This window comes from Sinohyriopsis cumingii, unplaced genomic scaffold (genome assembly GCF_028554795.1).
Source record: "Sinohyriopsis cumingii isolate HCF-2022 unplaced genomic scaffold, ASM2855479v2 utg000131l, whole genome shotgun sequence".
Taxonomy (NCBI): domain Eukaryota; kingdom Metazoa; phylum Mollusca; class Bivalvia; order Unionida; family Unionidae; genus Sinohyriopsis; species Sinohyriopsis cumingii.
Window position 1 is genome coordinate 2,754,107 of NW_028315872.1, and position 72,089 is coordinate 2,826,195.

Below are 72,089 nucleotides of genomic sequence, written 5' to 3' on the forward strand. Positions count from 1 at the left end.
TGCCACTAAATTGGAAGGTCCTGCCACTGGGGAAGTTCTTTTGGGGGTCATCAACGGAGAAGTTCTTGGTGTGATCAACGTCTCCAAGTACTCTTCAGTTCTGGGTGTCATTAACGGAGAAGTGGACAAACGTGAAGCTGCCGAAGACGCAGTCACCGCCGTGGCAGGTCGTGGTTTGCGAGTGTAAGGTTGCGTCCTGGCCGAAGTGCCTCTCTTGCGACTAGTTTTCTGTGGACTTTTCTTTTTCTGGGGGCTTCTTTTCTTTTTCCGGGGTGGTGGTGGTGTCTGGTCAGAGGAGGGTCCTGCCACTGGAGAAGTTCTCCTTGGGGACCTGGTCTTTTTCTTCTTGGGGCTTCGTTGGACTTTTGTCTTGGGTATAACTTTGGGGGCATTAGGATCCCATCTTAAGAGTGAGCGAATGATGACCCCTCCTAGAGTACCGCTCCCTCCAGGTTTCAAAATGATTTGTTTTTTGGTTTGAGTGTCGATGCGGGGATCGGCCAGTTGGACCAAAGCGACTTTGTTTCGATCGAAAAAGCGTTTGGTTTGATGAGGAATCTGAATGATTCCTTGGAGTAATTGACGTGCCGTCACCGTGAACCATCGTAAGACTTCTTTGAGACTAGCTTCTAAGACACGAGCTCGTGTTTGTGGATCTTTTTCTCGACTGATGCCATACAAGGCACGAATCAATTTGACGGGAAGATGCGACTGAAGGGACGTCATGTTCTCACTGAGAGTGAGACAGACGAAAAAGGGTCTGAGGTTTTTATAGATTTTTTATGGGGAGTGAAATGAAGTCGAGGACGGAGACGTGTACAGGACAGGCCCTCCGTCTTGGCACCAGTGGTGAAACAAGTGGGTACGAAATCGCAAATCCTCGGGAGTCGTAGGTTTCAAATCGACGAGTAAATAGGCGTGTGGCGTTTGAGTGGCATCGTCGTACGCCTGAGTCAACCAAGGCGTTCCTAACTGTTTGGCTAAGACTTGCTCTTGCGATTTATCTCGAGGGCTTTTAAACAAGACCACGTAATGCGCATTGAGACTGATGGTGCGATGGGCTTTACTTTGTTGAAACAAATTTTGGGTGATGTAAACGACACTGGCATTACGGTGATGCCCTTTGCGCGTGAACCACAGTTTAATTTCTTCTTCGTCTTCTCCTAACATGTCGTCGAAAATGACCAAATGGGTTAGACGGGAGTCAGAGACGATGCCATCGTCTTCTTTAGGAATGCCTTCCACAAACACGATGGAATCGCCTTGACTTTCTCGCAAGAGGCTGTACGCCGATTGCCACTCTTTGTAACACCACACGATTCGTTGAAGAGGTCGATCGATCAAATGATGTTTATGTTCGATCAAACGTTTGACGAATTCGGTTTTGCCTGAACCGCTAGGTCCAGCAATGAGCATGTTAAAGGGATGGCGAAGATACAAAGCCTCCCAACTGGCACGATCTAAGTGTTCGTCGATGACTTTGACAGTAGAGGAAGAGGGAGCAGAGACAGCAGAGGTAGCCATGGTGTGAGAAATGTCACTTGTGACACGAAAAACAAACAAGACAAGAGTTTATATACTTTTTCAGAACACGTTTATTGAATGTTTCAAACATGAATACGAAAGACAAAAATACATAAAAGCCAAAGGCTTAAGTACAAGAATAAAAGGCACATGATAACCATGAACGTGGAATAAACACAAGTGTCTGTACACATGTTTTGGGTAAAGTTCTAACCAGTTCTATAGTAGGGGTAAGGTCACACAAGTGTCCTCCCGAAAGGGTCTTTCAGGCCTGTCCACGACAGTCCTGTCCTGGGTGACGGGTTCTTCTGGCACCGTCACTAATACAGGTTGAAAAGTAACTTTTTTCCTTGAATAACTCTCGTGCATACTGGGTCGCCTCTTGTGTCCAAGCCTCAAAACCCTGGTCTCGGTGATGTCCAACATTTGACTCCTAACCAATCTGGTTTCTTCTTCGTCAACGACATGGTAAGTTACTTCAATGAACAATGAACTATCGATCTTGCCTAGGGTTCCTTTTTATATACAGACCAATACCGACGTGACCGTACGGTAAGGTGAAGTGATTGGGAAGTCGCACTCGCTTCTGGTATACAATTTGATAGACTTTTTCCAAGGGTCGACTGACGATGTGGTGAGTGGGTAAACGTACAATCTTGTTCGGTTGATAGGTGGTCACTTTAAAGTTTCCATCCTCTCCCGATTGCAAGGCTTCTTTCAATACCCCAAAGTTGACCACTCGACTGGTACGATGATTCAGAGTCAGTCCTTTCACTTTGCACGTCGTGTGCACTTCTCCTTGTTTGTCCCGGTATTCGTAGCCGTAACTTTTGGGACCACCACTGACGAAACTTAGAATCTTGTCGTCGGGATGCTCGTCTGTCCAGGCTCCTAAACGGTCTCCTTCGATGTCAGAGTGCTGTTGAATCGGGTGATGGATGTAAATGCAACTGTCCGTGTCAAAGTACAGGACGCGTTCTTCTAACAGTTCTAAAGCTTCGTACAATTTTAAGCGAGCATGAGCTGTCACGTAAGCCGCAATGATGACATTTCCAAAAGGGTCGTCTTGTACAAAGTCCAGATCTTCTTCGTAATTGACCAAGATCAAATTCTCTCGAACGACGTCCACGTGTTTCATGTATTTGGTTTTGTCGTGAATCATCTGGAAGTAGCGGGAAGGTTCTGTCAAATATTCCGTCTTGGGTAAACACGATCGTTGTGCCATTTTACCCCACAAGCAATTTAACATCACTTTGGCAAACGATCGCCTGCCTTCGTTTTTTTCGATGTGGTCTAAAGAGATGCCTTCTTGTGCGTAGTATTTCTCTTTGAATTGTATTTGGTCTTCGGGAGTGTGACACCAGGAAGGATAGCCGCTGGCTTCTTGTTTCAGTTTCAAAAAGGCATCCACGTAGTCGGCGAAAATGCCTTTCTGAGTAGGGTCACCCTTGTGGTACTGTTGTGTCTTGGGAAAGTGGCAAATTTCGTACACTTCTAACAGTTGGTATCCCATGTCCAGAGCTTTGAACAATTCCACGCTGACCCAGGTTCCCGTCAAGGCACGTTCTTCCTGGATGTGCTGACAAGGTTGGTCTTGGTTGCACGTTTCGGCACAAGTACGGCACAAGGGAAACATCAGTTTGCCTTGACAATGGTGAGGTAAGACGGGATGGTATAGGTTCGTGGGAGGTAAAACTTTGCACTTGATCAAGCCTTCGTATTGTCGAATGTTTTTCAGGTCGATGTGTTCCGTGAACAATTGCGGGTGCCCTACAGGAAAGCGACAATATTTGCACACGTAGGGATACAGCGAACACACGTCCAAGTATTTGATTTCTTCTCCTTTCTCTTCGTCGGCTTGGTACAGCAAACAGGTGGCATTGGTCCTTCCTCCGTACAAACTATCCCTGGGGTTCAGCGGGTCCATGAACTGGTAACTTTCCACGAGGCGTTTAAACTCGGGATCGGTTTTCAAACGGTGATCGTACTCGTGTTCCCACATTTCCACCACTTGGTATCCTTGCTGTTCTAACTTTAGGCGTCGCTGACAAGTGTCCTGGTACAAGTCTTCCATGGTTCGTTGCAAAAACTGATTTTTAGTGTCACGGTCAGGGTAGCAGACGGGACATCCGTGAAATAAGCAACCGTTAAACTCGTACACGATCTTGGGGTTTTCTAAGTCCCAGCCATCTACCGAATACGTTCCGATGGTCTTTTCGCCTCCTCCGTTGTGGGCATGCTGAATCCATTTATCTTCCTTGTCGCACAAGTAATGTAACCAACGTAGGGCTTTGACCGAGTATTGACGCTTGACATAGTGGGTCGTTTGAGGGCTGATGACAGCCACGGTCTTTTCAGGCATGAATCGTTGGCGGTACACTAAGGAACACGCTTTGGCAATGGTGCAAGCTTCTTTCAAAGGATCGACCCCTCCGTGTTCCATGAACAGTTCTCGAAATTTTCCACAGCAACGTCGTAAAATGTCCACGTCGGAACGACAATACTTTAACATTTCTTCCTGAAAGTCGAAGGGGTCAGAGGCATGAGCCTGGTACCAAGCGTAGAAAGCTTCTCGTTGTTCGGTACGCATGTTGTCGGGGTCGTAATAGTGAGCCTCAGGTAAATGGGGTAGAACGGCATGTTGATTGGCTTCCGTATTGAAAAAGTGTGGAAAGTACCCTTTAGCCATTTCTGTCATTCCAAACGTTTTAGGCATTCGACTCAAAGGCATGGCCAAGTAACTCATCGAATCTTTAAACTGTACTTGTCCCACTTGCATGAAAATGATTTTGGCTCCGTTCAAAATCACTTTAGGACGTTCGGTGCCTTGTTCCGTATAGTATCTGAGAAGAAACTGTCCATCGTATCCGGAGAAATTGTGAGCCATCACCGTGGCATGACGATGACAATCTCCGTAACGTTCGATGTCCTCTTGGCTCCACGTCTTGTCGATGGGGTCTAAGACCCATTGGGCAAAATCGGCTAGCGTGTTTGGTCCCCGAAAGATTTTTTCACGTCCTCCAGGAATCTTGCTGCAGTGAGGGCAATGACTGAAGATAGGTTCTTGAATGCACTTCTCGCACGCTCGATGAGCCACGCAGAAATTAGGAATGTGAATGCCAGTCTCTTGCATGCATTCGAAATCGAAAAAGATGAAATTGCCTTTCTTCTTGTGACCGTCGTCTTTCTCTAGTGGGGGTTGGTATTTTTGCACGTAGCATTCGTGTTCCAAGTCCACGATGTGGTGACAAATGTGACATTTTTTCTTTCCTCGACATACGTGTGCCTTGGTACTATTGGTACGTATGCCTTGTCCACAGGTAGGGCACATTCTCAGCAGTTGACAAGCACATTTCTTCTGTGAACCTTGTGTTTTCAAATGTTGTTGGTAACAGGTAGGACTGACAAACGTGCGCAGACAAGTTGAACAAGGCACTGGTTCTTCGCTCAGACAGGGTGGAGAGGCTAAACATCCTGGGCATTTCCATCCACAATGTTTGTGTTGCTCTCGATTGTTATAACCATAGTCACATTTCTCACAATAATAAACATATCCTAGGAATCCGGTGATACTGGTAATGGTATCGAAATGTTCATCGTGATGATAGACATGAATGTATTTTCCGTCCTTAAAATCTTGGCCTCGAAACAACAGAGACCCACGCATTTCTTGAGGGTGCACTTTCAAGGTGTAGCGTGGAGCTAGGGCATCTTGCAATTTTTGCATCTCAGGAATGCCACATGGTGTGTCTTTGGACAGTCCGGCTTGTTGTAACAGGAGTTCTGCTTCGTTTCGTTGTTTGGCTTGGTCCGATCGTTGAATAGTTTTCCAGGTTCTTTTCCATTCTACCGTGTCGTTCTTGTTGGCATAGGTTCGTCCCACCACGATGGCACGGGCTAAACACATCTGGTCTTGAGGGTTGTGAATTCGGACGAGACTTGTTTTGGTGTTGCGAAGGTCGTCCACCAATAACATCTTTTTGCGTCCTGTCCCTTGAGGAAGAGAGACGTGGGCCATTTTCAGTGTGGCTTTACCATCGGTGATGTCAAACTGGTCATTAGATTGTTGTACGTGTTGACTCTTGTCCATGATTTTGGAAGGGGTTAGTTCTGCGGGTCTGCTAAACTCGATCCAAACAGGGGATTTCAAACCGTCGTGATCTATGGATAGTGTCAAGCGATCGTCTTCTTTGGGTTGACATTGTCGCTTGAGTGCAGTGAGCAAAGAATCCCACATCTCGGTGATAAACCCTTCTGCTTTCTCCAAGGGTACGTCGGCCTTGAAATCTTTAAACTTCACCGTGTAGGTGTAAGCCGTGGTTCTAAATTTTCTAGAGGAGCGCTTTTCCGTCTCTCGAATGGAATAGTACTTTTCAGGGTTGACTAAGGGTGGTGAACTTGGTTTAGAGGGTTCTGATTCTGGTTCACTCATGTCCTCTTCAAAATCACTGGCATGAATTTGTGCCAAGATTTCAGCCCTGGTACGAGGCGATAGATCACGTTTCTGCCTCTTACTTTCTTCTTCTTCTTCTTTCTTCTCGAATGAATAGGATCGTTTCATCTTGAGTGCAAAACGTCAAATGACTCAAGTTCAAACACCATAGACTAATTTATAGTCATGGCAAACCAGCGTATATAAAAAGGGTGTGTCTTGTCCTTTCACTATTCATTTTACTCTCAAACCGAGGAGAACGATGGAAGAGACTACCCAGATGGAACGTTTCGTCAGAGCTTTGCGAGGGGTCATTAGAAAATTCTCTTCAGACCAGCCGACGGACTACTCTCCTTCCTTTCGAGATAAGAGTCAAGATACTTGCTATATCTGTCAGAAGAAAGGGCATTGGTCTTCAGAGTGTCCAGACCGTCAAAAAAGAAAAAAAACAGGGGCTAAAAAAGACAAAAGTCAAGATACCTGTTATTATTGTAAAGAAAAAGGACATTGGTCTCCAGATTGCCCAAAAAAGAAACAAGAGGAGTCAGAAGAAAAGAAGGATTCTTCAGAAGAAGAGAGGGATTCTTCGAAAGAAGAGAGGGATTCTTCAGAGGAAGAAGAGGAAGAAAGAAGACAATTCTATTTACAAGAGGCAAAGAAACAGGAGAAGAAAAGAAGAAGGGAAGAAAATGAGGAGAAAGAAGAGGAAAAGACGGTGAAGAAATTCAAAAAACAGAGAGACTAAATAAGGAGAAAGAAGAAGTCAATGAACTTTTTATTAAAGTGTTGTGTTGTGAATTGTGAATTGGATTGTAAAAAATGGAGAAAAGAATACATGAATGATATAAGGTAAGTGTCTTTGAGTTTTGATTTTAAAATAAGAAGCTACACTCACGCACTCATACACAGACACGTACTATAAGGGTAAAATGGGTGGGGTTTATTTTTGAGTTATTGGCAAATTGAAATTGTATTTCTTTTCGAGAAATGTGGGTGGCCCTGAAAAGGGCCTTTTTTGGTGTAGGGGTGAGTTTAACCAATCAACTTTAACTGCCTTAAGCCTTTGCCACGGCCAAGGCCTACTTCTGATGATTGGGTTGAAATCACTAAGGGTGGTACGATAGGCTTAGTCACAGGGTTGGCGTGTTTAGCTCGGGAAGGTCGTATTCTCTTCGGTCGTGATAAAGAAGTCTGATACATTTGTTTCAGACTTCTTAACTCCGCTAAAATGTCCAACAGTACCGTAGCCGTTTGATTTTCACCCTCTTGTTTCTTTGCTGCTACTTCTTCTTGCTGTTGTTGCTGTTGTTTTTTTCTTACCTCTTCTTGTTGCTGTTGCTGTTGCTGTAGGAGAAAAGCTTGTTCCGCTTCCTTTTGTCGTTGCATAAATTTCTCCAATTCTTCTTTCTGTCTCTGTCTAAAATTCTCCACTTGCGGTAATGAAGAAGGTAACGAAGGTTCCGGAACAAATTCTTGCGAGGTAAGAAAATCCACAAAATCCCAATGTACCTCTTCTGAAAGTAAGTCCGGGTTCCCTTGGGCAGTCTCCCCTGCTGGTGCACCCCAATGGATCGTTTTCTGAGTTTCCGTCATGTTGAATCACTGTCGCATAGATTGACTGCACACAAGCGCTAACGAATCTATATAGACCACGTGACGTCACAGACTGCTCTCTTCGGATTGGATGCGAGCTGACTGAATTTTGTAACGCGTGTTCGGATTGGTGAATGAATTCAATCCGTTTCAATCCTTCCTGTACCTATAAATAAGCGCAGTTCACTGCATTGATTCACCTATTCTCGTCGCTTCAAGATGTGGACCACAGTTGAGTCATCCACCCTTGTGTCTTCCATGATGTTTAGGACGGACATGCTCATGTATGTCAGGTCCAAGTGGACTGTTGTTGATAGGACAGATACTAGTCAATGGATGAGGAGAGTTTACATAGAAAGACAAGGATGTCTCAAGAGGGTACTTGTGTATGGACCGGCAGTTAGAAGGAGTTTAAGAAGAAGAAGAAGAAGATGTGACAGATGCCATCTATGTTAATATTAACATAAACCCAAAGGCCCTTTTCAGGGCCAGCCATATTTCTCGAAAAGAGATAGCCTTTCCATTGCCTACCCTTTTTTAAATTTAAATTTAAATTTAAATTTAAAAAAATTAAAAAAAAAAAAATCCCATATTCAATTCCCCTTGTCCCTAAACAGACCCAAACTCTATTCCCCATGTTCAATTCCCCTTGTCCCTAGAGTGACCCACGATTTTTCTCCATGTTCAATTCCCCTTGTCGCCAGAGTGACCCACGATTTTTCTCTATGTTAAATTTCCCTTGTCGCCAGAGTGACCCACGATTTTTCTCCATGTTAAATTTCCATTGTCGCTAGAGTGACCCAGGGGTCTCTGTAATGCTAATTCCCATTGTCGCTAGGGTGACCCCATTTACTACTTACACCACTTAAACTACTGGGAAGATTGCCATGAAACTTTACAGATGTCTTCATCCTCAGTCTAGTAAAGAACTTTAATAACTTTTCATTGTTATTCCAGTGCAGATAATCAGGTCATTGAAAGGCTTGTTAAAACATAGCAATGGTTATAAATGAAAACTGGCAATTTCATTATATAATGTGGTGGACATTTTGAAACTTTTGTATATTCTTCAAAAATGTTATATCTGCATGGGGTTGTTACTAAAAGATTTGTTTACTAGGCACTATATTAAAATGGAATCAATTTGGTGTCTAATGTGGCTGCCATGGCATCCATGTAGAAAGTTTTCACATGCTACAGAAAATCAGATAAGTTTGTCAGTATTGGGTTTTTACAGACTTGTGCGTCGTGTGGGAGCTAATGACAGACTGGCATTTAACGTGTCCACCATAGTTCCTGACATGCCAATCTTTACTTTTTCTCATCTAATTACATCTCGCATTACCCTGTATATGATGTATGCTTTTCCAGTACATAAAGAAAATAAAGCAATAAAAGTTATTTTTGTTATCATCCACTTTTGCAAATTTGAGAATATTTTACTTCATGTTTAGGCACACTTTTGATATTGTTAGTGTTTAGGCTTGAATAGACAATAACACTGTGAAAACAACAAGCTTTTTACAATTTATCAAGTTATTTTCCTTGAAAAATTCTTTAAAAATGAAAAAGGAGAAGAACTTACGGTTTAAAGAATGAAATCTAAGAATAATCTACAAATTATTTTGCAAAAGTCCTAGTAACAAATGTTCTAATAATTTCAAGTTTGAATCCTGCTGGAAAATCCAAGATCGATGATGTATGCTGTAGTCAGTACTGTGGTTATCAACAGTTCGTTGTAGAAATACAAATAATGGCACTCTGGTGTTGGAAATCCAAATTAAATTTTTAAGTAATGTCTTTCCAAAATTTCTGTGTGAGCACCCCTCAAAATATTTCCAGAGAAAAAATAATTAATCCTTTTTGAAATGCAACTGTTCTGAAGAAAATTATAACTCAAAATCTGGCTACAACAAAATAACTTGACATCAGTTTAAAAAGCCCCAAACTGAGATCTCTCTCTCTAAAACAAAGGTTATATTGTATTATAAAATGCAGTTTCGAAATTCCCCCAAGTTGCGAAATCAGAAAGGGGGGTCACGTGATCGTGTTTATATCACTTGCACAGATAATGGCCTTGATTAGACCAATAATTTTCTCTAAGAAATAAAAGAAAATATAAAAGTTTACATCTTAAACCCAAATCTCCATCACGACCTTGACAACAACCAATCATTTTAAATAAAAATAGAACTTTGTTTACTAATTTTGAATCAAGGTCGGCATCCAGGCCAACACCTGGTGTTTATGAAAAAATATCTCCAGTGAATAAATTTACATTATAATAGCATATAACAGAAATAAAATTTAATACTAACAAATTAAAATAAATATGAATCAAATCAGTAACAAATACCTAGCACAAAGTCAAAATCTGTAGCAACTAGTCTGAATAGTGTATTGTAGCCTATGCAGCTGCCATTAATTAATGGTTTTCAAGTCCGATTCATGACCAAAGGTATGGGTTCAAATCCTACTATCGGACCAGCCAAGGTCAGCTATATACGGATTATTGGAAATTACAGGAGATAATCCAGGATATTTCTCACTCGTTTAGCTTGTTGTATCTTCTGCACCTGGTTTGATCCGATCACCAGACATTGCATGGCGACTTTTGAAATTCTAGCCGAAAATGATCTGTTATGTTTAAAGGGAACGAAAACCCGGACCTGCACAATTTTATTGTAAATAGAATGATATATAGTAGTTTGTGTATATAATCTATCCCAACTTTTTTTTCTTTGCATCTATTGTATTTGCACAAACATTTCATACAAAATAGTGTCCTGTATTACGAGATCAAACGGAAAGAACCTGCCCCGAATTTGTTAGCTCCCTTCCATACAAGCAGGATGTGACGTCATTTGAGACGATTAACGTATAAGAGTTTTATTCAGTTTGTGCAGCGAAGTGTCAAGTAGAAACATAGTTCAATGCGCAGCTTTAAATTGCATGAATAATAGCAGTTCTGGAACAATCCTTAATTATTTTACTCTTTTTTTTTTTTCTCCATCTTTGAAAAGTAAGAAATTATCTACCAAATGAAATAACATTAAAGAAATGTTTACGCTTTTTCATTCAATGTTTCCAACATCAATTTATTATGCACGTTTGATTTTGTATGTAACTGCATCGGATGAATATGCATTTTGTCTTCCACACTTACGTTCAAGACTGTTTTCCACTCGTTATATAATAAACCTCTCCTTCCCATTCTGCATTCATCTTTTTTGTGTAATGTCGATAACAGAAAAATAAATCACTTACAATTGAAAGTCTGTGTGTTCATATAAACTCGTTAGATTTCTTATAACTACACACACCGGAACACCACGATACAATTTTTTAAACAATTTTTTAAACAAATGTTACTGTTAACTTTCTTGATTGATAAATCTATTATAGTAACATTATTGATTAATGTGGTAATTACTCTCAAATTCGGACCAGGCTGATTCGGTAGAAATCGCTGACTGATTCGGTCCATATATCTGGCTGATTCTCCAAACTTTCAAGCTGATTCGGACCATGTGAAATGTTACTCAGTTTACTCCAGGATTTAAACGTGACATTTAAATTTGTTTTTAAAGATGATGTTCTCTTTATGTCCCAAGTACGTTGAGCAGTTCAAACATGCATCTGAAGTAACAAAATCCCGTTAGTACGCGTGATCATGGTATTGTGATATATAATAAAATAACGTAATCATGTTTATTGTGCATCGACAATTTAGTAGTGAAATATTATTTAAACTTCTCGTTCAATTTTAAATAGTTTGTTTTATTGAGAAATAGTAAAATTACGAACACTGACAAAAAAGAAGAAATAAACTAACAAAATGGGCGTAGTACATGATAGCTTTTAGAAACCGTCCGAATTCTGTGCATTAGCCATGATGTTGAACTCAACAGCGACCGGATTTCTTGAGTAGGTGTCAATGATGGTGTTTATCGAGTTCAAGTATCATTCGTCAATGGTTGGCAAATCTCAATTAAAAATCAGATTAAATTGTTCAGTTAGAGAGATGATAATATAACCCTTTGGATTATTGACGGCAAGAATTCAGTCGATTTCGGGTTATAGAGGTCCATGCCATAAAGTCGTCTCAGGATGACTTTAGTTATTAGGTTGGAGCCCTTTCATGTATAAAACTGCAGATGTCACATCATGCTTACACCCGCTCTGTTTTTTTCCAATTGAAATGCATTTAATGATTTGAAGAGCAGAGCAAAAGGGATAGATGCCACTTATTTTTTCGTTAAGTACAGAAGCGGAGTTGATCAAATGGAAAAGTTGAAAAGCTGTAAATTTTATAGATTTAATAAGTTATTTAGTTGAAGAAAAACAACAATAAATAAAGCCTTAACAACCAGGGAGAGTTCTCCATAATTCATGATCAACAATGCCAGTGTGTACACAGTGTCTCAAATTACGTGACACCCGCTATTTTTACAGGGGGAGGGAAACGCGTTGTTCTATTCAAGACGGATCGGGAGAGATGATCGGTTTTTCATATATTTCTTCGTAACGAGTAAGAATAAAAGGTAAAAATTTTCAGAAAATGAACCTTATAAATGTAGCAAATTATATATGAAGTTTGTGTGAATTTCAGTTTTGCATGTTGGTCCCATTTAAAATACTTTTCTTTTGTATTTATATTGTAATTTAGATGTATGAACTATGCAATCTGAAATAAAATTATCTTAATCGACAATTTCCACAGCATTTAACGAACCAAGAAGTCTTGTATTCCACGGTCTTGGATATTCCACTCGAATTTTGGATTGTTCTTAATACATGTGTACAGTGCAGTAATTTTAGTATTTCTCTTTAAATATTCATGGGTTATGGTTCTATATTTGCTGACTTTTACATCCTCCGTTGAGGGGGCCCCGAGTGGTCTAAAGCGCTCTCCGTTACGGATCACTGCCATCTCACCTCTGTCTGCGTGGGTTCGAGACTAGGATTCGACCAATGTGGGTATGTGAGAAAGCTTGCCAGTAGCTTCTCGTGGGTCGGTGGTTCTTCCCGGGGTTTTCCGGGTTCTTCCTCCACCATTAATACTGGCCGCCATACATAGCCTATTGTGTGCTGAAAAATGGCGTTAAACCCAACAACAACAACATCCTCCGTTGAAAGATATTAAGATGGTTGGCAACTTTCGCATTAATTGCTTTAGCACTTCATCTACTAGTCCACCCTTATACACTACAATTACTCAGTTCTCCAGGCTTGGACTATGTTATGCGTTATTATTTCTGTGTAGCAGTCGTTGCCATGGAATTGAATTGGCTTCTTTAATCCACACGCCATGTGTTGGAAATTTAAAATCGTTAAAGTACGCACTAACTATGCTATATATAATTCAACTACTGACCTAGTTTTAACTTTACTGGTATCTGGGGGCAAAACAACTTAATTAACATAATATTATCCCATTATATCTCTGTTAGAGGTGCTGGTTTCCATTTTAAGAAAATACATTACTATAGCCCGCTTTTCTAAGGTGTGTCGGTAGGGTATTATTTGGGCTGTTCTCAACAAGAAATACTAAGGCCCGACACTTTCGGCAGAATTCTTAAATTTATGTGCTTTATTATTGCTGCTTGTTATTTTTCTGACATTTATTTAAGAGTCAGAAGTTATTTTCATTTATATTTTGAAAATTTAAAAGTTATTAATGTATGATTCATTCTGGCCTCTAGTCTTATAAAAAAAATACAAAGAGAGTGCATTTATCAATTTTAGTGTTGCTAAACAAAATGTTTATTTCATTTAAAGACAGAATTATGAACTTTCCTGCCTTTATGCCATTTTAAACAGCATTTTGTATTCCCTTTCTGTCTCGGATTTCGTCACGTTATTTGACGTTTTCTAAAGAATCTAATATATTTGTAACTAATTAAGCAATTGTCGTATTACCTGGTTGTAGCCGTTGTTGACCGACCTTAATTTTTATTGCAAAAGTTCATTTACTCACTCTTGTCTCTTAAACCCCAAGGACAAGCTGCTTTACGAACGAGATAGTTATTGTAAACTACCCTTCGTAGTATTATGCTGCACCGGAAGTTCGTAGAACCAGAAACTAGAATCGGTTTAAGCTTGTATCCTTGGTACAACGGACCGACTAGACTAATCAGGATGGCTTTATCAAAAAGCAAACAGTTATGCCTGTGATATATATATATATATATATATATATATATATATATATATATATATATACACACACACACACACATACACACACACACAAATTCTTTATAAACTTCCAATCCGATTAGAATCATATCTCCACTGTTCACTTATGAGAAATATCAGATTTGAATCATATTGTCGAAACTTTCATTGACAGTGTGAAAGGCAGGCGGGGACCTTTCAGTGGAAAGTTTAGCGCATTTTGTTCGAACATTCTAACGATCATAGTTCTAATAACATTTTAAATTATGGGTAAGCATATTTGAAGAAGTTATATATTATATTATATGTATTTTCGCCCACGAATAAAAAGTGTTTGCTGAAATAACGTTATTACTTAAATATAAAAACAAAGTAAAACCCAAACAAGAATACACAATTAATTACTGGGGAACAGTGGATAGTATTGCAAACTTCATTTTGTTTGAAACTGGAGTCACATTAATTTAATTGATTGTAGTGAATTTTTCGTCTTATTTAAATTTATAAAGCTCCCAAGATATCGTCAATTTTGTAATTTTAAAATTATTTTCGGATGTATGGATGCTCGAATTACATATCGTATGTGCAAAAGTCCTAATGTTTATTCATTCATGTTTTTATATTTATCCGTTGAATATATATTTGCATGTGAATTAGCTTTTTCAAAGTTTTATGGTTATGCAAACTGCGCGTTTAAGAATAATTATAGCACCAACAAGAGCACGATTCTCATGAACTGCCTCATGAGTTTCAAGTCCCTTTTGTGTCTTGAAACGTTGCGCGATAAAATATACGAAATTCAAAAAATCTGTTATTTTCGCATATTTTTCTTAAAGTTGAAAGTGTCTTTAGCAAGCTTTAAATAATATATGTTATGGCTTAATTGTAAAGAGGGTGTGTACATCAATGCAAAATAATAATTGTCGTTTTAAAATTAAAATATTAACTTGGTTGCTAGGCAGCTATCTATCTATCGGTCTAGCTGGATTGCTTTCTGGCTATCTATGTGTGAACGAGTCCGCTTAAAATGAGTCGTGTTCGGATTAAGCCGCGAAATTATTCAGGGGCAATAACTCTCTACAGATTATTCTGTTAGAAATAGAACCTCAGAAGAGAAAGTAGGAGACAAGAGTCGCGAAGGAAGAAAGAAAGACCGAAAGGAACGAGAGAAAAAGATCGAACAGCATACAATTTTATCATCGAAATTACTATTTTTGATCTGCTACTTGTTTGTTTCTGTGTTTGTTGTTAATATTGATGGTGGTGATACAAGAGGAGTTGATCTGGTCTTAAAGGTAACTGAAATGTGATTTTGCTTTGATATGAGCATGGATATATCAACCGCTGTCTGTATGTCTCTCTCTCTCTCTGGCTCTCTCTCTCTCTCTCGCTCTCTCTCTCTCTCTGACAATTCTATGACTAATGGAAAGTCCTTATATGTCTGTGGTTTGGTGTGTAATTTATAAGTTGCATGAAAATCGCATGTAGCTACAGACTTGCTCCCTTTTAAAGTGCTGCTTGTGATATAACTATATGTAACACGGATTAAGGTGGTGGACAGCCTTGAACATTTTCAACATGAGCACCCCCACCCACTCAACAACATTTCACTGCGGTACGGGGCCCCCGTCAAGTCTTGGATAAATATCGTAATAGTTACACGAGTCTTGGTATTTGTGTATTTGATTACGACCAGTAATTTCGACCCTACATGTATTTCAATTAATAATAAGCATAAGATATGAGTTGGATGAAAGTTGCACAGCTTTCCAGTTAATGTAAATGAATAAATAAATAACAAACGATTCCATGTTAAATGTTATAAATATTCTTTGATGGTAAGAGATCCTATTAGGAATATTGAGCTGTTTGCAATACGAGACATCCTTTGAGTCCGATATTATCTGTGTTTATCTCGTGGTAGAAACCTAGTGATTAGCCCAAATTACGGACAAGATAGGCAGATAGGCATATACATGTATACGCATTTGTTTGGTCAGATAACCAATACAAAGGATCCAATTCTCGTTTCTAGCGTAGCTGTTAAAGCGTCCCTTAGTTTATACTTCCTGGTTTCAGACAGACAAGGTGATAGGTAAGTATTTGTTTCATTTTTCAAACCCTTTTCAGCTGGAATTGAACAAACATAAATTTAGTCATAAACACGTCTGGCTGTGTGTACATGTCTTGCACAGATATGATATTGAAAAAAAAAGGGGTAACACAGTTCTGATTCCGCTAATCAATCAATATTCAACGGAATTTATGTCAGCTTTACGTTAACACGCTAGATCCTCTATAGATGTCATGTTATAGTTAATCAATATTTTGGACGCCGACAGTTTCTGCATGAAGGATTTAGGGTGTTAAATTACTATATACATACATTTAAACAAACGAGAGCCTAAGATGTGTTACGTTTAGGCTTTTAATAAACGCAACAAGAAAAGAGTGAAGACTGCAAGCTTTGTAAAATTTAATAAATAATTTATTTCCCTAGAAAAGCGAAGTCAAAATGAGGAAAAGAACTTACGGTTTTAAGAATCAAATTCAAGAATAATCCAAGAATTAAAAATTAGAAGTCCTAGTAATAAAATGGAAGGAGATGACGTATACTGTAGTCAGTAAAGCACTGAAGTGTCAACAGTTCTTTGTTGAACCACAGAAAAGAATATACCGGTGTTTGAATTCCGAATAAAATTTCAGTAAATGTCTTTGTCCAAGAATTCTGTATGATCACTTAAATATTCCCAAGGAAAAGAATTAATCTGTTAGAATGCAAATAATTTGAAGAAAAATTAAAGTATTAAATTCCAGCTGGTCACAACAGAAGAAACACCTTGACATCCAAGTGTTTAAAAGCCCGACTGACTAAATTTTGTATAGAAGAAGCTTATACAATAATTTAAGACGCAAAACAGATTCCCGTTTGAGGGTCACGTGATCACTTTCTACAACAATATAGAAGCTATTTACATGCTTAACGCCACGTACAGCATCAATTTCACTAATAAATCTCGCACAAAGAATGAATTTTAAAAAAAAGAAGTTGTTTACTCCAGCTCTTCCTGATTCTAAATCAAAGTTAGGAACTAGGTCAACTTTTAGGTACAAAGTTCTGTTATTAGGTGTTTATGAAAAAACAGTCAGGTCAAACTAACTATTCTGAACATGTCAAATTCCAGTAAATAAAATTACGTTACAATAGCTTCTAATGGAAAAAATTAAAACTAACAAGCAAACAATTTTATTAAATCAAATATACATCACATTTGTTAGAGCATCCGTATCGGATGCAGGAGGTCACGGGTTTGAACCCTGGCCATACCAACGACTTAAAAGGGTACAAGCAGCTGCCTCGCTTGGCGCTCAGCATTATGAGGTTAGTATTAGAACTGGTCGGCCTGATGTTAAGATAATGTGACTGGGTGGGACATCATGCTACATGTCTGCAGCATGATCCCCCCGTGCTAGACATTGCTATAAACTACCATAGCAGGCAAGGTAGCGATATAGGGGGCGCTCACCAGTTAATATGTACTTTTGAAAGAGTGACGTATGTAAGGTGAAGTAGTTCGCATTTCAAACATGCACAATTGAGAGAATGTTGGCATACCTCTATGCTACATTAATGTAATGCGGATGATATTTCTTTTGGACATTTTACATGATTTAAGCACACTGCTAACTAAAATGACTGCTCCCTTGTGTTACAAAATCAGCCCGAATTAGTCTAAAGTACACTATACATAGCAGCTATTAAAATAGGGAAAATGAATTTTGCCAGGCTAGACAATACCATCTTCTGAAAGTGCAACGAATCAATTACCAAATATATAAAATGTAAAACAAGTTATCGGCTCTTTTTTATACAATTTACCTCTGAAGTTCAGGAAGTGAAAATGACCAAGTAGAGCTAGCACTTTTTTGAAAGGTGCACATCTGAAGTAAGACCAAGCTGTATACTCTATAGCCCATAGTACACCCATCAATCATACACCAAAATAAAGGGAATTAAAGGTTCTTTGAATTATACCTAAGATATACAAGGTATTTTGTAAATAGCCAGTATAAATACAAAACTGTAGAGCGCCACCATAACTAAAATTGTTAAAGCTACTGTAAAAATCTAAATCACACACACACACACACACACACGATACGTATCTTACAGAAATAGGACAGGGGTGAAATGGATGGGAAATATTGTCATATATTATGAATTTTTTCAGCATGAAAAATGGTACAGAAAGTCAGAACTACCACCATGAAAACATGCTGAAAAATAGTTTGATTGTATGGCAGATGTTCCTATGTTCTTTGGAATTCAAAAGGAACTGGTGAAGACAGTTTCCATGATTTAACTTTGTATGAACTGACATTACTTGACATTATGTGAAGAAGGGCGAGGTCAGAATACAAATATATGACATGTAAAAAAGGACACGGATCTAAATCAGAACACGAATATGTAAGCAACACCCCATCCCCTCTCTCTCTCTCTTTCTCATAATAGAGAAGAAAGTGCACATTATACGAAATTATACTAATGGATCATATCAATGTAAACGTTTAGTCAAAAACGCTTTCTCCTTCTACTTATGTCTGTTATTGTATATCATTTATCTATCTATCTATCTATTTTTCTGTCTATCTATCTATCTATCTATCTATCTATCTATCTATCTATCTGTCTGTCTATCTATCCATCCATCCATCCATCCATCTATCTATCTATCTATCTCCCTCTCTCTCTCTCTCTCTATCCATCCATCCATCCATCCATCCATCCATCCATCTATCTATCTATCTATCTATCTATCTATCTATCTATCTATCTATCTATCTGTCTGTCTGTCTGTCTTTCTATCTATCTATCTGATCGATTGATACATAGATGGAGGTGTGTGTAAATAGTATAGATTGGTGTATATAGACATACGTATTGCATGCATGTAGGTAGGTACGTAGGTCATTGGATAAATGATTGCGCAAACAAAAAAGTAGTTTGGTAGACTGTTCCTCAAGTCTTACAGATTAAAATAAAATACTTGTATAGATTTCTAGTTGTTTTGACACACAGGAAATAGTCACAGACCATGCTAAATTTAGTCAAATGCTTTATGTCAAAGCAACACTTATAAGATATTATAGCAACATCATCATCAGGCAATAGCAGTAAAGTGCCTTGCCCAGGGAAACACCATGGTAGCTGACTCAAGTTATCCCTATGTTAGGATTCGATCCCACACCCTTTTGTTTTAGAGTCCAGTACAATAACCACTGAGCCATCTTAACCTCCCTCCATGTAAAAAATAATTACTTAAAGAAGCACTATTGCATAATATGAAAAAAATATAGAAACTTTAGGGAATGGTAGTCCTTTTGTAAACAAAGATTTCTGACCCATAAAGTACTGTCAGACATTTCGGTATACGTAAATAATTGAAGTAAAACTTTCAGAGTTTAAACAGCGTTGGCTGACTTTTTCGAGTATATAAATAGCAAACAGGGATATTCGAACAACTGCTTAAGGTATACATATTCGAAAAACCTTTGATTATTGGTACAAATATTCGAACAACTGTGGCTTAAGGTATACATAATCTAACAACTGCGACTGTTAGAAGATGATTCCATGTAAACATCGTGCCAAACACCCACATCCCAGTAGAAACTAATTATGTACAGATCGGAATAGTTTCATACAGAGAAAGAGAAAGAATAAATTGGGAAACTACAACAGATACAATGGAGCAACATGCTTCCAGCGTATGGAAAATTACTTCAAGTAAGCTGATATGAGAGAATGTAGGGCGTCTAAAACAATTAATGACAAACATTCGATTCTAACATGATTTTAAATCGATGTCTGCAGCAAATTTAAATCACATTGATAGTTTTACATACATTAATAATGCATTTGATATAATGGATACAGCCAACGTTACTTATCATGCATTTAGTTATATTTTTATTATTTTCCTTTCTTCATAAATGTGTTTTCGACAAGTCCTTCTATGTGCAAAGCGCCCTTCCCACACCCACGCAAGGCATTATAACCTATCGATATATTTATTTGTTCCAATATTTTATCTGCCTTATGACTACTTTTTAAGACAGTCATTCAGCCTAGGTCATTTACTGTAATGCGTTCTTGGTAAGGGAAAAAATGTTCTAGAAATAGACCAGAACTACAAGTACTAATTGTGGCCTGATTCCAAACAGCCTGTTTGTGGTTGCGCTAACTAGTTTCTTATTTTGATGAGGGTTAAAAAATTAAAGAAAAGGAATTTCCCCTGGTTACCTCAATAGTTATAGTGGATATTTTAAAAAAGACCTTATATATCTTAGGTATCGTTCAAAGACCTTTAATTCCTTTTTTATTTTAGTGTATGATTGATGGGTATGATATGGGTTATAGAGTATACAGCTTGGCCTTACTTCAGATATGCATCTCTTAATAGATTCTAGCTCCATTTAGTTATTTTCTCTTCTTGGACTTAAGAGGTAAATTGTAAAAATGGAAAGACCTGATAACTTTTGCTTTATATTTTATATATTTGGTAACTCATTCATTGCACTTTCATATGCTGGTATTGTCTTGTGTGGCAAAATTCATTTTCCCTCTTTTAATAACTGCTAAATTTTGTGTACTTTAGGATGATTCGGGATGATATTTGCGAGCTGAGCCATTTTAGGTAGCTGTGTAATTAGATCATGTACAATTTCCACAAGTACAATATTCAAAGACATTTCGGTCAAAATACATGAAAGTAACATAGAGGTATACCAACATTCTCTCCACTGTACATGTTGTAATGTAAACAACTTGACGATACACCCACCACTCTCTCATAAGTTCATAATATCTGTAGAACACACGCACACACATGTATTGCTGTGACATAATTCATTAAACCAAGGCAGATCAATCAATGATTCAGTAAGGATCCACACATGAATTCCACATTAAAATGATTCCTTTTTATTCCCTTATTATATTAACTTTTAGTCTCTATTATTTATAAAACAGAGAAAGTAAGAAGAAAAACAGTTTGTTTAAATGATGCATCGCTGTTATGCTCCTATAACAGTAAATCCTTTGTATGTGCTATTTGTTTCTTATATGGCATAATTCTACAAATAATTGATTTAGCAACCTTGGGAGAGTGGAGTCCCTTGTCTTATTCAAACAGCTGTTTTCAATACAAGTAGGGCAGAGTTGTTTCTTTTGTAGAGTAGGCAAATGAGTCAACAAGAACAAATGGCAGACGCAGAGAAAGTCAAGTCATCAGCAGATGTCAAACACTTTGGTGACCATTCCGATACAATGTCACATCCCATCCAAGAGGAAACAAGTGATGATAAAATGGTTAGTTCATCTTTTGTCATTATGAACCAGATTTGTGGGTAGAGGAATGGGAGTGGTTATCATATGTGTTTGTTGAGGGACACATGTCACATTTAGTATATGGGAATTTAAGACCATTTATGATAATAAATAGAGTTCAATCAAATATTTCAGATTTTGAGCAACTGTTTCCAGTGTACATGAAGAATTCCACATTAAGAAAACCGTTTGCATATTAAGGAACTGTAGGGGAAGTTGTTATGAACACAGATAATGAGAAGAACACATTCAAACCTATCTTAAGCAAGCAATTCTGATAATTGACTAATATGGTTTTCTGTGTTTATGTATGAAAGAGTTATGCTTAAGGATGTGTGTACGAATATTTTAATTCCCCACGTGAGCATGATAAATGATTTCGGACAAGTTACTTGAACTGACCAATAAGTTTATTGTTCCGTTTTTTAGACATAAGGAGACAAGTAATATGACTGTCTTTAGCTATGATACCATGTCAAGCCATCATCTCTGCCTTGCTATTGGAAATCTTAATAAAAACGAGTGCAAACATAAATATTTTATTGAAGTGAATAAGAACCGCAAAAAGGAATTTTCTAAACAATTCCGTCCTGCAACTTGCAACTATGTACATGTCTTCTGAATCTTATGTTCTGGTAGTTTGGGTATTTACTTATGAACTGGCATACTACCAATGTCTCTTGTATATATTGAACGCTTATATCCTTGTATCCTTTGTGGACCTATACATAGGACAGTCGAACAAACGATAATGTCCAGATCATGGAACACAACACGATCCAGACCTTCAATGACACGTTTTGAGTTTAGTCCAATGTTTATTTCTAATGCAGTAAAAATTGCAAATTGTATGCATTTTTTACTCCAAAATAAATATTTGCAGGAAATTCCTTTTTGAATGCTTGGTCTCAGAAGGTGTAAATTCAGAAAGATGCATACATATATGTTTGTGTGTGTGCCTGTGTATGTGTTCGTTTGCAATGTCACATCACTTAGTGTCTGTTGCAATTTGTTTTCGCTTAATACATTCTTTGAAGCATTTCATCGATGAAAACCAGATTTTGTAGCATTTCATCGATGAAAACCAGATTTTGTAGCATTTCATCGATGAAAACCAGATTTTGTAAGAGTCTTTATATTAAGGTGAACTGGGTCAAGTTCAAGTTTCAACTTTTCCTCAGTAGCTCATTTGAGATAGCCTCTAAAACAATGGCCTTTTTGAAGCATATTCGGTTACAGCTGTTCCAGGATTGTTGATAAAGCTAATATGTTTATAACACAGATCACTTCTTTCTTGCAACATGTGGTTGTTCCTATATTAATTGGTCCTCAAACACCTCAAAGAAGACTGATGACCAGCTTGAAAATATGTCTATGGTAATTAATTTCACTAGAGTAATACAGCTCAGTACAGGTGCTTTCTAAATGGACATGAGCAACATGCCACTATCATAATCTTCTTGAAAAACTCTTTATTACTAATGCTTTTGATCGAATGGAGGCGTTAACATCGCATAATCAATGAACACTTCTTTCAATATGTAATTGCTCAGGAATCCGAATAGTGCAGATAAATCCACCGAAATATCTACACATTTGTGACAGTGTTTGTAAACTGACCCACCTGATACTGGGATCATGTCAGTGGAATTTACTTGGTATTTTGTCCTTGATTGAGTTTATGAACACAATGCTTTATTCATATACAAATGACTTTTGACTACAATTTGCACTGACCTGCATTACCGTAAACACGTTTTTAATAAGTACACTGACAATGACTTTGAAATTAAAAGTACTGACTGGTGTTTTAACATATTGGATTGTGCACAAAAAAAGACCGAACTTATGGTTATATCATGACGGTGTCTTAGACCGGATGGTCTCATATACATGAAGACAGATTCAAGGGCACAACCCTTAATAAAGAACTATTTATTGGATTAAGTGGCATCTTGTGAACCTGTTAACTGAAACATATTCTAAAATATCTGTCTTACTAAATTTGGGTTTAAAGTAATACAAGGGACAGAAGAAGCACGGTTTTCTTGAAATTCTTTTCTGCCATTGGAACATCAGTCTCCAAAAAGAAACCATTGAATGGTTTTGTTCCTTGGGTCTTTTGAAAACGAGAACTTGTACGTTGTTCAAAGTACATTCTATTGTTTTCTCTAACTAGTTGATTCCATTATAGTTAGATTAGAGTTATTTTCTCTGCAGAGTGAAGATATGAGTCCAAAAGCACAGATGGCGGCCGAAGAGAAATTCAAGACACCAACAGACATACAGGACTTTGCCAAACAGCCCAGCACCATCTCACAAGTCATCCAGGACTCCAGTGGAGATAAAGAAGTTCATTGGCCTTTTCCTTTTTATAACCAGGAGATAGGGTGGAGGAAAGAGTTGGGATGGGGTGGTAGTGATCATAATTGGTTTGTGGTGGCACAATGAAGCCAACGAATGAGAAGGAGAGAGATATAATTGATTCTTACAGAGTATTTGATTTGATATGAATCACATGATGAAAGTTTTGATTGAATGGTATTATTTAAGTCAGATATTTGTCAGATAACATAAGTTCACAGAAGACATATTTTTACTCTGTAATACGTTTCTCTTGTATGCCAAGTTTTGATCATATAAAATAGTAAATTGAAAAGGTACCTCTTTAGCTGAATACTTGATCAAACATGTTGTCTTGTGTTGAGTGTATCTGTCCATCTGGACATAGCGCATAGTTCTGAAGTTTGTTTAAATTCTATGATGGTCATCTTGAAGGCCTTGTTATTTTTCATTTGCTACAGATGGTCATAAAGATATGGGATGTGATTAAAAAGATCTTGATATAATTTGTATTGATAATCATTGATAAATGCACAATCACATTTCCATCTCAGTGACTGGCAGCAATCTCGAAAATCATTTATCGCTAGTTTCCAAATAAATGGTTGCATCAGCATGGAATTTTCAATAAAGTACTTCTGTCTATATGCCTAGTAGGTCATAAAAGAAAGCCATTAATAACATGATATATGATATTGGTTGCCACTGTGGCCATGGTTGAAACAAATCTAATTACAGCAATTATTCCTAAATGGGTGGTCGTTTCGACATGTTAATTTTTTTTATTTATAAAGACACCTCCTTTCCTGGGGTAGTTGCCAGTCCCAATAATAATTGATGCTGAATCAAACTCCAAGATGACTGCCTTTATTGCCATCTTGAAAAAGCTTCTACTGTCTATTTCAGTGAAGCGCTGTTGCAAGATGCATCTGGTTCCATAGGAAATTTGTTCATCTGATCTTGGAGTTTAAACCATAATGACCATCTTGGAAACTTTTCACTATGTCTCTTGAGCAAACTATGCCATTTTCCTGGTGTTTAATTTACGTTTTATTTTGGCCTGAGTTTGTATCTAGCTGCATACCAATAAAGTAGTGGATAGTCAGACACTCTGGTATTGCCTCGATGCCAAAAGTCTCAAATTTATAGCTGCATGGGATTGTGATCATGATAATATAAATAAGTGGAAGATATTTTTGTTAAATGCAGTTTATGGATATATCCGAAGAATAGCCTTAATGAAGCCTGTTTAATCACTTGGTTTTCAATTAAAAGTTATAATGGAACACATTTTCAGAAAACTACATGGACAGAAAAACAAACAATCAGTCTTCTCGTGAATTATTGTCATTTTTGATCAGCCAGTAGAGCTCCAACCATACATATTGTACATTTTGTTCCTTGAGTAGTTTGAAACTGATACAGAGCACGTCTGAGCGAAGTGGATTGTTTTATTTTCGTCAAACATTGGTTACCCTTGCAGTAGGACAAGAGTTGTTTCCTTTACAGATTAAGGATTCAAGTCAGCAAGGTCAAATGACAGCTGCAGAGAAACTGAAGACTCCGGCAGAAATCATGGACTTTGGCGAGCAGCCAAACACATGTTCTGATCCTATCGAGAAGGATTCAGGTGAAACTAAAGAGGTTTGTTCCTCTTTTAGTTTTTATGACCAGGTGATGTGAATTTTGAAATGGCAGGGGTGGAGGTCTATCACAAATATTTTCTGAAGTCATCATGATACATTGAATGGCTGTGTAGTTAATATCATTTCTAGAGATCCAGAGAGAGAAATATTAAGCAATAATTTCAGATTTTGAGGAACTGCTACCACTTTACATTGGAAGTTCCATATTATGAAAAACATTTTGTAGATTAAAATTCTAGTGAGAAAGAGTTTACGTGAACACAGATGACGAGAAATGTCCTGACAAGCATGTCTTAGGCAGTAACTGTAAGACGAGAAAAGTTGGTCTGCTTAATAAAGGTTTATTTGTCACAGAAGTCCGCTCAAGGATATCAACTTTTTCAAAATCAAAACATTGCAGATGTAATGTTTACCCACATTTGTAGGATACATGGTTTCGGAAAAGTCATTTGCCCTTCCATAATTTTCACTTTGTTTTACTAGCATTCCAATGAAGAAGTTGATTTCAGCACTCTGGCATTGTTTTAAAGCAACCAATCTAAGCTCAGATTTTGAAGTGGAATGCTTCTTGAGCATGATAATATAAATATGTCAAAAAGTTTTTATTGAATGAAGGGAATTGATATATCTGCAGAATGCATTGAACATTACCATTTCGGTCAGCTGACATGGTCTGAAACAATTGCTTTACATGATATGATGTTCAAACACAAAGGCCATGAACAAAGTACTGTATATAAAAATATATTTTGAACCTGTTATCTCAAACACTTACAAACATATTTTACTTGTTTGTTTTCTCAGAAAGTTCAGAGATGGTTAAAATACTAAAATGCTAAAAAGACAGAAGAGACACGCTAATCATTGATTCTTTTTCGGCACGAAGGGGAGTGGTCACTGCGAGGGATTCTTGGAAAATCTTTGTCCTTGAGATATTTATAAATGAAATATTAGCAGCATACAGAGAGTGACATATTGTCTTTTTTAAACAGTTCTTTCAGTTAGGTGGGATGTTATTCCTTTTCAGATTGAAGATCTCAGTCAGGAAGCACAAATGTCAGATGCATATAAACTCAAGGTTTCAGGAAACACCCATTACTTAGGCTGGCTGCCTAGCACAGTCTCACAGCCAATCCAAGAGGTTAGCTCATCTATTTCCTTTTATGAGCCATGATGATATGGTGGAGGGGTGGTGGTGGTAGAACAGAGTGGTTTTCAATGCTCCTGAGTTTATAATAATAAAAACACAGACGAAAGGGACTTTTTATAGTGCCTTGAGCACTTTCTCAGCCAGTAAAGCTTCGGTCTTTCCTAAAGGTTCTTTTTCAGTTTTGCTCCTCAGGTTGTTTAGAATTGATACATTGTAACTTGTTGAAGTGAACTCGTTTGTTTTCTTTAACAAGTTGATCTCCTTATAGTTAAGAGAGAGTTGTTTCCTTTGCAGACTGAGGATATGCGTCAGACAATACAGATGACGGCCGCAGATGAATTCAAGGCACTAACTGACACACAGGACTTTGTTGAGCAGACCAGCACAGCCTCACAGGTCATTCAAGAAGACTCAGGTGCAGCTCAAGAGGTTAATTCCTCCTTTAATTGTTATAACCATAAGGGTAAAGGAATTTGATATGACATGGTGGTAGCTGTCGTAATTGGTTTGTTGAGTGGGTCTGAAATCAAGACCATTAAGAGAGAGAGAGAGAGAGAGTGAGACCAATTATTGCAGCTATGGATGCATTATATTAAAACTATATTGAACATTCCACACAAAAAAAAAAACATCAGGGCTTTATGAAGAATTATTACGGTGTGCCAGTAGCACTCAAGTTGTCATTAAATATATCATTCTAGATTTGATTGAATGCTGTTATTTGAGCCGAATTTTCCTCTGATGCAGTTAGTATAAATTACACATTGCACATAATTTTGGACTCAAAAACATATTTTCGCAATAATGCCTTCTTGTATGCCAAACATTGAACATAGAAGTTAATAAATTAGAACAATATTTCCGTAACCAAATACTTTATCAAACATGATTTGTTGTTTTCTGTTCCTACTTATCTGCCACACAACAGCATGTAGCATCTGCAAAGATATTTGTTTATGTTCTATGGTGTCCTACTTGAAGTTCCTGCTTTATCTACATGCTACAGATGGTTATATATACAAGGGATTTCATTAAAATTATCTTGCCATGATATGCATTAATCCTTATTGAAAATTGCTTCTTTCAGCCTTCCAACTTGGTGATCATGGCGGCTATCTTGAAAATCCTTTTATCTCTAGTCTTCAAATAAATGGTCTTATCAACATGGGGATTTCACTAAAATACTTCTGGCTACATTTATATTTGGTCATAATAGAAGCCAATCGATGATAATACAGTTGATAATGGGTGCCTTTATGGCCATGGTGTAAACAAGATTTAGTTGCAGCAATTGCTCCAACTTGTTTATTATGTTTAGATTCTCTTTTAATAGACATTTCTTTTTCCGAAAGTTGCCCATTCCTGTGTTAACTGATGCTAATCTGACCTCCAAGATGACTGATTTTATGGCCATCTTGGAAAATCTGTTGTCATATTTGAATGAAGCGCTGTATTAATATACATCTGGTTCCATATAAAAATTATGCTCATCTGATCCTCAAGTGACATCGTGACCATTCGGAAAGCTTATCATTACATCTCTTGAACAGATTGTTGGCATAAGCTTGGTGTTCAACATATCTCCACCTTTGTGATTGAGTTAGCAAACTAGATGTAATTGATACCGAGGTCAAGTCAAGGGTCGTCGCTTGCAGTTTTGTGCACAATTTAGCTTATGGAGGCGATGGCATTTAATTTACAACATATTTTATACATAGTTCATATCTAGCTGCATTCCAGTAAGGATGTTAATAGTCGGTACTCAGGCATTGATTTTAGGTCATTGGTGATAGCTTTATAGCGACATGGGATTGTGAGCATGATAATATAACTAGGTCGAACAGATTTTTATTAAATGGAGTTCATGGATGTATCTGAACAATACTTTAAATGATGCCAGTTTAATGACTTGGCTTTTGACTCAGAATTATACATGTAACAAAAGTGAAAGCATCAGGAAATCTATTGGTAGGAAAACAGGATTCAGACTTACCATGAATTCCTTGAATTTCTGTTCTGCTATTTGACTACAAACGTTTACGAGGGATTCTTCTACATTTCGTTCCTCGCGTCTTTTGAAGGTTATAAATAGGCAACCTGTTCAAAGTGGATATCTTCTTTGAACACGTGTTACCCTTGCAGTCAAGCAAGATGTTTCTTTTGTCTATCAAGAATTTAAGTCAGCAAGTGCCAATGGCAGTCACAGAGAACTTTAAGGCTTCAACAGACATACAGAACTTTGACAAGCAGCCCAGCAGTTTCCCAGCTTATTTTGGAGGATTCAGGTGTAATTAACGAGGTTTGTTCCTCCTTTAGTTTTCATGACCAGGTGGTTTGAGACATGGAGGGTAGGTGGGATGGGCATGACATATTTGTTTAATGGAGTCATCTTAATACATTAAGATACTGCGTATTTAATATCGTCTTTGAGTAATGTGGAGAGTCATTATCCAGTAATGTCAGATTTTGAGAAAGTATTACCAGTTTCATTTTCAAACTCAAAAACTATGTACTGTACTCCAATATATATTGTGAACGTGTTATCTCAAGCAAGTACGAACATATTCTTGCTACTTTTAGTTCTCAATAAAATTGGAGATGGTTATAATAGTCCAGAGTTTCTGATACTAGAGACACACTAATCGTGGATTGCTGGAGATGTTTTTGGCATGATGAGCATTAGTCTCTGCTAGGGTATCTTGCAAAATCTTCTTCCTCGAGCTATTTTGAAATGAAAATTTGGCAGCTTACAGACAGTAAAAGTTTGTCTTTGTAGATAGTTCTTCTCCTTCTAGTTAGGAAACAGTTTTTCCCTTGCAGATTGTGGATATCAGTCAAGGCGCATATATGTCAGACGCAGATAAATTTGAGGCATCAGCATGCTTTGACGAACAGTCTACTGCAATCTCACATCCAATCCAGGAGGAATCAGGCGAAAATAAAGAGGTTAGTTCATCTGTCTCCAATTTTGAGATGAGAGAAGTTGGTGAATGTGGTATTAGTGGTTGGGGCAGATTTGGTTTTATGACGCCTGAAATGATAATAGAAACTAACAGAAGAAATCAAAGGACACGGATGCCTGGATCATTTGTTTTTGGTCAGAAAGGCATCTGTTTCTACCAGAAATCCTTGTACAGTTTCACTTCTTAAGTCTTTTGAATATTGAAAACTTTATATCTTATTAAAATTTTATTATTTTGTCTTTTTGAAAGAGTTCTTCACATTACAGTTACGCGAGAGTTGCTTCCTTTGTAGATTGAGCATCTGAGTCAGCAAGCACAGATGGCAGCTGCAGAGAAATTCAAGGCTCCAGTAGACATCCAGGACTTTGGTGAACAGCCCAGCACAGTCTTACAACCCATCCAAGAGGATTCTGGGGGACATACAGAGGTTAGTTCTTCCTTGAGGTCTTGTCGTCAAGAGATAGGATAGATTAGTAGTTGCTGGGAATGACGGGGCTAATATACATAGAGATAAACCAACTATTTTAGAATTTGAGGGACTCAATATTGGTTTTTATTGAACAGATTCACGTCATTCAAACATGTTGTAAATAAAATGTTTGTATGAAAATACTGATAATGAAAAACGTACATTAAAAACTTGTCTTTAAATAGTTACTTCGGACATTTTCAAATGACGACCTTATGTGGCTGATAGCTGCTTATAATAGGTTTAGTTATAATGGAATTTGAATGAAGATGTCTCCTTTTCTAATTTTTTCACCTCCTGGAGTAGGTCAAAGGATGTCAGGAACGTGATTAGACCTATTTGCTTCTAGTCCCATTGATGCTGACAAACTTCAGTAGTACTAAAACTTTATCCAGGTCTGAGTGGACGAGAGGAAACCATCTCTTCCTCGCTATCGGAAGTGTGAGACCACTCAAGGACACCATCCCTGCTTTTTAATGGAAGTGTGAGACCTTTCAAGGATACCATCTCTATCTTGTTATTGGAAGTGTGAGACCACTCAAGGACACCCTCTCTATCGTATTTTTGGAAGTGTGAGACCACTCAAGGACACCCTCTCTATCGTATTTTTGGAAGTGTGAGACCACTCAAGGACACCATCTCTACCTTGTTATTGGAAGTGTGAAACCACACAAGGACACCATCTCTACCTTGCTGTTGGAAGTCTGTGATCAATAAATATGCTACCAATTTGCATTATACAAGTTGTAACCATGCATATGTCCTACTCTTTTGATGTTGTTTTAGTTTGGCCACTTGCTTATGGCAAGGTATATTACTGATGTTAGCATGCCTGGCTCTTTTATCTATCTGCAAATCACTAGTGAGACTACAATATTATTGCTAGGACAGGGGATCACAAATTTTGTCAAAAGCATTGGATCTGTTATAAAACATAGCACACTCATGCCATAGGTATACTGCTATGCTATTATTTCAGTCTAATGTTTGATTGATTCAGTTAACCTCTGTTGCAGTTACCATAAATCACACAGAGGTCCCATTTTATTTTTCATGAAGTATTGTTTGCAGAATATCATCTTGAATGCTCACATTTGATCACATTCGATTCAGAATGATTATATGTTCCACTAAACACCTTAGAAAATGTGGTTTGCGGTGATATGTGTCCGTCAGCCACTCAGAATCATGTATTGTCCGTCACTAATTTTGTTTCCTCTCAACAACGTTTGAAGGACATAGTGAATTTAAACCAAATTTGATACAAAAAGTTTTATATTGGAAAGATCTTGGTGAGATTCGACTTTCAACATTTTACATAGAGCAGATGTAGTATAATTGCTAGAGGTTCTGAATCGTAATCTGAGGGTCTCAGGTTCTGCAATAGTCCAGGTCAGCCTGAGTCAGCTGACTCAGTGTCCCTTGGGAAGGCACATAGTTCCCTCTTACTTAGAGTGACATAGCCAGTTATGTGCAAAATGTTCTGTAAAAACCAAACAAGTAGCAGCAAATCTCCTGAATGGAAGGTCAGGCAGTTATATATATATATATATATATATATATATATATATATATATATATATATATATATATATATATATATATATATATATATATATATATATATATATTGTGTGTGTGTGTGTGTGTGTGTGTGTGTCCTAAAAGGAAATGACTCCAACCATACCTCAATATAATGTCTATCATGAGATTGTTATCGCTTCTTACCCCTGACCGAATGGTCATTTGGTGTGTTGAATTAGCAACAATATTTAGCTAATATGTATCTAGATGAAAATGGTATTGATCTTACCTTTCACATGATCTCAGTGGTGGCCAGTTTGAAAAGCATGTTAATACTCTTCTTGTATATGGTCATATAAAAAAAGTATTTACTAAACTGTGTTATAAATCTTTATTAGTTGTCAATGAAAATGTTATTGATCAGACTTTCAAACTGGTGACATGATGTTGATCTGGAAAATTTCTTGTCAATAGTTTTCAACATGAGATTGTCATATCTATATGAGATTGTCATATCTTCTTGAGAAAAATCATATCTATAAGAGATTGTCAAATCTACTTAAGATTGTCAAATCCACTCGAGATTATCATATCTACATGAGACTGCCATATCTAATTGAGATTGTCATATCTGCTTGAGATTGTCATATCTGCTTGAGATTGTCATATCTAAATGAGATTTGTCATATCTACATGAGGTCATCATATCTACATGAGATTGTCTTATCTACTTGAGATTGTCATATCTACATGAGATTTGTCATATCTTCATGAGATCATCGTATCTACTTGAGGTTGTCATATCTTCATGAGATTGTCATATCTGCTTTTGATTGTTATATCCACATGAGATCATCATATCTAAATGAGATTGTCATATCTACTTGAGATTTGTCATGTTTTCATGAGAACATCATATCTACGTGGGATTGTCATATCTACTTGAGATTGTCATATATACTTGAGATTGTCATATCTTCATGAGAGTTTCATATCTGCTTGAGATTGTTATATCCACATGAGATTATCATATCTACATGAGATCATCATATCTACGTGAGATTGTCATATCTACATGAGATTTGTCATATATTCATGAGATTGTCATATCTGTTTGAGATTGTTATATCCACATGAGATCATCATATCAGCATGAGATTGTCATATCTACATGAAGTTTTCATATAAACTTGAAATTGTCATATCCATATGAGATCATCATTTCTACATGAGATTTGTCATATCTACTTGAGATTGTCATATCTACATGAGATCATCATATCTACATGTGATTGTCATATCTACTTGAGATTTTCATATCTATGTGAGATCATTATTACTACATGAGATTGTCATATCTACTTGAGATTGTCATATCCACATGAGATCATCATATATATATATATATATATATATATATATATATATATATATATATATATATGAGACTGCAATATCTACATGAGATTTGACATATCTGCATGAGATCATCATATCTACTTGTGACTGTCATATCTACATGAGAGTGTCATAACTACATGAGATAGTCATATCTAAATGAGATCATCATATCTACTTGAGATTATTATATCTACATGAGATTAGTCCTATCTACATGAGATTGTCACTAAAAGTCTGCTGAATATTTATGCGACGGGTTAGTACTGTAAACAATGGTCGTACAACAGTCGTAACTGGCTGCCACCATGGCTATTGTGAGGTAAAAAAACAACGAACTAGAGAATTTTTCCTAGATGGAGGTTTATTCTGATATCCATATTTTGAAAAGACACTTTTTCTTTCCATATGTTTGCGCTTGTTTTTTGGAATAAGACCTTGATCCTATTAAATTATAGGTTGCGCATTCAAGTTATAGGGATACATTTTTTATTTTAAGAAATTCAATTATCAAAATACTCACCTTCTCCTTTAGACCGCCGTAAAAAAAACAATTTATATTATAGTATTTGACTGAAATGATGCTCTTGATGTAATGTACATGGTAAGAAGTTTATGTGATTTATAAGAAAATGTCTTGAGATTGTTTTACCCTGCAGGTGGGACAAACAGCTGATCTCCAAGAGGAGCCTATTAGCAAAGCTAAACAGAGTCGCAGTGAGAAGAAAGCTAGAAAAGCCTTGTTAAAATTGGGTGAGTTGCTTGGTAAATTATGTGAATGTGCATTCCTGTACATGCAAATCCATTTGTGAATGTGAACACACACACACACACACACACACACACACACAGCTACTTGTTTGGAAACTACTTGTGCCAAGAATACAAAACAGTCTACGGTGAAGGTAGAAAAATATGGATCAGTAACATTTGTTACAATATTTTTCAGTGTACATTTTTCATGTTATAAAGTGTATTGACATGTATTGTAAAAAAGTCACTTTTTGTAAAGGTTGCATAAAGTCATCTTGAAAATTAATTCCTGCATTTAACAGTTTTACTAAGCAACGGAGTTGGTAATTATCGTAGCTTTTTTCTGCCTGTGCTGGATCGTTGGGCTTTGACTGAAGTAAACTTCATACTGTTGGTTGATTTGTAGGAATTGCACTGAATGTTTAAAGTAATGTGACTGCTGTATTTTTATCTCTAACACTCAACACTTGCAAGGCTTCAGAGGATTTGTCAATGGGTGGGAATTGCAACTTTGTGTGGAAGTTTCCTAATAATATTGGAGCGTTCATGTATTTGTACATGTACATTGTTTGAAAAGAGAGAGTTCAGACAGCTTTGTATTTATCTTTAAAACTATTTGCAACATCTTTCACTGTGGAATGTCCATCCAACATTATTTAGGTCTTCTTTTTCACATCATGTTTTGTCAACTTCTTGAAACATCATAATAAACATGCTGTTTTATAGAGACAGTATCAGTCTGATACAAGTTGCTCTGTCGTGTTCCTACATGGATGTTTTAAACTTGAAGATGGATTCAGTTGTTAAATAATGATAGTCTATGTAGCCAGTGTCAATTGAGGCAAACATGTAACATAACTCGAAGATCTGTTAAGGATCCTCAGGAGCTAATAAGGAACCCAGTTAACATTTCTAGAAAGATTCTCTACTTACTAAGTTACATCTTTAAGAAGATGCTGTCAGTGGTATTGTGTAAAGATGACCATATACCACACCCCCTTCCCAGAACAAATCCCAGTAATATTTGTCCTAGATTGCAGCTAATATTTATCAAGAACTGTAAAGTACAGTGTCCCTAAGCCACTACGGTAAGCTTTAGTGTATTCTTCATTGACATTGGTTGGAGAACACAGTGTAGAACTATTATTTACCAAGACCTCTACAGTTTTCCTAATCCATTACATTAATGTTTACATTATTCTCCATTAGAATACAGTTAACACGTTGTAATCCATTACACTGATCTTTACATTATTCTCCATTAGAATACAGTTAACACATTGTAGTCCATTATATTGATCTTTACATTGTTCTCTTTTGGAATGCAGTTAACACGTTGTAATCCATTACACTGATCTTTACAATATTCTCTATTGGAATACAGTAAACACATTGTAGTCCATTACATTGATCTTTACATTGTTCTCTTTTGGAATGCAGTTAACACGTTGTAATCCATTACACTGATCTTTACAATGTTCTCCATTGTAATAGAACAAACACGTTGTAATCCATTACATTGATCTTTACACTGTTCTCTATTGGAATGCAGTAAACACGTTGTATTCCATTACATTGATCTTTACATTATTCTCTATTGGAATACAGTAAACACATTGTAGTCCATTACATTGATCTTTACATTGTTCTCTTTTGGAATGCAGTTAACACGTTGTAATCCATTACACTGATCTTTACAATATTCTCCATTGTAATAGAACAAACACGTTGTAATCCATTACACTGATCTTTACAATATTCTCTATTGGAATGCAGTAAACACGTTGTAATTCATTACACTGATGTTTACATTATTCTCTATTGGAATGCAGTAAACACGTTGTAATCCAGTACATTGATCTTTACATTATTCTCTATTGGAATGCAGTTAACACATTGTAGTCCATTACATTGATCTTTACATTGTTCTCTTTTGGAATGCAGTTAACACGTTGTAATCCATTACACTGATCTTTACAATATTCTCCATTGTAATAGAACAAACACGTTGTAATCCATTACACTGATCTTTACAATATTCTCCATTGTAATAGAACAAACACGTTGTAATCCATTACATTGATCTTTACATTATTCTTTATTGGAATGCAGTAAACACGTTGTAATCCATTACATTGATCTTTACACTATTCTCTGTTGGAATGCAGTAAACACGTTGTAATCCATTACATTAATCTTTACAGCATTCTGCATGGGAATACAGTTAACACGTTGTAATCCATTACACTGATCTTTACAGCATTCTCCATTGGAATGCAGTAAACACGTTGTAATCCATTACACTGATCTTTATATTATTCTCTATTGGAATGCAGTAAACACGTTGTAATCCATTACACTGATCTTTACATTATTCTTTATTGGAATGCAGTAAACACATTGTAATCCATTACATTAATCTTTAAATTATTCTCTATTGGAATGCAGTCAACACGTTGTAATCCATTACATTGATCTTTACAGCATTCTCCATTGGAATGCAGTAAACACACTGTAGTCCATTACATTGATCTTTACATTATTCTCTATTGGAATGCAGTACACACGTTGTAATCCATTACATTGATCTTTACAGCATTCTCCATTGGAATGCAGTAAACACGTTGTAATCCATTACACTGATCTTTACATTATTCTCCATTAGAATACAGTTAACACATTGTAGTCCATTACATTGATCTTTACATTGTTCTCTTTTGGAATGCAGTTAACACGTTGTAATCCATTACACTGATCTTTACAATATTCTCTATTGGAATACAGTAAACACATTGTAGTCCATTACATTGATCTTTACATTGTTCTCTTTTGGAATGCAGTTAACACGTTGTAATCCATTACATTAATCTTTACAGCATTCTCTATTGGAATACAGTAAACACGTTGTAATCCATTACACTGATCTTTACACTGTTCTCTATTGGAATGCAGTAAACACGTTGTAATTCATTACACTGATCTTTACATTATTCTCTATTGGAATGCAGTAAACACGTTGTAATCCAGTACATTGATCTTTACATTATTCTCTATTGGAATGCAGTTAACACATTGTAGTCCATTACATTGATCTTTACATTGTTCTCTTTTGGAATGCAGTTAACACGTTGTAATCCATTACACTGATCTTTACAATATTCTCCATTGTAATAGAACAAACACGTTGTAATCCATTACACTGATCTTTACAATATTCTCCATTGTAATAGAACAAACACGTTGTAATCCATTACATTGATCTTTACATTATTCTTTATTGGAATGCAGTAAACACGTTGTAATCCATTACATTGATCTTTGCACTATTCTCTGTTGGAATGCAGTAAACACGTTGTAATCCATTACATTAATCTTTACAGCATTCTGCATGGGAATACAGTTAACACGTTGTAATCCATTACACTGATCTTTACAGCATTCTCCATTGGAATGCAGTAAACACGTTGTAATCCATTACACTGATCTTTATATTATTCTCTATTGGAATGCAGTAAACACGTTGTAATCCATTACATTGATCTTTACATTATTCTCTATTGGAATGCAGTAAACACATTGTAATCCATTACATTAATCTTTAAATTATTCTCTATTGGAATGCAGTCAACACGTTGTAATCCATTACATTGATCTTTACAGCATTCTCCATTGGAATGCAGTAAACACACTGTAGTCCATTACATTGATCTTTACATTATTCTCTATTGGAATGCAGTACACAAGTTGTAATCCATTACATTGATCTTTACAGCATTCTCCATTGGAATGCAGTAAACACATTGTAATTCATTACACTGATCTTTACATTATTCTCTATTGGAATGCAGTTAACACGTTGTAATCCATTACATTGATCTTTACAGCATTCTCCATTGGAATGCAGTAAACACGTTGTAATTCATTACACTGATCTTTACATTATTCTCTATTGGAATGCAGTAAACACGTTGTAATCCATTACATTGATCTTTACAGCATTCTCCATTGGAATGCAGTAAACACGTTGTAATCCATTTCACTGATCTTTACATTATTCTCTATTGGAATACAGTTAACAAGTTGTAATCCATTACACTGTTCTTTACAACATTCTCCATTAGAATGCAGTAAACACGTTGTAATCCATTACACTGATCTTTACATTATTCTCTATTGGAATGCAGTAAACACGTTGTAATCCATTACATTGATCTTTACAGCATTCTCCATTGGAATGCAGTTAACACATTGTAATGATGATGACTCATTTCCCAATTTGTCTATAAATGATGATAAATATGCTTTAACCAAACCCTGATGTCTGGATGTCTGATAAAAGATGTACATATATAAATATTGGAAACAATGTACTATGAATTGAGGTGTAATAGATACCTTGATCATATGATAATGCCCAATTATTGCTCCTTTGTTTAGGATGGCGCTACAGTCTGCCATCCAACGGCAGGCTTTCTGCCCATATAGGGGACTGTTCTGCCTTGAATTTCCAGTGATTCACCACATTGAACATGGAAACATTCTGCATTATGCAGATAATGTCTTAATTGTACTAGTGAGTGTCTAAATATGTCCTCGTTTGTTAACAGAGTGCCCTCAGTTCGAAATTTACCTTGTGTAAAATGCATTGACAAGTACTCTGTACACGACCAAGTCAAGTGGTTATGGAGCCAATGGATTAAGGGTTCCATCTGGTCAGCTATATTTCTGGGTATGAAAAAACCCTGATGATATGTAATTTATGGTTTTGCTTTGAAAAAATAAAATAACATACACCTTTTTACTTGACTAATACACCATTCACACATCAGCTATTTTTTGTTTGTTTGTTGCAATTTTGGTTTCTGTAACATTTATTTAACATAAGCATGTTGTGATTTATACTTTCAGGTTTGAAACAGATACAGGGAGTGACAAGGGTCACCATTAAGAGAGCAAAAAATATTATCTTCGTCATCAGCAGACCAGATGTGTACAAGAATCCGGCTTCTGACACATATATTGTCTTTGGTGAAGCCAAGGTTAGGAACACTTTAACATCAGTAGAAATAAAAATAAACATAAATACATACATATACATTAGGAGAACGAAAATACAGTAAAGTCATGCAATATTTAATTGCTTATTATATATTACGTTGCTTTTTGCTCACATCTGTGATGAAGCAGAGAGATATTTTACTAACCTTGTCCTTAAAGTCTGCGTATAATAAAGTATTTACATTTGTATAATATCATTGCTTTTCAGCCCTTCTTTCTGTTATGGTCAAAGACATTAGTATAGAGTGGGTTTCATTGAACCTATTCCAGAGGAGGGGGCTAAGACAGTTATTTTTGTTATATGATCGTGCACTGGATGTTGACTCTTAGTTACATTTTTGCATCTAGAACATATTTTATGCAATCTGCCTTCATACGGTTATGCTTGACTTTGTGAATAGAAATATCTTTATGAATGCTACAACCTTGTTACAATATCACCCACTTAACTCATATTTCAAATGGAACATTCTTAGTAGGCTTTCTGCACCCTGTATACACACTGCTATATATGGAACCATGAAGCGTTCTGAGGGGATGTATCTTGATGAGCACAGCTCCTAAATGCAGAAGTAGGTCACAGAGATTCATATTTTTACACCTCATAGACATAAAGTATGTATTTGATGTTAATTTTTCTAGCACTGTTCAGAATCACTGAGTTGATGATGCTATACATTGTTGGTACGGTATCCTTACAACAATAGAATCTCATAGTGACCTATGTGTGATTATAGCCTGGCTTAGTTAAATTTTTGTATTTAGATCATGAGATTGTCACATGTTATACACATATTATTCTATTTAGAATCATACAAATTTATAAAAATTGGAGAGAGAACGCATCTTGATAAGTACTACATCCTTATTGCAAAAAGGTCTCTGCGACCGATATACCTAACTTCATTGGGCAGTTTGCAATTTTGTGTTTATAGTTCATTTATTGGATCCTGTTTATGTTCAAAGTAGGGAACATATTAATTACATAACTGTTAATACTATGCCCTTAGCACAAAAAGCCACCGTGATATACAGGCTATGCATTACCAACCTTGGCTGTATATTAACTCATGACCATTCATATTTGTATGTTGTTGTTCTTGTTGCTGTAGGGTTTAACGCCATTTTTCAGCACAAGATAGGCTATGCATGGCGGCCAGTATAATTGGTGGAGGAAGAACCCTGGAAAACCCCGGCAAGAACCACCGACCCACGAGAAGCTACTGGCAGGCTTTCTCAAGTACCACATATTTGTATGTAGTATACATCTTAGGCCATAACAGAATACTTATTACCATTCATATTTGTACGTAGTATACATCTTAGGCCATAACAGAATACTCATTACCATTCATATTTGTACGTAGTATACATCTTAGGCCATAATAGAATACTTATTACCATTCATATTTGTACGTAGTATACATCTTAGGCCATAACAGAATACTCATTACCATTCATATTTGTACGTAGTATACATCTTAGGCCATAATAGAATACTTATTACCATTCATATTTGTACGTAGTATACATCTTAGGCCATAACAGAATACTCATTACCATTCATATTTGTACGTAGTATACATCTTAGGCCATGATAGAATACTTATTACCATTCATATTTGTACGTAGTATACATCTTAGGCCATAATAGAATACTCATTAGAAAGAGTGCAGTTGGAAATAAGAATAAATATGTGTCTTTCATGGCAAACTTTCTATGTTAATAACTATACATATATTGATATATTACATTGGATAGATTAACTGTATTAACTGTATTAACTGTATTGTACATGTATGAGTACAAATGCATGTATTTCATGTGTCATCATCTGTATTGGCTATTGAACATGATCACTGATGCATGAACCATCCTATTACAGTAGTCAGTAAAAGCAGTGCTGCACTCAGTAAGGTTATTGTTTGGAGTGTTAGTCTTGTGCTACGCTAACGATCCAACATATACGGGTTGCAAGAGAATGGAATAAATGCTAATGCTCAAAATATGTAACTTGTCAACGGCTAATAATCCTACTATATGGGTTGCAAGAGAAAGGAAACATAGCTATGGCTCAAAATAGGTAACTCGTCATGAGTATCGCTTGCATACTTTGTAGTACACATATTATAACTTGCCAAATGAGACGTGCAAAGAGTGGCTTTTAAAGCCTTGATAAGCTGTTTGATTGCAATATGTGCGTGTGCATTTGTTATTTCATAAGGTGGTTTGTCAAGCTCAACGCTCTATGTCCATCTTGAACAGCTTTATAGCTACATCATTAAACACTTTAACAACATACAAAATTGTACTCTTCTGATATCTAGCATTAGTCCGATAAATCAGCCTTCCCCCAAATCTGTGTTGATACTGATATCTATTATTAGTCCGATAAATCAGCCCCCCAAATCTATGTTGATGCTGATATCTAGCATTAGTCCGATAAATCAGCCCCCCAAATCTGTGTTGATACTGATATCTAGCATTAGTCCGATAAATCAGCCCCCTAAATCTGTGTTGATACTGATATCTAGCATTAGTCCGATAAATCAGCCCCCCCCCCAAAGCTGTGTTGATAATGATGGAAGATATGAAGGTCTGATGTGACCTGTTCATTAGAATGTGCAGTTTTGCTGCATGCAGATCTTTCTGGAACATACATGTGCACACTTTAGACACATACCGGTAAGTGGTAACAGCTACATCAAGCGTGAAATTCAAAATGGCCACATGACAGATGGTTGTGCTATTCCAGGTGGATTTACAAGTCATCAAACATATGATATGCTCCGGAAATATAATGTACATGTCACTAAAAGAACACTACATCCAGTGGTAGTTGCACAGCCACGATAAATACCGGTAAGTGTATAACATGTACACCGATGTGTGCAGACAAATTCGTATGCAGATAATTGCAGCTTTCAATGAATAGATGATATCAGCCCCTCACCCGAAAATCAGCATCATCACGGGTAAAGGGCTGATTTATTGACCTAATCTAGCATGGTACCTTAGGAGGGCATCTCGAGAACCATTATCACTACTTCTCTTTGGCGAATGTTGAAACTGAGATGGTGTTTTTATTAAAACATTTGCAATGTGTTATTGTGTACACATGAAAATGTTACAGATATGGCTCAAATGCCATTGGGTCAAGTCAAAGGTAATAGCTGGCGTTTTTGTATTTGAATGAGAGCATGTATATATGCCAATAAAAAAGACCTGAAGAATACATTGAATTATATTAGTTCTATCATTTTTGCTTTCCAGAAAATAAAAGTTATAGATTTAACAAAACATAGCTTGTGGAAATATCTTGAGAGTTTCATAGACAATGAAAATGATCTTATATCCATAATATCAGGTTCAAAGACAATGAAAATGATCTTGTATCCATAATATCAGGGTCAAAGACAATGAAAATGATCTTATATCCATAATATCAGATGCAATGAAAATGAAAATGATCTTATATCCATGTTATCAGATTCAAGGACAATGAAAATGATCTTATATCCATAATATCAGGTTCAAGGACAATGAAAATGATCTTATATCCATAATATCAGGTTCAAGGACAATGAAAATGATCTTATATCCATAATATCAGGTTCAAGGACAATGAAAATGATCTTATATTCATAATATCAGGTTCAAGGACAATGAAAATGATCTTATATCCATATTATCAGGTTCAAGGACAATGAAAATGATCTTATATTCATAATATCAGGTTCAAGGACAGTGAAAATGATCTTATTTCCATAATATCAGGTTCAAGGACAATGAAAGTGATCTTATATCCATATTATCAGGTTCAAGGACAATGAAAATAATCTTATATCCATAATATCATGTTCAAGGACAATGAAAATGATCTTATATCCATAATAGCAGGTTCAAGGACAATGAAAATGATCTTATATCCATAATATCAGGTTCAAGGACAATGAAATGATCTTATATCCATAATATCAGGTTCAAGGACAATGAAATGATCTTATATCCATAATATAAGGTTCAAGGACAATGAAAATGATCTTATATCCATAACATCAGATGCAAGGACAATGAAAATGATCTTATATCCATAATATCAGATGCAAGGACAAATGCAATGACACAGAATTTTGCACTGTATTTACATGTATCTTACGAACGTGTTAACTCCAACATATAAGGAGATATTTGCTTTACTAAATTTTAGTAAAATTAAGTTTGTAACAGTTTCAATATCTGGGAGCTAAAATAATGAAAGTATGGAGGAAATAGGCTTATTGTGGATCCGTGTAAATTTGTTTCTCCAGTACTGTTCCAACATGGTGGTGATGGTGGGGGGCAGAACAAGTTCGTTCCATGAGTCTTTTGAAACGTTAAACATGGCAGGCTAGTGAGAGTAGACACCTTGGTCTTCCTTAAAGAGTTGTTCCCCTTGCAGTCGCTTGAGAATTGTGTCATTTACAGGTTGAGGATCTGAATCAGAAAGCACAGATGGCAGCCGCAGAGAAATTCATGGCCTCAACAGCAGACACTTATTTCCTTGGCGAGCAGCCTAAAGCAAAGACACAGCCCATCCAGGAGGAATCAGAAGAAGATGAAGAGGTTAGTTCCTTTGTTTTTATGACTCACAGACGCTGTGGGTAGTTGGGGAGGGGCTATCATAATTGTTTTGTGGAGACATGATGAGACATTGAGTAGATGTGAATTCAAGACCACCTTTATCCATGTAGAGAGCAGTCATGAAACTATTCCAGGTTGTGAGCAGTTATTAAAAATTGTCATAAAAAATTGTGTATTATAAAAACAAGATTTGGAGTGGGTATAGTTAAATGTTGAAGGACAGTGTTTACCTCAGTAAACGATAAAATTAACAATATAATTAATCCTGTCTTCAGCCATCACTTATGAAAGGTAAAGATATGCAATGGGATTTATTAAAAGCAGCAATAACATCAAACAATTTTTAAATTGTGGCTAGAACCTCAGGTATGTTAAGGTTCAAAACAGTGTATGAATGACGGGGCTACTTTTAATAGCGAATATTTTATGCTGGTGAGCGCATAGACATTGAATGCTAACAAAGCTCTTTAGATAAGTTTTGCTAATGGAGCTACAGAGCAGATATTGTATGGTGAGAGGTTAAAAGGTAAATAGTGTATACGGATGGGGCTAAATAGAAGATATTGTATTGCATAGCAGATGTTGCATGTTGATGGGCTACATAGTGGATATTTTACGCTAATCTAGAGCCACATAACATATGTTATTGGTACAACATGCCTCGTTTAGATGATAATAAGGCTACAAAAATGATATTGTATGGTGATGGTTCTTCATATGAAATATTGTTTGATTATAGCCGATATTGTACTGCACAGCCGATATTGTACTGCACAGCCGATAATGTCTGCATATGGGTCTACAAAGCATATTCTGTATCACAGAGCCGATATTGTATTGTGATGCATCTACATAAGAGATACTGTGTGCTGATGTATCTACATAAGAGATACTGTGTGTTGATGTGTCTACATAAGATATACTGTGTGCGGATGTATCTACATAAGATATACTGTGTGTGCGGATGTATCTACATAAGATATAATGTGTGATGATGTGTCTACATAAGAGATAATGTGTACTGATTTGTCTACATAAGAGATACTGTGTGTTGATTTGTCTACATAACATATTATGTGTGCTGATTTGTCTACATAATATATACAGTGTGCTGATGTATCTACATAATATTTATTGTGTGCTGATGTGTCTACATAAGAGATACTGTGTGCTGATTTGTCTACATAAGAGATAATGTGTACTGATGTGTCTACATTAGATATAATGTGTGCTGATGTGTCTACATAACAAATTATGAGTGCTGACGGGTCTGCCTAACAGATACTGTGCGCTCACGGGTCTGCATATCATATATTGTATGCTGAATCTATATAGTGGATATTGTATGCTGATGGGCCTATATAGTGGATATTGTATGCTGATGGGTCTATATAGTGGATATTGTATGCTGATGGGTCTACATAGTGGATATTGTATGCTGATGGGTCTATATAGTGGATATTGTACGATGTTGGGTCTATATAGCATATATTTTATGCTGATAGGTCTATATAGCATAAATGTTATGCTGGTGGGTCTACATAGCAGATATTGTATGCTGATGGGTCTATATAGTGGATATTGTATGCTGATGGGTCTATATAGTGGATATTGTATGCTGATGGGTCTATGTAGTGGATATTGTATGCTGATAGGTCTATATAGTGGATATTGTATGCTGATGGGTCTATATAGTGGATATTGTATGCTGATGGGTCTATATAGTGGATATTGTATGCTGATGGGTCTATATAGTGGATATTGTATGCTGATGGGTCTATATAGTGGATATTGTATGCTGATGGATCTACATAGCAGATATTGTATGCTGATGGGTCTATATAGTGGATATTGTATGCTGATGGGTCTATATAGTGGATATTGTATGCTGATGGGTCTATATAGTGGATATTGTATGCTGATCGGTCTATATAGTGGATATTGTATGCTGATGGGTCTACATAGCATATATTGTATGCTGATGGGTCTATATAGTGGATATTGTATGCTGATGGGTCTATATAGTGGATATTGTATGCTGATGGGCCTACATAGCATATATTGTATGCTGATGGGTCTATATAGTGGATATTGTATGATGATGGGTCTATATAGTGGATATTGTACGATGTTGGGTCTATATAGCATATATTGTATGCTGATGGGTCTATATAGTGGATATTGTATGCTGATGGGTCTATATAGTGGATATTGTACGATGTTGGGTCTATATAGCATATATTTTATGCTGATAGGTCTATATAGCATAAATGTTATGCTGGTGGGTCTACATAGCATATATTGTATGCTGATGGGTCTATATAGTGGATATTGTATGCTGATGGGTCTACATAGCATATATTGTATGCTGATTGGTCTATATAGTGGATATTGTATGCTGATGGGTCTACATATCAGATATTGTATGCTGATGGGTCTATATAGCATATATTGTATGCTGATGGGTGTATATTGCATATATTGGATGCTGATGGGTCTCTATATCATATATCGTATGATTATGAGTCTCTATAGTATATATTGTATGCTGATGGGACTATATAGCATATATTGTATGTTGTTGGTTGTATATAGTAGATAGTGTATGCTGATGGGACTATATAGCATATATTTTATGCTGTTGGATCTATATACTAGATATTTTAGGTCCATGGCACTCTGTAGCACATGGTGTATAATAGCACAGATAGTGTATGTTGATGAATGTATATTGCAAGTTAATGGGTCTATTTAAGGGTCATAGTAGATGCTAGTGAGTTTAAATAGCACATTGTATGTTGGCAACATTACATAGCAGGTAATATATGGCATATATGTTATTACACGGTACTCATTGTACTGTCAGGTTCATATTACATGTATTAAGAAATCGGTGAAGGCAATGGAAAAGTAAAAAGAATTTGCAATAAGATATTTCAGATTTTATGTATACATGTATCAGTCTGATTGTTTCTATCCAATTCCATTTTAGATAAAGTGGCAGTATTAATGTTTTTCAGATTGATGAGACTGGATTGGAAGCCAAAGATATTGAGCTGGTTATGTCTCAAGCAAACGTATCCAGATCTAAAGCAGTTAAAGCACTCAAAAAAAGCAATAATGACATTGTTAATGCTATAATGGTAAGTACTCAAGTTGTGTCAAGCCTACTAATGCTAATGGCAGGATGCATTTTGTCTTCCCAATTTCCAATTAGCGCACCCCCAGTCAAATCAAAGAACCATTCTGGCTTTCAGGAGGGCCATTTTATTTTCATATAACTGCATATGAACCTATCACCTGCTTATCATTTCACTATATTTATAAATATTTTAATTCCTTTAAATTCCTGCATTAATTTTATAATAATACTATACACAAGTACTAAATTAACATGGAGTTATTATTCATATGTGTTTATTAATAAATTATATATATATATACACACACACACACATATATATATATATATATACACACACACACATATATATATATATACACACACACACACACACACATATATATACACACACACACACACACACACACACACATATATATATATATATATACACACACATATATATATACACACACACACACACACACATATATATATATATATATATATATATATATATATATATATATATATATATATATATATAAAATCAACAATACGTTCACATAACCTCGCTATGTGTTTTCTTTTTATTTGCTGTACAGAAGGAAAAGATATGTCTTGTTTTCATTGTGGTCCTTTTAGAGCATTTTACACTTGAAAACGTCAACTGTATATCCCAGGTCAACATCAGATGCACAGGAAATGTTCCACATTTTCATTTACCATCATTTTCTGTGCACTTAATTCCTGTGTGGCCTATGAATACCTATCAATTTAGAGGGCACATGTTAAGGTCACTGACTGAAACAAAAAGTTTCCAAAAAATACCTATAGGTCTGTACAGTTACCAAACTTGTGGATGGCTTGCACTTGGCGTAAGAAAGGATGTTATTAATCCGAGTACAATTCAACACATGTAGGGAGTATAGTGTACTGTTCAGTGTGCTTTGTTTTATACACCCATCATAAGGAGGTTATTATGTTATGTCTGACTGACCTTTCTGTGCACCTGTCACCAATTTGGATTCCATACAATAACTTTAGTTGTCCCATATCTACAGCATGCAAAATTGTGGATGGCTTGCATTTCAAGCATGGAGAAACGCTATATATTCTGGCTCCAAATACTAGACTGTCAATGCATGAAAGAAGAAAATGTATTACTGAGCATAAATTTCAGCTATCTACATAGGAATATTAAACATGGGGAATGAGAAAGCTCTTATTTTCTTTGTTGTTGTTGTTTTTTCATAGCGCTTCTAGTTATAGATAGTGGGTCTCAGGCGACCATTTGACCATCATCCATCAGTCAGTTAAGACAAATTTTTATCGCTATTACTTATATATTATTCAGAAAATTGCCACTAAACTTCACAGAAACACATTCAACTCGATGTTTAATTTTGGTGCTATATAAAAATGGTACTGCTATGAAATTTAAAGATATCATGCGAGCAGCATGAATGCATAAACCTAGCAATCAATGTTTAATATGTGAGAAGTTTAGAAAATCAGTTCTAAGATACATATATATATATATATATATATATATATATATATATATATATATATATATGTGTGTAACTTCACAGTCTAGAATTTGTACTTAATTGTTCAGATAAACTTTAGTAAAACAAACCTAACAAATAATGATACTTACTGATAAAAATACTTCTGTCAATTCCAAAATATATAGATGGCAGTTGATACTAAATGTTGCTTAGAAATGCTGCTAATTATTTATAATTGAAGAATGTGTTGATGAAAGGTTCTATACTTTTTGTGAAGCATGGCTGGGCGGAAAATTATTGATTTATTTTCACATCCAATCATTGTCCAAAGTAAATAGCAGAATGAAGAAAGCAATTGATGAGGAAGAGTTTCTAACCAAAAGATAACACAAAACAGATGAAGAATCTATTAGTCTTCGAAACAGACAACAGGATCTTATTTGAGAGACATGGGAAGGTTATATATATAAATTTTGGAAATCCCCCCCCCCACCGCATTATTTCATACCCTATTAGTTTGGTGACAATTTGGAGATTCCCCCATTAGATAAATTTCTGGCATTGCAAAGATGATCTTGGCAACTTTATAGCTTATGCTCCTGCATTTATGGTGATATCAACATGAATGTTGCCACTAAAATACTTCTTATGATATCCGCTTGGTCCAAAGCAAAAATGGTGCCGAACTGACCAACACTGTATCAATCTTCAAAATCTTATTGCTTCTCATCACGTCGACATGGGGTTTGGACTGGAAGACTTTTATGATGTCCAGTTGGTCCAAAATGAAAATGAAATGGTTACATTCTGACATTATATGGCAGCCACGTTTTTTAGCTTGAACATCTTGGCATTGTTACTCATACATAATCGATAGTCATATACATGTGAGGTTTTCAATAAATGAATAATGATGTCTAGTTTGTCCATTTTGAGATCCAGTATGGCCACCATTGGTCATCCTGAAGATTTTATTGCTGATACTCCTCCTGAACAGAAAGTCATGGCTACAAAGGAATCTCACTTGAAGATTTCTTGTGGCGTCTACCAATTATAACTTCTGGAGATCTGATATCCAATATAACTGACACAACAACCATTTTCAAAACCTTGTCCCTATTCCAAAAGACAATGGAAAATATTATAAACCTTATAATTTTCCTTAGCATACTGCTTATGATGCATAGTTTCTTCTAAATAAAAAGCTATATTCAAAATATTGTTAAAGATACTCCTTCTAGGAAGTCGTGAAAAAGACGTGAATCTGCCTTAAAATATGGCTGCTACAATTGTTATGATTTCCGCAACTTCTGGTATATGAGATTATTTAATTTTCATAATTTGCATTCATGGTCATAAACTGTACATAATATTTTTTTTTATAAATTGTGCGCGTAATTTGGCTCTGTTGAAAACACAGATTACACAGGATCTATTAATAGATGTTTATGTACGTATTGACAATTACTAATAATAATCATAATAATAAGATTTAAAATGGCACCTTTGGCGTATTTTCTCAGTGACTGATGGGATATAGAAGTTTCAAGAAGAATTGTGTGGATTCCCATTGGTTGCCCGAGGTCTTGTAAATATACATAATTTGGCGTAAATCAAGAGTGTATGTTGTCATATGGGGTCTATTGCGAACTACAGTTGCAGTATGTGGTGTATATAAGGATAAAATTAAGCATTTGGTTTCACTTTGATTTCTGGAGTCATTCAAACTTATTGTTTTCCTGATGTAAGTCTGCAGACGTATTTTATGTTGTACTAAGTTATTTTTCAAGACGAAAAACTTTTGTTTGTTCTCTTTAGTGGTGATAGAAAGTGCTCATTATTTGGACTCTAATATTATTCTGGAACTGTTATAAATTATTTAAAAGAATTCTAGATGATGCCATCTTGATGATGTCATGGTTCTTGGAGGACCAGTTCATTTCCAGTATTAAAAATGTATAAGGGACTTTTCATTCATTTAGAACTTTCATAAACCTTTATAAGGGCTAACTTGGATTCACTTTATCATGCTGTAAGTTCCTCTCACATTTTTTATTTATTTCTTTAATAATTAAATTGTTTGTTAAAGTTTTACAAAACTTGTTGGTTTTGTTTCCTTTCTGATCCTTAAGTGTGTGACCATAGATTCGTAACACAATGAACATGTTGGAAATCTTTTTCAATAATTATTTGAATGGATGGTCCTTTCAAAATGGTGTTTTCACTAGAATTCTTTAAATGGTGTCTAGTTTTGTCCTAAATGAAATTGGTGCCAATATTGCAGCCAAATGCCTGAAACAGTGGCTAATGTGAAAATCTTGTCACTCAAGAACATCGGATGTATATTTAAGACTCCACAGTTGAAAATCAGCAATGGTATTGTATTACAGTTTGATGAAATTCTTTATGAACTGTAAACCATTTATTCCTTTGAGGTACCCTTGTATTGAATCTGATACAGTATTTGTGAATGCTGCATAACTCAAAACTTGCACTATTGGACTGGGGTTTAATCATCTAAATACTAATCATGCCTACTTAAATTTGTCAAACAGCACAGGGACTAAATGTAGCTCAGAGTTTGTTCAGTTATATGCATGGTTCATGAAATCAGGAAAGAATTCTTGAATTTACAGCATCGCTTAAATGCACTGACATTGCAGTGAGTTCATTTTATCCTTGAGACATCTTCGAATGTGAATTTATATGATGGAATGCAAAAACTGAACAAAGTATCTATCTTAAGAATTGTCGATTATTTAATAAATTCGATAAGACAGTTGGAACAAATGACACTCAAAACAGGTTGTTACGAAATGAAACAGCTTACTATTGTCGTAATGGCATGCTATATAGCTATGTGTTTTTATCTACTATTGTACCATTTATGCAGCGATAAACAAAGTAACGTGGAGAAAATTGTTTGATGAAATATTACTGTTACAAATGTGTGTAGGTTAATGAAAACATCTTGAAAAATGTGTGAAAAAGAGCTTCCAGAAACTGTACAAACAGTGTACACAGCTCTAACTGAGCAAAAGTTCTCATCATGACCTCCGACTTCAGTTGTGCAATGAAAATGTATAACATATATAAATAATTTCCCCTAATTGACTTTACAGTGATGCAACATGGGTTGTGTTTACAACAGGAGCAAAACGCTAACAACTTTGGCATAAAAACCTAACATTTTAAAAGTAATATTAGCACATTTAAACACTTTGAATGCAATTTTAATTTTAAATTTTACTTTGACATTGACTTAAGTATTCATCATGATGAAAAAGCCGATAACGCCATGTTCCAATGTCTTCTCCGTGATGTGCCGTTTTCCACAGAAACAGGCCCACCTGTACATTCACCTACATGCACAAAACACTTTATCATTTGCATACTTGTGGTATATCTTGACACTTTATCTTTTGCATACTTGTGGTATATCTTGACACTTGTGCATTTGTATCAAACTGGGTCATATGGCATGCATCTCATTCATCAAGAAATAATTGTGCAATGATGGCACTCAAAACACGCTAATTGTAAAACATTAAAGAATATTATGTTTTTCTTAGTATCTAAGTGGGTGCAGAAGATATGTCTAATGATCCAGTATAAATGAAAGCAGCAGAACGTGATTGAATGGAATTTACTAATCATGATTAGAAAGGGGGCAATTCCTTAACACCATATACCTATAATATGTTATTTCAGCCAATTAAGAAAGCAAAACAAAAACATTTAACCATAATGCTGATGTTCAAATAATACAAAAGATTGAATCGTTAGGAACTCATCACTAAATTGAAACTAAACATCAACTATGTTGTTGTTTACAGTTGTTAGGCCAACATTATTTCAGATCTTATTTCTATAAATTTTCATACGTGTATTGAATAAGAATGTGTGAAAATAATACTACTTTGAGTCTGTTGCAGTAATTTGATGGAATATCGAACGTTTGACCCTTATGACCTGATCTTAAAGCTTACTGAAATGTCCCTTAAATTATAGTCTTCTAAAATAATAGCAAATGATGTGAAAATGTGACCCGTCAGATTTAGACATGAACACGAATGGATTTATTCCAGATCTGGATTTGCATATTAGATTCAGTAGTCATGACATTTTGTTAAACATTGCTGAGAAGGTCCTTGTAGATGTGGCTTGACTTGAATCTATTCTGAATGTTCTTGCATTTGGTGATGTAAGAAGCAAGCAATACGTTCATAGCAAATAATGGAATAAACTCAGACATGGAGAAGGGTCCAGTAAATTTGACAAAGGGGGCCATTATGACCCTTATTCTTGGAAGCAGGAGAATGCACATTTTGTCTTTGGGATTCGCTCCCTTAGAGCTCTGTAAGTGTGCTAGATATTCTTCCTTGCCGAGACGCTAGGTTCATGTCAAACATGAAACAAATCAAGCCTTCTCATGACCATATGTAGCAAAAAGAACAAACATGCTGTTACCATAGACGGTTAAAGTTTGCTTGCATTTTACAACAACGAATTTTGCATGTATCCTTTTTTATTTTTGTAGCACCAAAAAGTTGTAAGGACACAGCCTGTTAAAATCGCTGCATATAGGAGTCTTAAATCTGCTTATAAAAATAACAGTCATAAAATAGTGCAAGTAGCTCAAAACGTTTGATTAAAATTCTCTTTAGTTGCCTCACCTGAATGAATCATTTTTTGCATTTTGCTTGATGAAGCTGACACACCCTTTTGTTTTTGGCTTCATGCCTTTCAGATCCCAGTCAGCTATTTAAAAATAAAAAATTTCTTTAATTCAACACATGACTTCATCATTCATTTAAATTGCAATTTAAATAGCAGTAGAGTTAATAAGACAAATTCTTTGATCATTCTGTTCATATTCCATTTTAGCAATTTAGGATGTGATGAAAGAGTAGTTTTTAATTTTTTTTCCAGGACTTAACGATGTAACTTTCTGAACAACAGTCATCGTCACCTATATATATATTGTTCCTGCTGTGCCTGCCTGTTGATTGCTTTCGTGTGGTATTTTATTATCAGATTTCTGAGAAATATGAAAAATTAAAAAGCAAAGAAAAAATACAACAATGTAAAGGAGTAGTGTCTCTCATTTATTTAGTTCCAATATTCATACACAAGAAAAGTTATAGAACAACCTATCGTCCATCCATGTCATAGAACTAGTATTGATTGCAACTCCTAGACTACTTCAAGGAGTTTCATGAAACTTTCCCCATCCCCTCCAACAGTAAATTATCGTCTTTAATTGGTTGACAACATCAATCGATCTCAAGAAAGACAGATATTTCTTTTATCAACTAAGTAAAAAGGGCCATTTACACACCCTGCCTCTTTTGTCTCTGACTCTGTTTCAGTCTCTCTGTCTCTCTATTTCTATCTATCTGTCTATCTATATATCTGTCTGTCTGTCTATCGATCTCTCTATTTATCTATCTATCTGTATATCTATGTATATATCTATCTATCTGTCTCTCTCTGTCTATGTATGTATGTACGTATCTCTCTGTCTGTCTGTCTGTCTGTCTGTCTATCTATCTATCTATCTACTTATTTACTTGGAGCTGTCACTAAAAGATTTCTTGTTTTAGTTCTAAATTAAAAACTGTTTCACTGTGGCATCTAATATGTCTAACATGGCATCGATGTTGATAGTCCTGCTGATGCTCCACGAGAATGTACGGGCATATCAGCATGGGGTTATCATGAAAAGACTTCTTATGATGTCAAAGCGGTTTTAAATGCAAATGGTGCGAGCAAGGAATCAGGACTTTTTATTGTTACTCCTTTTGAGTTTATGTTGATATCTACATGTGGTCTGAAATAACAGTTGTGTCACTCAGACCTCCAGTATGACTGCCACTACCGACATCTTGCAAATGAAATCACTAAAAATCCTGAATGGATGTTTCTGTGTACATCGGGTATTTACTATGAGACTTGTAATATGTTTACTTGCTACTAAATGAAAATGGTGCCGATGAGACCTACAACATGACCCCCTAAACATTTTAGCTGCTTCTCCTAAACTGATGGGCAGGACTACATGGGGTTTCCACCAAAAGATATTTGACCATGTCTGTTTCCTACTATGGGTTTCTCTGGGACCCACTGCAGTTTATATTCCTAACTGCCTCTAATAGAACGACAGCACAATATTGCTAACATTTACATGAAAATTGTTATTTTCTTTCAAATATGTTGAATTCAAAACAGATTTGCCGTATTGCCATGCAATACTTAATTGTATATATTTCCATCCAAGGGGAAAAATTTGTCTATTGTTAATATTATATCTTTCTCAAGGACACTGGGATATTTATTGATTACAGCAAACCCTCAGGTGCTTCTATTTTTAGGCTAATTGATCAGTTTGTGCCTATACAAGTGAGCTATTAAATGTTGCAATTGCTGGTAAAGGTTATACCTGCCAATGGACATTGTGACATTGTGACATTTACCAGGTACTGAACGCGGCATTGCCAGTAAATACAATACTTTCATACACTGACTGATGTTGCGACATTAAACATCGATTCTGCAATTGTAACCATTACTGATGAGCACCTACAGCTTCAATGATACTTGCCATTGTTTCAGATATAAAAAAAATCTTTATAAAAGGGGTTTTGTCGTCACCTTTGTGGATGCAATACAGTCAGTTGCATGTCTGTCCGATCTTTGTGTCACACTTTAGTGTACGTATTAATGCATGGGTGTGCCCACCTGTCCTTTTGTGTTATAGAATAATTCAGCTGATTACAAGCTTGATAAATGCATAACCACTTTATCAAGGGCAGTATCTTTTGATACTGTGGATAAATTAAGGTCTGAGAACAGTCTAACTTTTCCAGAAAATGCTTTCCTTGAATTTAGTTAAAAAGATACAAGTACTGGCCAAGGAATACTCAAAGGTACTCCATGCAGACAACAGCTATTGGTATTCAGCTTCGAAGAGAGATATGTATATAAAAAAACAACAAAGCATTTGTGTTTGGATGTCAGTCTTTTCTCAAGTCACGTTTACCAGTGTGTTTGACATTTGCCAGTGTTAATGTCACAAGTAAAATATTTTACCGGAAAATATGCAGACAATATCACTAACACTTTTAATAATCATAGGCATGACAGCATTATTTCCAGTCTGAATAATATCTACATCCACTTTATAATGGAGATTAGACAGGTACCAAGAAAATGTTGATATTCCATTGATCTTTTGGAAATTGTTGGTCCACGTATTCATAGTAGCCTGTCAGATAAAGCATTGCATTCTATGTTACGGCAAGGTTTCGTTGGTCATGGTGCTTTTCACTTTCAAATATCTGAACGCTTTTAATTCAATTGGTGAAACAAAATGTTACAACAAAAGAAGACCTTATACGGGTATTTGCTAGTTCTTATTATGATAAGTTTATGTTAATTTTCAACAAAGGAGAACTTTTCATATTGTTCATTTTTGCAATGAATACTTCCTTATAAAAGCAAGAATTTAGCAACATTGGTAGTTCTGAGATTTTGCATCAATTTGAATAAGATTCATACTGCATACCTGTATGCGTCTCGATGAAACTAATCAGATTACCAAGGTAAATATCAGGAGGAAATGGGTAAACGTTATGTGCAGCATGTAGAATTTAGGATAATATAAATCAAAGTCCAATATATAAGCCTTTTTAGAGCCATCTGGGATATGATAGGGTAATTTATCCACTGAGATTTACATTACTTCAGAAATTGGTAAAGCTGGCATCATTTGCTAATTATACAAGTTTTTAGTCTAAACACACCATTATTTATTTGGAGATCATTAAGAGTACCCGTATGATTATCAGCTTTCATGCCATAGAAATGACTTATCTCAAAGATTCGTGCTAGAAGCAAATGCATGTCAATCTTTGTTAATTGTTCTAATTTAACCTCTGTTATTTTTAGTAATGCATATCACGAAATGCTTGTTGTACTGAAAAGAAATGGGCTTTATCTAAACCAAAATGTTTGAATACATCATTCCTCATTAAACACTAGCAAGTAACAGAGATTTATTTATGTATAGTTAATGATATTCACTACAGTTATTTGTTTTACAGGTCTCCTACACTTTCGTGCATCATCCTAATCTCCACTGAGTATTTCGTATTTATGTAACCATGAATTAAATGAATAAGTGAATGGTAATTTAGTGTCTTCAAGATTTCGAAAACTTTCAATATAGTCATGCATAAACACATTTTAAGCTAATAATTCGATTTCTTTAGCAGTAAACTCGCTTACTGTGTCGAAATGATCTGTATGCATATAGGTTATAATTTATCCAAACTGCTATTAGAAATTTTAAAGAATCAGCAAATTATAACTGACCAATTTCCAATAATCAAACTCATTAATAGTGTTAGGTATGCATGCTATTGTTACATTTGCTAATCCAATCCCAGGCAAATGCCCATCATATACCGTTATATTATGAAATACCACGTGACCTCTGTCTAATATGGGGATATGTCAAGATTTATTCACCAGTACCATGACAGTGATTTCCAGCTATACCATTACCACACAATTTGTTATCACAAATATGGGAAACTTATATTTTTATTAAATTAATTTTATAATCATTTGTAATTATTTTTATATACATTTAGAAACAAAAGTAAATTTTTTTCATTTCAGCTTTCATAATGGGACTGCTCTGTAGTTCAGTAATTTTAACTTCACTAATATTAACATTTTACCAACATGATTTGCATTATGTAAAACATGACTCATATAATCCCCGTCACGTTTACAACCAACACATTAATAACTATATAGGAGTGGCTCATTTTTGTTACGAGTTTAAGCTCTTAAAAGAAGTAACAGTAAAGAGTGAAGACAAAAAGCTTTGTAAAATTTAACAAATAATTTTACTTCCCTAGAAAACAAAGTGAAAAATGCGAGAGAGAAAACAAAAGAACTTACGGTGTTGCGAATTAAATCCAAAAGTAATCCAAGAATAATAAACACAAGTCCTAGTAATAAAATGTCCTGAATAAAACTTAGTTCAAGTAGGAAGAGATAGAAAGTCGAAGGAGATAACGTGTCTGTCATGGCCTGTGAAGTGCTAATGTGTCATCAGACTCTTGCTGAATCACATAAATATTATTCCAGGTTCAAATTCAGTATACATTCCAATTAATGTCTTTATCCTAGACTTTTGTCAGAGCACATATTGTTTCTAGAGAAAATAGTCACTTGAATTCAATAATTTGAAGAAAATAAAATTCAGTCCAAACTGGTCACATCATAGCACAACCTGAAGTGCTAGATGTTAAAGCACGACTGGTACAATCATCTCATTCAAAAGATAATATAGTTATCTGCTTGAATTCTGGTCACAATTAGCATCTTCTAAAAACAACCATTAGCTAATGGAAAATAACCTTCTAGAATGATATGTGTTTGTGTGTTTTGCAATTTTATCATAGCTTTAACAATTTTCCAGTTATATCGCAGTTTATAGTGATGCCTAGCAATGGAGCATCAAGCCGCATAAATGTAGCATGATGTCCCACCCAGACACATTATCCTGACACCAGGCCGACAAGTCCCAACACTAACCTCTAAATGCTGAGAGCCTAGCGATACAGCTGTTAGTACCATTTTTATAGGTCTTTGGAATGACTCGGAGTTCGACCTCCCGCATCCGAGGTGGACGCTCTAACAACTAGGCCACCTGAGGGTCTAGAATGGTCTAATGAGCCTTGTTAATTTATAAGACAATAGCCTACAAAATTCACTTAGTAACCTCCAAAACCCTGACCCTGATCAACATATTAACTACTTTGTTTACCTGAAAAATATCGCTGACAATAAGCTCATACACATAGAGAATAAGGAAGCTATTATTAGTTGTTTACATAAATGAAATAAATAATATAAAAGGACAATCAGGTCAAGAAGAAATGAACTCAGTTTTGGACAAGGTCAAGTCCAGCATACAAATTACAATGTTACATTACAATAACATGTAATGGAATAATAATATAAAAAAACTAACAGACAAACAATTAAATTAAATATACATAACATTATCTTATTAGCATTGTCCCGTTTTATAAATTATTTTTTATATTTAATGATTCAAAATCTACATATACTGTATTTAGCACTTAGGCAGCATCGTAAATATCTGAAATATTCTACGTTGTCTTTCTGGATGAATTTTTCAAAAATAAATTTCTTTCTGAAAGTTCTTAAATTCTAAAATGTATGAACATCTCCACAGTATTCTACTTAACAAAAGTGTTAAGATCTCTCCGTCATGTATTACTAAGAATATATTTTTTCATATATTTTCTTTATCTCCAAAATAGATTATAAATATGATAATTGCATATCAGTATTTCTTACAATTTCAGATTCAGTTCACATTTAGGCATTGTAATAGGCATTGTAATAGGCATATTTAGGCACTGTAATAGGCATATTTAGCTAGCTCAGATGGATAAACTGGTTTAATTGATTGCACTGTCTTAGATGCTTTCCATCCTATTTACCTTTTTGGCCGCTTCTTATCTTCCTTTTTTACCGTTCCTTCTCATTTTGGTTTTGATGATTGTTTAGATAGCCTGGATTCCTTGCCGCTTGTTAATTACCGGTAAATAGTCTCGGCTGTTTTAAATGCTCGCTGCCTAAGTTGATTATCTTGCTTCACCATTTGACTTTCTCTTATTCAGCTTTGATTACTTGATTGCGAGTTTTACATCATTCGTTTCCTATGTGGCTAATCCTTTACAGTTATTTATTATATACTTTTGTTTTGACAATCTAAAACATACAATTATATAATTAGTTTACTTGGAATACACACACTTAAAGATTTTCTATATTAGTAAAGTGTTCTGCTATGTCTATGATATAAAATTAATTTTTCTGCTATGTTTATGATATAAAATTAATTTATTTTTGAACAATTAACAGTTAAGAGCTTAATGTGAGCAAGTGATTTTTAAAATAACGTATTCACATTATTTCACAGACCTCAATTGACTTTGAAAGTAACTTATTGCACCTTATTTGTAGCCTTTCAATAGTAACGTCAATATGCATTCTTTTCTTATTTCCCGCGTTGTTTATGTCATATTAACTACATGACACAATGTAATTTGCTTTTTCTCACCAGAACGTGTTCTACGAGAAGAAGAAGCAGCGGATACTTGTATAACAGTGTAACTAGGGAAATTTTATAAGATTTTATGGTAACACATGCTTAAGTGAGCGTTGCAGGGTCAGTCTGACGCACAACGACTAAGTTCATAATCTGTTTAAGTAACTTGTTATAGCTAGAGCTTCCTGGTTTGGACTGGATTGATTTTTAATGAGGCATCGTTTGTGTAATGTTATTTGTTATTGAAGAATAACTGCAGAAGACGTTCTATACTATTTATTAAATAAAGACATCAATACAGCTAGGAAGGGGAGTAAAGACTACTCTGAGAGGACATTTCCCATAGAACTTAAACCCTAGTGAATGTATAACAGAAACCAGCTGTTTATGTGTATCAGTTCTAATCCAGTGTGGAATATCTGACTACTTTTAATGTCAAATTTCATCGCTAATTAGATTAAGGTTTAAACTACAGTATGATAAAGGACAGGCAGATCGGCTAAAGGCAAGGGGATTGTAGGTCGCATACAATGAGAATATACCATGAATAAATCGACCCTCGACTACTACAGGTGATGAATCTGGAGTGCCCGCAAACAATCAGCACGCTACACAGTCATGATGGATAATTGAGTTCGAACACTCACTCATTGTTATGATACAATATGTCGTATCTGTATAAACGGAACTGCTAATTCCATTTCTAAATAACATTTGCTAACTGCTTCCAATAGAACTGTGTCCTTCAGGCGCCCTAAACAATTTTACTGTGTTTATCTAATTGACTAAACTGTTATATTTTATATTCGGGGGCTCGTGTTGTGTGATACTATGTTTCTGTTGAGATCTTTACTTATTCCATATATTATTTTCATATTTTTATTATCCACTCAATCTGGACAATAACATCGTGATCTGTCATCCTCTAGACAGTGATAAACACCACCACTTGACAACTTGTTTAGTGTACTTTTTGGTTCATTGTCTTGCGTAAAATGACGATGTTAAATACGTTTTTAAGAAGACCTGCGATTTTTCCTGCAGTAATATACATTTTTCCAAGCGCTTCAGCATTCCCATTTTTCATGTCAACCCTTACTGCTCAATGGCATTGAGATGTTCTTGCGACAAACATGACTTTTTGTTTACTGGGTCATGTAAACATAACGTGTATATATTATTTACGAACTGATTCTGCGCAGTATCATACATATCTACGAAAATTCTCACATCCTTATATTGGTTTGACAATGCTACAAATGATTTGTCTGCCACTTGATAATTGATTTTAACGATTGGATATTGAATATGGGCAGGTGTCAGTTACGTGTCGTAGCATATTTTAATAAGTCTTAGGGAGAGTGAACGAAAGAGAGAAATCTTAAGGAGAGGGAGCTTTACTGACCCCACATTATATGCACATAACCTGCAAAATTAGTAAACAGTCGTTAAAAATACTCATGTAAAACGTTACATATAATTGTTACACAGGTTATGAAATTGTAAAGATAGTAAATAAAACAGTGCTTGCGTTCGTATTAGTGTTTAACTATGCCTCATTACAATAATGTCGGTATGATGCCAATTGTAACAGTCGCCATTATATAGATTATTTAACTGACTGTCCAGAATTGACTTTAAACTACAGTCATATGCAGTCAACTGAGTGAGTAGGCTGATAATACTATACACCAGTAAGTATTTCATCGCATTTTTCTGACATTGATGGTGGCAGTTGTCAGAAAAATGCGGAAATCTACTTCTCGCTCTAACTATGACGTAACTGTTGGCTAGGTGTCTGATTGTATTACCATATTACGAGTCCATCAATCACCGCTTTTGAATAGCCAATTAGGCTATTTTGCATAGATAAAGTAAACAAATCTAATTCGTTTGAAGATAGGTAAACTGGTACATTAAAAAATAAAACTCATCGCTGCCTTTTAAGACAACTTGTTAAAGCTTGTTAGTTATTTTCTATCCGTGGCAAAGTTGCTACGTTATACAAGAGCGTGTTCCATATATGCTATTTCTGCCCTCTAGTAGACGAAAGATTTCATGAATGACGGGGAAATGTTGAAGAGCAAATGTCTTTCAAACTCGCTTATATAATTGGTTGGTCTCTTAACGGAGCCCGACTTCAAGAGGGATATTTTTATTTTCACATACTGCAAACACCATATCGAATTTAGTTACAACATTGTAAGGGGACTATGATGTAATTTCATGAGGCAGGGTATGGTATTTTTTTTCTTTCTCTCACCAAAATGGCATGCTCCCAAGTCTCTTTAAAATGATCTCGTTTATTATGTCTATCCATGACATTGTCTGGAAACATATTTTGAGATTGAATTGTTTAAACAAAACTTAGAATATTAAATGGTCTGACACACACACACACACACGCACACACAAACACACACACACACACACACACACACACACACACACACACATATATATATATATATATATATATATATATATATGGACCATAAACATAGCATCACCATCGTAAATAGGAGGATGGGTAACGCAGAAAGGACAAGGTTGCGAAAATTTACAAAACAATCTTCTGGCAAGCTTGATTTATCATTCTCTTTCAAACCCTGCGACACGGTTAGAATTTAATGTTTGATTTCGAAATTTCATTGCTTGAGTTATTTTTCTTTTGCTTTCAGCTTATTAATATTTATTCTACATCAATGCACTGAGGCTAAGAACTTCAATACCATCGTACACGAGTTTGTACTCGTACATATAACTATCGCCTATGCACCATAGGAAGGCATTGTTTGCATACAAGCAGAACTCCACAGTATAGATACGGAAACGTTTTGTGAAATGGTCTGGACATATAAACCACATAATAATTATGATGAAAGATATAAATTGAGCAAAAACAACTTTTACATGATAAATCGAGGACGTGACTAATATGAGGGCACTGTAATTGAACATTCATCGCACAAAACGTATTGTGTTAACTCTTCAATAATGTAAACTATGAACGATGAGAATATGAATCTAAGATGTACTCGTCACTGAAGATTTTAACCCGCAATTTAACAGAATGTTGCGGATGTCGCTATTTCCTACACAGGGAACCTTTAAATATCGCTTCCCAACAAATAACGTTCGTCGGACAGGGAGAGTCTGTTTCTAAGTAAATGGGAGTGTTCTCGGTTTGGAGGACAAATATTTAAAAAAAAACATGATAAATATTCCAACCTGTTTTGCATAATAATTAAATGCGCATAATTCATTAATCTCATCGCCTTTGACAACAAAACACTGCACAAATTTAACGAGATTAATGGACTAAATAATCTTACAAATGTAGATTCATCACACGCTGAATAATAATAAAAAAAAAAAAAAAAAACCATTTCTGAGTGAAAGTATTAACCTTATAAAACTGACATTTTTTGGGAGGTGAAAAACGCAATGGGACACTTACTTTATGTGTTCAGTTTGTAATGCCCTACGTCAATGCCTTACTCTGTGGTAGCGCCATGCAGAAAATCTGCTGTTTTGTCCGGCTCTCTTTTGCTTGACTGTTTAGGTCTGCAGAATGAAGAGCTAATGGACAGGATCATAAAGACAAAGAATCAATAATAATTTTGGGGGTTTAAAAGGCGATGAACACGTATTGTTTTTGAAGTGCAGTCTCATCATCCGTGCAAAACCAAGCAGTAGACTTTATGCTAGTTCACACGTATCATCGTTCCACAAAAGTTATTTTTCCTTTACATAATTGTCCCGTAACGCCCCTGATTTCTTATCCTTTGTATTATTGCTCCATGTTTGAATCAGAAATTTTGAAATGAAAGCTTTGTCAGCTTTTCAGTACGCTCCTTGTATTTAATATTATCTGACTAAAATGCACATTGCGTTTAATGCAACCGAAAAGTTACGATTTGGGGAAGATTATACAATGGACACTATGTTGTCTCAAAAAGTAGGTGTGTATGGTTGATGTCGGTGTAGGTTGGGGTTTACTATGTACATAGTTCTATAATGAATACAAGACGGATATTAAAAAGATTTGAAAGCCACAGGAAGACTGGAAAGGTTAATCCAAATATACACATCTCATACATAAAAGTTTCTCCGAAATCACTCACTGCTGCATCAGGCTGTCTTCCGAGGATGACAAATACTCTAATGACACACATTCTGAGTTTCAAAACCTAATAACTAACTTGGCTGACGAAAAACTATATCCACGCTTCAATAATCCGTTGTCTATATAGTGCTTGGTCCGTATCATAGCATGTTGTTTGTAAAGGAAGGTTGTATTGTGCTTATGTTACGAATATGATGCACATTTTGAGCATTCCACACTGTTGCATATTGTACTTAAGTCGATGAGATACGTCTGAGCATTCCACACTGTTGCATATTGTACTTAAGTCGATGAGATACGTCTGAGCATTCCACACTGTTGCATATCGTACTTAAGTCGATGAGATACGTTTGAGCATTCCACACTGTTGCATATTGTACTTAAGTCGATGAGATACGTTTGAGCATTCCACACTGTTGCATATTGTACTTAAGTCGATGAGATACGTTAGAAAAGATACCTCCAGTTTCTAACAACTCATCAGTTGTATGTAAAAGAAAGTAACTGTCAAGCCAGCATGAAATAATGTACTTAGGCCAGGTACGTCGGTACCCTCTTATCGGTATTGCGCTCGTACATGTAACGTTCGCATGTGCAAGATATAACAGAATTGTTTTCACACAAGGAAAAGTCTACATTATGTATAACAAAACGTTTTTATATATATAAACAACACAGAAAAATTCTGATGAACAATGCTTCCAAATAATTCGATAAAAAGAGATTTTGATATCTGAAAAGCGTTTCTTACATATTTGATAATTTCACGGCATGAAATCAATTTAGTGTAGAAGTATGAAGAACCTCTTTAAGGAGATTAGGAAATATATGCAAATGAAAACCTAAAGTACTAACAAGAATAAACGCCTTTGTGAGATAATTTGGAGAAAGTGACTATGACATGAAATTAACAGAATTGAACAATAATGGCGCAAAATTTATTGTGTTCGCTTTTAAATAATTTAAGCTAAGAATGATGAAAATGTATTAATGGATTTATTATATATTTGTCACTAAATGTCTTCTTCAACACTTTAAATAACTAATGCTGACAATCCTATCTGCGCTCAGGTGCTATATGTATCTATATTTTGTGTTAAATGTTGGGTTATGTAGATTCTATTTTACACACACACAAAAAAAAAAAAAACTTTTTGGGAGGGTACCATACAGATGCCCCCCCATACTTACCCCAAAAAATAATAAAGTGTTTTCATATACGTTTGTTTCCTCCAGGATGTGTGTGCTTCTATAAATTTAAAAAAAAGAATTTTGATCAAAATTTTAGTTTATAACTAAATTTTGACGGGGTATTTATTGAGTCCTGGCGTTTTCTCAAGGTTAGTAGTCCGAAACATGGGTCTCATCCCCATTTTGATATTTCCTATCCTTAATTTTTGGTGATCTTTGCCAAGGATCTCCTATGTCCCGTGTATGCTGCGTGTATCAATGCTATAGTGTGTGTATGTTTTATAGTCTGTATGTAGAGACGGCAAAATTATTTGTCAAATTTTTCCCAGTTGTCTTAATATATATTTATCCGTTGTCCTGGTACAAATTGAGGTATTTTTTAAATTATTTGCAGTTTAGAATTTTGGCGAAAGAAACGGTGTACTACAAGGTGAAATTAAAATTAAACTTAGTGATTTATGTGAGTGGCTATGGTGTGGCGTTTCTCGCATTAAAATTTATTTCCAGAATGTGACAGGCTGTATGTCCGAGTTGAGGGCTCCAGCCCGCGCTCTGGCGGTGGCACAGCCCTGGTGGGTAGCAAACTGAAGCCTCTCCTCCCATCCCTCCCCTCGTTCTCGTTCAACCCCCTCATCACTTTACATTTTAGTATTTAATATCATTTAATAAATAGCCTAATTTTGAAAGGAGTTGCAAAATTCCAGTTTGTATATTTGTTTACTAATGGCATAGTAGCATTGAGGCACCGGATTATTTTGGCAGATAAAAGCCAGATTTTTTTCCTGAGGTGAGAGGTGAGACCGGGTCTCCAGCCCGCATTTCGCGGTACACGCCCCTACGCGGGCGGTAAACCGAAGCTTCTTTCCCACCTCTCCCCCCTGGTTAATATCTATGAGGGCGGGCTGTCGTCCTATAGTGATAACCTGCCCACAGGCCATCATAGAGGCTGTTATATAATCTGTTATTTTATATAACGTTTTCTTATCAAAATTTTCATCCAGATATGATATATTGCTCCTCCGGTACTTCTCTCTTTTTTAATTTCAATTATAACTCCTACTCTACCTTTCTTGTGTCTTCTCACATTGCACCATTGTATGTATTTTACTAAAGGGTGCTAATTTACACAGTGGAAATTTAGGCGATACTCTGATCATATGTCGTCGCACTGCCACCTCACCTGTCAACCACGCATTATGCATGTATTTGAAGCCGAGGCTTTGAATTTTTAGGGAACCTAGTTTACAATATTGAGCTGTAAATAAGTTGTGTTTTGGGTTTGATTTATAGAAAATGAACATTTATGCAGTTTGATGTATTTTTCTGATGGGATGGTTGAAGTGTAAACTCATGTGAGGTTATGGGGATTTATTGCAATGCATGCCATGTGGGATCGAATTGCGACCTTGAGTCGGAATCCTTGTATGTTTATTACAGTTCTCCATTTTGATAAAATATTCTGCAGTGACTTGTTTCTTAGCAATTCCCGTGTTATCCTGTCGAATATTGGCATTTGAACAGTATATTCGGTCGTTTTCGTATGGTTAAGGATATAAGGATTAATGACAAACGTGGCAGTAATTGCGTAAGCTATACACATGCCAGTCAAATCTTCTGTGGGGCAGGTATTTATGTTTCAGCCCATGCAACTCACCGACAAGGCTCCTGACCCAGTCAACTATAACACTACAGGTGCAAAAAGCGTCTAGGACTGCACGGAGTGTGAGTGTGCATTCAGTTATGTCAATTCATTCGCAAATGACACGGATGCGGAAGCTGGATCCAACAATTCAAACAAAGGGGTACATCCACATACGCTTATAATAAGCAGTTTAAATGCGAATTGATAAGGGTTTCTGGACAACAACAACACCCCCCCCCCAAAAAAAAAAAAAACCAAAAAAAAAAAACCCCAAAAAAACAAAACAAAAAAAAAAAAAAGACTATTTAGACATTAATTTATATGAATTTGATTTCCTTCCCAAACCATAAATAAAAACGACCTACCATAATACTTTAGGAAGTGCACGTTCTCTTATATTATCGAAATCAGAGCTTAATCAAAGATATATTTTGAGGCTAAAATTTTAAACGTATATTTTTCTAAATTGAAGAGGACCTAAGTATTGGTAATATTTATTCCCCACCCCATCAAACCAAGTCACCACCGCTCCGGTGGCCTACTGGTTAGAGCGTCCGCCTCGGATGCGAGAGATCGTGGGTTCGATCCCCGACTGATTTATACCAGAGACTTATAATAATGGTACTAACAGCTGCCTTGCTTAGCGCTCAGCATTAAGAGGTTAGTGTTAGGACTGGTCGGCTTGGTGTCAGGATAATGTGACTGGGTGGGACATCATGATACATGTCTGCGGCAAGATGCCCTAGTACAAGACATCACTACAAACTGCCACACTGCAGACATCGTAGTGATATGACTGAAAAATTGTTAAAGCTACGTTAAAAAGGCAAATCACACACACACACACACTCGCACACACACACACACACACACACACACACACACACACACACACACATATATATATATATATATATATATATATATATATATATATATATATATATATATATATATATATATATATATATATATATATATAAAGAGAGAGAGAGAGAGATGAGTGTGGGATGAAAATTCAATACCAAATAAAGGTTTTGTTCTATTTTGCACACTGTTTAAACTGTGCTGTTGTAATATTCCTCAAAACTATTTTCTCCTTGTGTAGAAGTCGTAGCCATAGAATAATATTGGCTCCATAATTATCGCGAGATGTGCTTGCAATTTAAACTCGTAAAAGTACGCACTAATTTTGCAGTGTATAGCCCAACTATGGGCTAGTTTAGTTTTAACATTAAAACACTTTACCTTGGTCTTTGGAGAAAAAACTTTATTAACATAATATTGTGGTTCAATATCTGTTATTGGTTTTGATTTCACTAAACCAATAGTATTGTTCAGCTGTCTGAGGCCAGTTAGTTGGTCATTATTAAACCATAGGCTCGATACTTGCAGCAGTTTTCCTAAATTTTCATATTTTAGTGTCGCCGCGTGAAATGCTAATTTTAGACGCCCCTATTCAAGTGTTATTTACTTGTCAATTTAATTTGTAAACTTATAAATCTGTAAAAGTGTGGTTATTTGGGCTCCAGTTTGGATATAATGTTTGTTTATTGAACTTATAAAAAGTTGATACAGAGCGTCACATATAAATGTTTACGTTTGTCAACAATTATTTTTATTTGACCTGTAGATGGAGCTATTCGCTTTGATGCCTTGTATCCGTTGTATTTGACTTGGAGATGGAGCTATTCCCTTTGATGCCTTGTATCCGTTTTAGAAGCTATTCTTCTCTATTTGCTTTTGTTTAGCTTTGCTTTACTCTTTTCATTTTGACGTTATTTCAAGAACGTAATACAATTTAATGATTAAGTATATTCATTTCAAGACTTTTAACTTGGCATTAGCCCTTGACGGAGCCCCGAGTGGCCTAGTGGTCGTAAAGCGCTCACCATTCCGGATCACTGCCATCTCACCTCTGTCTGCGTGGGTTCGAGTCTCAGGCTCGGCTAACTTCGGTACATGAGAAAGCCTGCCAGTAGTTTCTCGTGGGTCGGTGGTTCTTTCCAGAGTTTTCCAGGATTCTTCATCCATCAGTTATGGTGTCGCTCTACAGTTTCGCCTTTTGCATAGGAAGGGTTAGAATTTTAAAGAAAAAGAATTTCCCCCGTTTCCTCACTAGTTATACTGGTATACTGGTTCTTTTAAAAACCTTGTATATCTTAGGTATAAATCAAAGAACGTTTAATTCCATTTATTTTGGTGTATGATTGACGGGTTAAAATGAGTTATATAGTATACAGCTTGGCCTTACTCCAGATGTGCACCTTTCAAAAAGATGCTAGCTCCACTAAGTCATTTTCACTTCCTGAACTTCAGAGGTAAATTGTATAAAAAAGAGCAGATAACTCTTTTACATTTTATATATTTGGTAATTCATTCATTGCACTTTCAGAAGCTGGTATTGTCTAGTCTTGCAAAATTCATTTTCCCTATTTTAATAGCTGCTATGGAAAGTGTACATTAGACTAATTCAGTCTGATTTTGTAGCACAATGGATCAGTCATTTTAGTTAGCAGTATGCTTCGACCATGTACAATATCCAAAAGAACAATATCCAAAGAAATATCATCCACATTACATTAATGTAACATAGAGGTATGCCAACATTCTCTCCACTGTGCATGTTTTAAATGCAAATTTCACCTTGCATACGTCACCCTCTCAAAGGTTCATTCTGGCTAGTGAGCACCCCCCCCCCCCCTTTACTGGACGCCATGCATAGCCTATCTTATGTTGAAAAATGGCGTTAAACCCTAAAACAACAACAACAACAACAACTAGTCCATGATATTTGACCTTCAACGCACTCGTGTCTTGTATGTCCAGATGATTTGTTACTATAAAACAACACCTTGTGGCAGGAAGATAGCATCACTAGTAATTTAAATTAATTGTAACTCATTCCCCTGCACCACGTTGTAATCATACTGACTAGAGTAAACATGCATTAATAACCAATCATGTCTGCGACAGGTTTTGAATATACGTCGAGGACTTTTTGTATACATATGAGACATATAGTAGGCATTTATTTGTAAGCATATACTGCATAATTTACCCTTATATTATCTATTTTCCATTTTGTTTTATTGGAATGACCTATCATGCTGTATGCAGTGTAGTAATAAGGTGTTTTTTTATAATTTAACCCTAACCCTTACTCTAACCATATTTCATAGGAACCATTGCATCATATTTGGTTATTCAGATAAAAATGCATCGGAAAAACTACACTGAATGGGATGCAGTTGTGAATATGTGAAGGCAACGCAGACAAACAATGCATTACTATAAATTATATATATATATATATATATATATATATATATATATATATATATATATATATATATATTCACATTAGCTTTTATCGAGAGGCCTGGAACAATTTCCAAAAGCAGCCCATCTCTGCCCCGCGAAATCAATTTCAATGTGTTATTTGCCATCCTACCCTCCACTACCTAATCCACTCCAGCACTGACATTTTTGTAAATATTGATGGTACTGATGAAAGAGAAGTTCATCTTTAATGTAATTAAGTTTCGCTTATATGAACATGCCGTGCTCTTGAAGATTTCGACCGTAGCCTTTATCTCTGTCTTTCTCAACAACATTGTGACTAACTGAAACGTCAAGCTCTTACTTATTGTTCGACAAGTACATTTTTATCTTGTATGAAAGTGACTGTGTTGGACTTTTTCAAAAACATTTCTTTTGATGTCAATATATGCAAGACCGGATTAAGGTTGCAGGTGGCCAAGAGTAATTTCAAAATAAAATTCCATCCCAGCCCTCCTCCAAATCCACTGCGTTTTTTTCACCCACACCACCCCAACTCAACCTATCCCCGTCCTGATTGGGAAGATGTCTGGAGCAGCTCTTCCAGTTCTTCAGCCATTAATCTGGTCATGACTACATGTTATTATATTTACAGGAATCTTGAAATTTATATACTTCCTTTCGTTTAGGTGTTGCCAACATGTATGTACTTGAATTAATAATGGACAAAACAAAGTCCAATGCAAATAGCATAACATTACGTTCATAAATAAAATTTTTTGCTACGTTAAGTTGCATCATTCTTGTTTGATAATATGAGATCCCACCTTAGATTAGGTTTATCTACTAATATTTAGCTGTTTGCTGTAAAGAGGGTCCGAACTTATTTGCTTTGTAGGTGCAGAAACCCAGTGATTATGATTTATACATGTCATGTATATGACTGTTTGTGTTGCAAATAAACAATGCAGTGGACCCAATCTTCGCATCAGGCATGGCTGTTAACGCCTGTCTCTGTTTTATCTGCCCTGTTTCAGTCCGACAGAGCATAAATATCAATTTTTATGTTGTTTTTCCGTTGTCAAAATGTTGTCAACCATAATTGATCAAGAATCAAGTTAGTGAAGTGCAATCGCTATGTACATAACCATGGCTGGGTATAGACATGTACTTGAAAAAGGGGTTACACAAGTCGAAATTCCGGGAATCAATCAATGTTTAACGGAATTTATTGACTTACGTCAATATTACACGGTATGTCCTCTTACAAAATGCTATTTGACAGTTGATATTTTGATCCCTAAAAAGGCGATATCAAGGGTTTAAAGTATATGAGGTCATTTAGATAAATGATCAATAATCTATAAATATTCTACAGATAAAGGACAAGGAAGAAAAGGACGGGAACTATTGTCATATTTTATGAAAGAGGTTACTGACAAGGTATAACCACTGTCTCGAACACATGCAATAAACTATTTTGTTCTTATACTAGTGTTCTTAAGAATTCAAATGGAACTGGTGAGACAGAGCACATGATTCAATGTTGAGTGAACAGCCACTAATTAAAGAAGGGCTGGATCAGAATACATATATTTTGATCCGTAAATTACGACGCTATTTCTAAGTCAGAATATGTAAGTAAACACTCTCTGTCTTTGTTTCTTTCTCCCCATCTGTCTCTCTCTCTCTCTCTCATACCAGAACTGCTCTGTTTCAGCAAACAATATTTTCTTTAAGAAGAAAGAGCAAGAACTCATACTGTGCATCAATTCAAAGCAGATTGTTTTTCCACAAAGGTTTTCACTTCGTTGTCTGTCTATGTGTCTGTCTGTCTATCTGCCTGTCTGTATGTATGTTTATCTATCTATCTTTATATATATATATATATATATATATATATATATATATATATATATATATATGTGTGTGTGTGTGTGTGTGTGTGTGTGTGTGTGTGTGTGACGGTAAATAAGATATGGAGGCGTATATCAACGTAGATACAACAATGACTTGGCAAATATGTAGTTTGTTTAGCCGTTCCTTGAAATACTATATACACTAGCATAGTTGTCTTCATTCTTTGACACACGGGGGCACTACGGTATTGTATACCTTACGAATTCCCAATCGTAAAACAAACATATTACGATATTTTACAAGGGAAACTGAAACATTTTATTTACTTTTGCACACATTATTTGCCATATATTGAAATATTCTTTAAATCGATAAGTATTTTAAATCGTGCCACTCTGCATGAAATTATCGCTTTTCACATGGTGATAAAAGTTTACTAAGACCTACCCTCTTTGCCTATACTACAATGTTTGTCATGTTTTATATTGCCTATACTACAATGTTTGTCATGTTTTATATTGCCTATACTACAATGTTTGTCATGTTCATATTGCCTATACTACAATGTTTGTCATGTCCATATTGCCTATACTACAATTTTTGTCATGTTCATATTGCCATTACTACAATGTTTGTCATGTTCATATTGCCTATACTACAATGTATGTCATGTTCATATTGCCTATACTACAATGTTTATCATGTTCATATTGCCTATACTACAATGTTTGTCATGTTCATATTGCCTATACTACAATGTTCATCCTTTTTATATTTCCAGCTCTATAGTAAGAAATGGAATTCAGCAAATACTTTATTGAGTTTAGTACGTGCAAGACAATTTTTACTGCATATTAATTACTCTACGTGTGGCAAAAAGAAGCATAATCTTTTTGTGTAGAGCACAGTTCCTAATCTTTGTTTATAAACGTCCATTCGATTGATTAAGAAAACAACTATACACAATTTAGTTTGATTTTGTTGGGACTAACCCATTTTAAAATCCATTTTATGACGTACATGGTTGCCAGTATATTTGGTGGAGGAAAATGCATCATCACATGATAAATTACTGGCAACGTTTTTCACATGCCCACGTTGCCCGAACCGAGATTCGAAATCACGTGACCAGAGGT

The 72,089-nt window shown here is 35.6% G+C and overlaps 2 protein-coding genes across 2 annotated transcripts in view; both read left to right on the forward strand.

Annotated features, from left to right (window-relative positions):
* The first annotated feature begins 14,829 nt into the window (after positions 1–14,829).
* Positions 14,830–52,779, forward strand: LOC149774822 (uncharacterized). Its single transcript, XM_089944711.1, has 13 exons — positions 14,830–15,024; positions 20,970–21,104; positions 23,343–23,474; positions 24,975–25,109; positions 26,139–26,252; positions 26,556–26,690; positions 29,082–29,207; positions 29,517–29,651; positions 33,275–33,368; positions 38,277–38,407; positions 42,895–43,032; positions 46,071–46,193; positions 52,621–52,779. Exons 2-13 carry the CDS (start codon positions 20,979–20,981, stop codon positions 52,633–52,635), a joined length of 1,404 nt encoding a protein of 467 aa, XP_089800837.1. The 5' UTR covers positions 14,830–15,024; positions 20,970–20,978; the 3' UTR covers positions 52,636–52,779.
* Positions 52,780–70,161: 17,382 nt separating this feature from the next.
* LOC149774823 (uncharacterized) overlaps positions 70,162–72,089 on the forward strand; it is an 8,238-nt gene continuing 6,310 nt past the window's right edge. Inside the window, exon 1 of the mRNA XM_089944727.1 lies at positions 70,162–70,730. The gene's annotated coding sequence lies outside the window, so the exon portion shown is untranslated. The remainder of the gene's footprint in view (positions 70,731–72,089) is intronic.

Excerpts from the sequence above, each read along its gene's own strand:
- LOC149774822 (XM_089944711.1), top strand. The coding sequence starts at position 20,979 with ATGAGTCAACAAGAACAAATGGCAGACGCAGAGAAAGTCAAGTCATCA. Across the intron at positions 26,253-26,555 it reads TCTCACAGCCAATCCAAGAG|ACTGAGGATATGCGTCAGAC; the intron begins GTTAGCTCATCT and ends TTTCCTTTGCAG. Across the intron at positions 29,652-33,274 it reads ATTCTGGGGGACATACAGAG|GTGGGACAAACAGCTGATCT; the intron begins GTTAGTTCTTCC and ends TTTACCCTGCAG.